Source organism: Anomaloglossus baeobatrachus, chromosome 3 (assembly GCF_048569485.1).
Source record: "Anomaloglossus baeobatrachus isolate aAnoBae1 chromosome 3, aAnoBae1.hap1, whole genome shotgun sequence".
Taxonomy (NCBI): domain Eukaryota; kingdom Metazoa; phylum Chordata; class Amphibia; order Anura; family Aromobatidae; genus Anomaloglossus; species Anomaloglossus baeobatrachus.
Window position 1 is genome coordinate 600,680,584 of NC_134355.1, and position 72,089 is coordinate 600,752,672.

At 47.3% G+C, this 72,089-nt stretch overlaps 1 protein-coding gene across 2 annotated transcripts; it reads right to left on the reverse strand.

Moving 5' to 3' along the window:
- Positions 1-13,495: 13,495 nt before the first annotated feature.
- FBXO25 (F-box protein 25) lies at positions 13,496-51,143 on the reverse strand. Of its 2 annotated transcripts, XM_075341049.1 has the most exons (11): positions 50,894-51,143; positions 49,836-49,964; positions 48,036-48,136; positions 42,062-42,111; positions 40,573-40,665; positions 39,148-39,241; positions 30,217-30,401; positions 29,952-30,134; positions 19,281-19,424; positions 16,661-16,687; positions 13,496-15,033 (listed from the first exon to the last, which is right to left on the reverse strand). In XM_075341049.1, exons 2-11 carry the CDS (start codon positions 49,955-49,957, stop codon positions 14,944-14,946), a joined length of 1,089 nt encoding a protein of 362 aa, XP_075197164.1. In that variant the 5' UTR covers positions 49,958-49,964; positions 50,894-51,143; the 3' UTR covers positions 13,496-14,943. The 2 variants fall into 2 exon arrangements, with proteins under 2 accessions (XP_075197164.1, XP_075197165.1); XM_075341050.1 differs by lacking the exon at positions 16,661-16,687.
- Positions 51,144-72,089: the final 20,946 nt, after the last annotated feature.

A 72,089-nucleotide genomic window follows, 5' to 3' on the forward strand; every position in this document is an offset into this window, starting at 1 on the left:
AGCAATTTTTTCCTCAGAGAGATACGATTAAAGGGAAAATTTAAACTTGAGCATGGCATCATAGCATAACATTGGTCTAAGTGCAATTCAAGTTTTTGCCAGATCGCACTCGGACCACAAATACGGTCAACAGCTCTTCTGTGGGATCGGGTTAGATAGGCTAGTCATCGCAACACATGCCTTTGCCGCCAATGATCCTGTTGCTGGTTCTCAAATTTTCCTTTCTTGGACCACTTTGGTAGATATACTATTCACTGTTCACTAAAGCCAGCCCACAAGACCTGACATTTTTTGCGAGAGAAGCCCTGACAGTCATTTAGTTATCAATTTGGTTCAGTATATACAACAAGACTGCAAAAAATAATGCTGGGTCACCACAACCTGGACTCTGCATGTATCTCCATGTCACCAACGGCTGCTTATTATCTGTTTAATACTTGGGCATTTTGGTGTTAAGGGTATGTTAAGTATAGGATTCCAAAAGTCTTGCTGTATATACCAAGCCAAGGTGTGATGACCAAATGACTGGATCAAGGCTTCTCTGATCCAAAATAATTCTTTCTATGCAGTGATCATATTGTATTTTTTGTATTGGGTTGCATCCTAAAAATCTGCTACATATAATATTGTGAATAGCATTTCATGAAATTTGATTCCATGTTACCCCATGGCATGATGCTGCACTTTTTTTTTTTTTAAAAAAAAATATTTAAATTTCAATTTTTAAATTGCAGGAAAAAAAATTAAAAAAATCTGTATCAAATCAGCATCAAAAGGAAATAAAAAAAAAAAAAAAAAAAGAAAAGAAATGAAAAAAGTAACAAAAAGGCAATAAACAGAGCAGATTGCTATTGTACATTATAGTGTTGACACTTATGGAAAAAATGCAATTCTTCTGCAAGGCCTAAATTGCCCAACACTGCAAATTTTAGATGTGCTGATTTAAACCTTTTGTAAGGGAGAGGGTGAAATGTGCATAAATGCAACAAAGGGCTCTTGTCCACTTGCGTAAAAAAAAATCACTGCGATACTCGGCTACAAATGTGAGTCCAGTGTCCTGAGTGTGGTCTGCGTACAGTGTTTTTCTCTTCTCTCACATAGCATCCGTATGACATGCGAGTATCATGTGAGTGCTATGTGTTTATGTAAGCAGCGTAGGACTGGCTACCGGAGGAATCTCCAGTAATACCAGACCTGGCCGCGGTTACCTGCACTGAACTCCGGAGGTGTCACCTGAGCTCCGGAGTTCAGCCCGGTCTGTCTGCAGCTGTGCTGAACTGAACAGCAATCGCCGGGGAATCAATCACTCGGCGCTCGCTGTTCAGTCCAGGCTGCACTCCGGAGCTCAGGTGACAGCTCCGGAGTTCAGTGCATGTAACTGCGGCCAGGACTGGTATTACTGGAGATTCCTCTGGTAGCCAGTCTGACGTGGTATGCAAGTGTCAAGGATCCGTATGACATACGTATGCCATCTGTATGACATGCGTATGCCACACGTATTTCTGTTTTTTCTTCTCGTTCCCATAGGCTTGCATGGGGGTGCGGGAGCTTAGACTTGGTGCAAATTGCAGCATGCTGCGTTTTCACCGAGAGCACGAGTCGTGCCGTTAAAAATTTAGCAAGAGGACACGGCCTCATAGCTTAACACTGGTGCGAGTGCGATCCGATTTTTTTATCGGATCGCACACGGAAAATCGCAAGTGGACAAGAGCCCAAATTCACAGTATTTTTTGCGTCTGAGGGAGGATTCCTTCCTGAGTGAGGTCAGAAGTGGAAAGGTCCCTTAAAGCTCTAACTAGCCCAATTACCAGCACCACCAGTGTTCATGTGTAAAGAGGTGTTTGTGTGCAGGCAATAACATCCACCAATATTCGGTAACAATGAAAATACGGGTAGTAGTAGCTGAAAATCAAATGGGATCAAGAATTTTTATACCAAGAAAATTGTCGGATTAGATGAAGTCAGACTTTTTATCCCCAATCACAGTGAATATTTCGAGAAGCTTCTGCTCTCCGGCCGCTGTAAAAGAGACATTTAGTTCTGAAGCATTTACCCATATTTCTGTATTTCTGCTGTTTATTGACGTGTTTATAAAGGATATGGAATTTATTGGGAGATTTATGGGTCTACTGCTGGCAGTACAATGTGCCGCGCATTCTCTAATAGTTCTCTCTAAACCATCGGCCAAGAAACCACAATTCTATACGTGTAAGTGTCAGCAAGACATTTTTCCCGGATGAAAGTCACTTCATTATTCTTAATACGCAGATTGCTCTTTTCTGCATATTTTCATAACCATTCACATCTGTTGCTGATAATATCTTGCTTCTTTTACCAGGCAATGAAAAGGCTTCAAGTCGCTGGTGTGTATGGAGGTGGACCGTGGCTGTCGCATTCCTTTCCCTGAAGGCATCAACCGCATTATTGTAATGTGAATGGTGTCTTGCGTCTTTTGTAAATGTTGCATTGGTGTGTATTGTAATGTGATGCAAAGTGTGCTATGAAGGTAATGTGATGTGACACGTTATGTTTTCATGTATGATGTTGTGTGCTGTCCTGTTAAAGGGAAGGTGTCGTCCAAAAAAAAAAATTCAATAACTGAAAAAATGTAAAGTATTAATGTTTTAATGTTGTTGAAATATTATTATTTGTTTAGAATTGAGAAATTTTAAAAGGTTGATATTCTCCACTCTTAAACTCTAGAGGGAGCAGCTGCTGAAATCCTAGTGTACAACTAGCTCACATTACAACTGCAGTAATAGTGGGCAGAATCTGCTCTCCTGTGTGTGTGATGTCACACCTGCCCCCCCTTCTGGGTGCTTTCAAAAGGATAAGGGAGGATGAAATTTAGGATCACAGCGCGGAGCCATTTTGTTGGTGACTGCAAAGTGATCCTAATATGTCTAAAGTGTCATCAAGAACAGCTGGCATAGTGCTCCACTGTATATTGTGCACCACTGTATACTATGCCCCGTATACGCTGTCACCATATTCCTGTGCCCTGATATTTCTGTGCCCCAATATTCCTGTGTCCCCATATTACTGTTACCCCATATACTGTGCTCTGAGCCTGAGCGCTGAGAGGAGGAATTGCCAAGACACCAGGCTGACAAGAGAAGCTGCCAGGAGAAAAGATCTGAGGTGACATGCGGCGAGGAGGGGTGATCTGCAGTCTGAGCCTGGCACTTCACTACAGATGTCATGCCGCGATCACTGCTCCCAGCCGCATGCACTCACCTCTGACCTCCGCCAGCCTTTCCTGTCAGCCAGGTGTTGTGGCTGCTCCTCCTGTCAGTGATCAAAGCATAGAGCAGTGAGGAGCTGCCATGAGCGGAGGCCTGATGCTAGAAACACGCAGGGGGAGTAGAGGCCCGAGGCGAGCACACACGGGGGGAGCACAGGCCCGAGGTGAGCACATGCAGGGGGGAGCGGAGGCCTGAGGTGAGCACACGCGAGGTGGGTGCAGTGATCGCAGCGCGACTTCCACAGTAGAACACCAAGATCAGCCACAGATCACTGCCATAATGCTCAGGGGGACAGTGGAGCACATAGCCACTCAGACACTGTGGGCTCCAGAGATGGCGGCGGTCTATTCCCAGAGCTGTGATCTGGACAGCCGAGGGGGCATTTCCATGTCACATCAGTCTGCAGCCACAGTGGAAGAGATAGGGTCGGAGGCACAGGGACTGTCGTATTTGAGGCGAGTAACTGTCGGTATAATTGAATAATCGATTCCATAATCCCTATTAATAATAAAAAAAAAAATTAAAAAACGCGGCACTTACCCTTTAAGGAGCTGGGTTCTGCACAACAACACAGTGAGCAGGGCCAGAAATAAAGTGTTGGGATTAGTCCACACTGAGAGGTGTTAGTACAAGGGGCTGCTCATAAGTCTTTGGCTTTACCCAGAAAGACACGAGATAGGATGATGAAACTTTACATTTATTCCACATATATCAATATTCCAAGTTCTGTAAGCCTAGCAAAAAAAAGGATTTCGGTTGTGCCTCAAACCAGGCATCCATAGCAGCCATGGCATCCGAAATGGTGTGAAATTTGGTACTCTGGAGGTGTTTCTTCAGGTTTGGAAATAGATGATCGTTGCAGGGAGCTAGATCTGGTGAATAAGGTGGTTGGTCAACCAGCTGGAAGCCCAGCTCTGCCAGTTTTGCCGTGGTCTCTTGTGCTGTGTGAGCGGAGGCATTGTCTTGCAGGAACAAGATTCCTTTGGACAGCTTGCTGCGCCTTTTGCCCTTCAGAGCTGCCTTCAATTGGTCCAAAATTTCAATGTAATACCTTGCATTGATGGTGGAACCCTTTTGAAGGTAGTCCACTAGCAGTACGCCCTCCTTATGCCAGAACACAGACGCCATCACCTTAGTAGCTGATTTTTGCACCCTGAACTTCTTTGGACAAGGAGAACCACTGTGCCTCCACTCTTTTGACTGCTCTTTGTTTTCAGGGTCATACAAATAAATCCAGGTCTCATCCATAGTGACCAGTCGGATCCAGGAAGTTCTTATCAGTCTGGAAACGCTGACAAATGGACTGGGAAGTTTTCACTCGCATGCTTCTCTGACCTGTTGTCAAACATTTGGGGACCCACTTACATATAGCTTCCTCATGTCCAAATGTTCATGGATAAAGACACAAACATGTTCATGGGAAATCCCCATGATGTCTGCTATTGCTTTAGCTGAAATTTGTAGGTTCTCCAGTATGAGGTTGTGCACCGCATCGACGATCTCCGGAACAACCACCACTCTCGGTCGTCCAGGACATTCTTCATCATTGGTGCTGAAGTGACCCGTTTTAAATTTGGTAACCCAGTTCTTAACTGTGGAATATGAAGGGCACTGATCCCCCAATGTCTGCCATATATCACCATGAATATTCTTTGGGGACTTTCCTTGCAGAAACAAGAATTTTACCACTCCTCTGCTCTCAGTTGCTCTGAATATCGTATTAGACTCCGCCATTTTGTTTTCCTGCGAGCGTAGAACACTGTTCTCATAAGCAACAACATAAAATTTTGAAAACCTATATAAGACACATAAGGCTTTCATGTGATATAACATTCGTTACCATAGAAACAAAAAAACATCACAAAGCCAAAGACTTATAAGCAGCCCCTCGTATATAGGGAAAGAAACAGTTGCTTCTAGAAAGTTAGAAAAGACCCAGTGTGTGAAATGGACGCATTGTCTGTAGGTCATCAAGTTTGCATGTATGGCACCCTTGCGGCTTCAAGCGCCACAGCGTACTGCACCTCACCCGAGGTGCGATATTCATCTCAGATATGGAGGAGGTCATCACAGAAAAACACCACAACACATACCTCGGGAGCTCTGTCACTGACACCCGGCCAGGGTAGGTGCTAGGAGTGGCCATCATGACGTATGGAACCTCTTGCCCACTAGTTCAGCAATCCGGGAGGTGGGGCACCTGCGGGGGAAGTGAGGAGCCATCTCACACAGCATTCAGTTAGCTCCGGGCACAGCAAGTCCCAGGTCAGACACAGGAAGGGAGGTCACAAGACACTGCACAGAAAGAGGCCTGTGGTCAGGAGCTGGAGGCTGGACCCAGGTCCTTAGGAAGAAGGTGGATCCCAGGATTCGCAGGGAGTGCAGCAGGTGCCCGTGACCCATTCCACGGCCCAGGAGCTGGGGTGAAGGGAAGACCAATGGAAAGAACACACAGAAGGAAACACCGGCCTTGACCTCTAAACTTTCTGGGATCGGCTGGAGCCCATCACAGTGGAGTCCAGCAGTCCAAAGGCGGTGACTTTAGTGAGTAAAGAACTTGAACTGCACCCTCTGTGTCGTCCCATCATTGCCGGCGCTCCTATCATCGTGCACATGCACCACAGGCGACTACTACTCCAAAGATCCTCCCTGGGGCCTAGCTTTACCTGTGGAGAGCTGCAACACCCGAGCTGCGACACCATCTGCCCCAGGAGAGAGAAACTTCCCACTGCGGAGGCTAATAACTGGCCGCGCACCACAGGTGGCGTCACGAATAACTACTCCCATCATCCCCATCTTTATTGACACCGCGGGGGTCACGGAACTGGGCCAGGCCGCTGTGACAACCCAAACAGACACCGGCCCGGTGACGAGTAACCACCCCAGACATCGTGGGCGCCTCACATGCAGTGGATGATTTGTGGCAGGAGATGTAGGACATAGCATGATCCTGATTTGATGAACGAGACATGAAACCTAAGACAACACTGAGGCTAGAGATAAACCTTCCAACAAAATGACCATAGGCAAATGGGTCAACAGAATAGGGCTCTAGCAGTAAGGTCCCAAGCCTCAAAGGTAACAGGCTGAGACAGACTGGTACTTGAGTTGAGCGTAATTTAAATTCCCTGGCGGAGTCTCCCCAGGCATCCGAGAGCACAAGGCTCTTCTTAGGCACAAGTTGGCTACTCCCTTACCCCCTCTTTTATGAGGAGAATAAAGGTGGATACGGAAGCATAAGGCTCTACTTTGGCCATAGTGACAAAACCGATGACCCACTCCTCTATGAGGATATTGGAAGTGGAGCCACAAGCAGGAAAAGTGACTATCACAAGTTGCACTGTAGTGTTAGGATGGGTTGCACTGGGACTCACAGGACCAGAAAGATACGAAACAACATAGCGAGAACTGAGAATGTGTGTGAATGTGCCTTTCACAATGGAAACATGTTGAACGATATGAGCCCATTATCTGGTGTATAAAGTTGTTGATGAAGATGAACCGAAATGCCGGATGTGTGAAACGGGCCTAATACGTTGAATCAAGGGTTGATACTAGTGACAGATTCCCTTTAAGAATCACAATTGATTCTGGAAAAACTAAACTCCTAACTGCCAAATTTGCAGTATTTTGAATAGAGAGATTTGCCATTTCTTAAAATAAAAAAATAAATAAAAAAATGCTGGTTTGCAGCCACATATCCCAGTAAGAAAACTACGCAACAGATTTATAACACATTTACACATTGCAAAAAAAAAAAAATATATATATGTCTAAGAAGAAAACTACAGCGTTAGTATTAAACATGCTGAGGAGTCTAATGGTTGGGTGAAATTTAACATTTATCTTACAGTTTTCAGAGGCAAAATGTAATGGATGCGGATTATATCTCCAGTCAACTGTAATTCCAGTGTGTGAGTGAAGATTGCCCTCTACTGGTCAATTTTACAACTACACCACAAATCTGTAATGTTCAATAATGATAATGAATTCGTTTATGTTTTTATACAGGTAAAATATATCTTTGTACCGTGTTAGCCAGTATAGATAAAAAATTGTTCGGTTCTTTTAAACAATTTTTTATGTTTTTATATCATGCAAGAGATTAAATGCATTTCTTTGGTCAATATAGGAAGTTTTTTGTTTCAATCAGAACAGGGCAGTTTCTTCAGATGTTTTTCAGCAAATTCCAATGTGGCCTCTCTATTCTTAAGGGTGCCCTCACACGAGCGTATAACTCACATGGAGTATCGGAACGCATCACCCGGTATGGCCGCACACTCTACGGACAGGAGCATGTCAGCCACATAGAAATACATGCAGCTGACCGGCTCCAGTCAGCAGAGAAGCCAGCCGCGCCGGGTGATGCGTTCCAATACTCATGCGAGTTATACGCTCGTGAGTCTAGGCCTGCAACACACATCCGTGCCGCCGGTACATGTTTGGGACTTTTTGATGACACGTACCAGCGGCGCGAACACACGTGCACCAATGTTACCCTATGGTAACAGGCACACACACGTAAAACCACACGGAACGCGTGTCCGTGTGGTTTGTACGTGTGTGCGTTATTAAACACAGCTGACATGTCCGCGTTTCTCCAGCATCACGCAGACATGGATCCGCTAAAGTCAATGGGTCCGTGTCTGCATGTACGTGACACGGACCATGTACGTGTGCTTTCTGTACGGTCCATGTGCGTTTTTTTTTATTAATGGTGAAACGGCTCGACACACAGACTGCACACGGACAAGACACGTACGTATCTCACGCATACACGGACATTCTACATGCACGCACGGCAAATCCACTCCACTTCCATCCATTTGTGTTTAAACTGGTCCATGCGGGAATTAGGTGTGTGGATATGTAGCATTTCCACAAGACAAGGATAGCTAGACCTCCCATTCTCTTAGGAGCCAATAGAACTCAAATGTGCAATTCTATGATGCTTGTGGGCCTAGACAAAATTATTCAGCCTCGTCTGACCCCGCCAAATCACAGGCCTCGGAATTACTATGGGGAGCGTTTCTAGTAAATATAGGAACTTTTGAAAAATTGGTCATGCCAAAAGTCCATGCCTCAGAGACTGCAAGCGGTTATAAAAGCCAGAGGTGGTGCAACAACATGCTAGTGATGTATTGGAGTGTTCTTTTGTTTTTCATGATTCCATAATTTTTTCCTCATAATTGAGTAATTCCATAATTTTCCCCGTTTGGTCTTGAAAAGTAACGGTTACTGGCTAGCACATTATGTTTTCATGATTTTTTTTCTTTTCGTGTTTCCTAAAGCAAGAAAGTTGCCATTTGAAATTACTCTAGATTTGTGCCATGTCTGTGATCTGCTTTTTTTAAACAAAAGTAAGAAAACTGAATGAACATCCTCAGGTGAGTCCATAATTTTTGCCAGGGGTTGTATACTAGATCTCTCAGTACACATAGGCAGCATGGATCTTGGCTTACTCAGGACTATGCGCCGCCGAAATCGACGATCTTTTATGCTGTACGAAAGATCATTTAACCAGATGAACGAAGATTTTGCTCATTCATCAGCAGCCTGTTTACACATTAAGATTATTGTAAAATTAGCAATTTAAACAAATGCCTCTTTACACATCGCAGTAATCAGGTCTCTGCCTCTACATCATGGTGTTCTGAAATTACATAGCAAAAGCCTGCTGGCAGATTGATTCAGTCATTCAATGAGTGTTTATCTAGTAAAGTCAATCTGTCCAGCACAGGGAATTAAAATTAAGGAGACTCCCTGTGAATGATGATCAACACGTGGGATAAGGAGGAGAAAAGCCTGCTCTCTAGGGCATGGATCATACATTATTGATGCACCGGGATCCAAATCTGCTCCATCCCTCGGATGATCTTGATGGACATGTGTCTTTTTTCCAACCATACTATGTAACTATAGGTCATTGGGCAGCATCACACGTGCTAGCTGCATCAAAATAAAAATTGTATTATCAGGGACGATAGTTAAAAAAAAAAATAAAAAAATTAGAACGACATACATAATTAGGAAGCTTTATTACACTTATTACTTTTCGGCATCAGTAAATGTGCGGTTTACATTCCTAAAATCACAGAATAAACTACGAGACACTACTAGATTTACCCTGTTTCATGATATATATTTAGACCTGGTACCTTCCTGAACATATACTTATAACATTCAAAAATACAGTTCACGCTCATACCAAATATATTGCCAATTTACTATAACAAACATAACATCACTATAGTAAAAAAAAAAAAAAAAAAAAAAAATTTTTTAAAGAAAAAAAACAAAACAAAAACAGCCTTTGCCTTATTCTTCATGGACAGTAGGTCTATCTCATCAATTTTTTTCTTTATAAAACAAAAAAAAAACCCACAAACAAAACACACCTTTAATCAAATCAATAAACAACAAAAAAAAGGAACATAGATATTATATATATCTTGGTCCAATACCATTTCACTCTGATCATGTTTTCCCAGCTTAAACACATGTTATCAATATCAGTTCGTTTTTTAAAGTGCTGAAAGTGGAGAAAAAAAAAAAAAAAGAAAAGGATTATTAACTAAATAGTCTCATTTTCATTACCCAGCTTTTGAGTTAAGTACATGCAAGGAAACAGGACAATAATGGGAGCCCCCCCCCTCAGTGATCGCCAGCAAATCATCTATATGTAGGCTTATAGCACAAAAAAAAAATAAAAAATAAATAAATAAAAAAAGTAAGCTGCACAGAAGTGCATATTGCTTGCATCTACCGGTAGCAAATTCTTGATATTCATACACTTAATATATGGATGTAAATTGCTACTTAGCTCTATAGAAGAGGTTTAGCTCTCAAACATGGCTGTTATGCAGCAAACACAATATTGTGCAGAATTACTAAAATTGCCCCACGAGTGAATTTCCACCTTAGAAAGGTGTGTGCACAGAACGTCTTTTACAAGCGGATTCTTCACGGAATCCAAATGAAGATGCGCCACATAAAATGAACATTGCTCTTCACATATTCCATCCTCTGTCACTTCTCTTTAAAAGGAATGTCACCAGGTTTTTGCTCCCCGTTCCGAGAGCAAGATCACAGAGACAGATCCTGATTCCAGTGATGTGTCACTTACTGAGCTATTTTGATAAAAATCAATGTTTTCTCTGCTGCAGATCTGATAGCAGTTATACAGAGCTCATGAATATGCTGAACTACCTGCAGCACGGAAAGTAGTCCTTTAATCATAATTAATTAGTAATTTTATCAAAACTACACAAATTGCAGGAATAAGGGTCTCTGTCTCTACATTATGCTGCTCTCAGATTAGGTGGCAAAAACCTTGTCACAGATTCCATTTAAGTGTTTCAAGGTTTAGAAACCCTGAAGTGGTTAACAGAATATGTTCTTACTAAGACACTGTAAAAAGAGAAAAGTGAACACAAAACACTGTCCCTATTAAAAAAAAAAAAAAAAAATGGCGTTGCTCACCTATGTATGTGCACATATAGATATGTGCAAGGAAATAAACACTGATTAGGCTGCGCGGCTGGAGGAAAACAGTTCTTGCTCAAGTTAAAAAAAAATCTTGGCTGGTTTTTGAACTTGAAAAAGTCGCTATATGGCATGGAAATGTGTTTAATAATAATAAAAAAAAACAAAACAAAAAAAAAAAAAACACTTTTCCCCACATCGACAGCAGCAAGAACTGTTTTCCTCCAGCCGCGCAGCCCAAGATCAGTGTTTTTTTCTAATTGGGGATGTTCATACTGAGGTTATAGAGTGACAGATGCCAGTGGCAGAGCTGCTAAGCAAAGCCGCCTCAGGAAAAGATCTGCGACCAGTCCCTGAAATGACTTACCCTGGGAAGACCATAGCACCATGTGCACATAGCCTAACTGCAGAAAACCCCTTTAAGTGCTGTACAGTCTTCCAAAGACATTTTAGAGCAGAAACTCTTGAAATCCTCTTCCAAATCTCCAAATTTCTCAAAAACTTTAAAGCAGAAACTACTGAATAGAAAGTGAAGTCATCGAAGACTCTGCGTGCACATCACCTCAGTTGTGCAGGAGCGCACTGCTCCCCGGCCTCTCAGCTTCCCATTTGCCCAAGGGGCAGGTTGCTCCTGATGATCGATGGTTTAGGCTGCGGCATGGTTCCATACCTTGTCTTAAGTGTGCTTTATTCCATACTGGAGTATGAGGGCTCTAATACTAGTTGGAGATCACTAATCCAGTCCACGTCAGAGCAGCGCTTACAAGCTTTAAAAGCAAAAAAAAAAAAAAAAAAAAAAAAACCCTCACAAGTGTGTGTTCCTTGCATAGGAGAGCAGCCACTACTTACAGAACACTATACAAATATATAATTATCCCTCTGTTCTTGAGAGAAGAAAGGATTTTTGATAAGAGGTAAATTGCAAACTTGCTGATTTTTAACAATCACTTTGCAATCCTACCGATATATCAAGAGGAGATGCCTCCTTTAACTCAAAGTCACATACGTGAGTATTTTACATTTATTCAACCTCAAAAAGGGGTCCATAGCCCTATTGTACCTACGTCAGCTGACAATCGCCTGTTCAACTGTGGTATGTTAAAAAGGTATTATTCCAGAAAAAAAAAAAAAAAATTCTGCAATGCAGAGCGGCGGTCCCATATGGTGCACAGCAATATGGTTTTCATTTACCAGGCTTGGAGGTGTACAGAAGGATAAACACATATGGGAGCTTTAATTTTTTAAAAAAAAAAATCAAACATTTTTTGCAATAAAGTTTCAATAGAAAATTTGGAGCATTTGGCTTTTACATCTTATTTGACTGCAGAATGAGCTGGGTTTGAAGAGTCTGTAACTCTTATCTCTCATACACTGAGCTCTTCTAAGCTGATATTTTTGAATTAAAAAAAAAAAAATATAATCATCATAATATACCTCTGAAAGTATTCATACTCTTTAAGCAGTAGCTTGCAGCAGGGATGCCTGTACCTGACAGCAATATACCGTATTTTTCGGACTATAAGACGCACCTGACCATAAGACGCACCCTGGTTTTAGAGGAGGAAAATAGTAAAATAAAATTTTAACCAAAAAATATGGTCATGACACACTGTTATGGGGCGAGGATCTGCTGCTGACACTGTTATGGGGGTAATGTCCCCAAATTCTCTACTAAGGTACCCCATTCTGATAAGGATCCTCCTGCCTTGTATATGATCCTGCTCATATACCCCCCATCCTGCTAATAATATACCCCCCATCCATCCTGCTCATGAAATGCCCCCCCATCCATCCTGCTCATGAAATGCCCCCCCATCCATCCTGCTCATGATATGTCCCCATCCATCCTGCTCAAGATATGCCCCCATCCATCCTGCTCATGATATGCCCCCATCCATCCTGCTCATGAAATGCCCCCATCCATCCTGCTCATGAAATGCCCCCATCCATCCTGCTCATGAAATGCCCCCATCCTGGTAAATGGCGTGTATCCTGTGGCACAGGAAAAAAAAAATAAACGTTTATACTTACCCTTCCTCACTCCCTGAAGCACCGATCTCTGTCTCAGCTGCAGCGCCGCTGTGTGGAGCCGTCACCGGTGTCTGCAGCATCGCGTCTTCCTGTCCGTGCCGGCGGTAAGCTGATCGATTCTGGTGGATACTAGCGGCGCGCACAGCGATGACGTCATCGCGGTGCGCGCCGCTAGTGTCCAGATCAGCTGACCGCCGGCACAGACAGGAAGATGCGATGCTGCAGGGGGGAGGCTCCACACACGGTGACGGGTGAGTACACTGATTTACTGCACCCCGCGCTGATAATGACGCACGGGGGGCAGTGAATACAGCCGCACATGATCACTCCAGGCTGTAGTTGCCAGGGGTGATCACGGCCGGCTGCTAATTATGCACGCACCCCCGCCCATCACCCCGCCCACCTGTCAGCGCCGGTTTCGCTGAGAGATGATGGGCGGGAGGATGGGCGTGCATATGTAATGAGCGGGCCCACGTGGTCACGGCAGGCTGTTACAGCCTGCTCGTGCCGCCGATGACCCGCGGCACCCTCATTCCCCGCAGCCACAGTCAGACCATAAGACGCACCCCCCACTTCCCCCCAACATTTGGGGGGAAAAAAGTGCGTCTTATGGTCCGAAAAATACGGTAATATAATATAATATTATATATATATATACATATACATATATATATATACACATATATGTATATGTATATGTATACGTATACATATATGCTAAAATTAGATGTGTACTACAGTTTTTAAACAAATAATAGAAAATGAAATTGTAGGCTTTAAATAAGCACATTATATACCATAATTTCAAACAAAACAACAACAAGAACCACAATATCAGCAAGACATAAAAGACTGGGTTCAAGGTCCTTCTGAAAGTGCAAAAAGAAAAAAAAAAACAAAAAACGTTTTTACATACTCAGTCGTAGTCTTCAATATATTAAATTACATTTTTGCAAAAAAGGCAAATTGTTTGTGTTTACGGGGAGGGGGGGGGGGTGGCGTTTTGATTTCTTTTGTTACGAAAGGTGGATTTTTTTTTTTAGATTTATGGAAACACCCCAAAACTTGTTTATATAAATCCACCCAAGATATAAATCCTACAGTCAAGAGTTTTACCATTAAAGGGAGCCTGACATCTGATACATGCTGGTTATGGATTGGGCATCATGGGCATGCATCACACTGACCATATTATCTCCGCCAGGCATATTAGACTCTAAAAGGTTGCGACATTTCATAGAAGAAAAAAAAACATTTTAAAAGCTGTCGGCTTCTCTCTGCCCACTGCTCTGGATGGACATCTCACCCTACGTGCACATAGAAGCAGAGACCTGTCAATCCAGGGCAGTGGGCGGGGAGAGGCCTTCACGACTAGTCTGCAGCACGGCTTTTAAAGCATGTTCTTCTCGGAAGCGTCGCAGCGTCTCAGAATCAAAACACACCTGGCTAAGATAATACAGGCAGTGTGATACATGCTGCTAGGCAGGTTTTCTTTAGCAGTTTCCTCCAATGAGCTGGAGATGTAGCTGTAGAAATCCTGCAGAATAATGTTGAGTAAGAAAGTCCAGCAGCCATGTCCATGATTTGGGACTACCATACCAGTTCTGTAAGCCTTCTGCTACCTGGCGTTACACGTCCGATGCCTCTTATTAGTCACTAGACTCGGCACAAGTCATTGTTGTGGTGGGACGCATGCGCAGTGTCAGAAGCAGCTCTGGAGAGGACAGCAAGAAGAAGAATATGAAGAAGGAGGCTCTCAGGGCTCTGATCCAGCAGTGATTAACGACCATCTGGCCACCAAACCAGGGTCCTGTGAATCTTTTTGCTCTTTTGCTTAGTTATACAAAACATGATCAACCTGACAACTACGAAGGCCACTTTAAAGATCAAGTGTATTGGCCGTCAGCTCTCCAGTATCATCCAGAAAGAACATGACAGACAGGGACCCCCTGAAGGAGCAGGAATATAGAATTGTACAAGAAAATGCGCATTAAAACTCCTTAGTTTGGACCAATCCACCAGCACAGACAATAAAACCACCAACAACATAACAATAAAACATTTGGTCTTTCCCATTTGTACCATTTTGATTTTTTCCTAAGTGCTTTAAAACAACTAAACATTTGTTTCATTAAAAACAAAGAAAGTTCCCATCATGACTGATTGTGGCTGGTGGGTGTCCTCAGAATCTGAAGAGGTCGATAAAGTGCTGCGGGGAGACGGGTGTGAGGCAGCTCCGGGGATTGTTGGCCGTGCAGGGGTGTCCCGAGTCCTGAAAGGAAAAAAAACACAGAAGCTCCAAGTATTATGGATAATGTGTAATACTGCAATCACATAAATGTTTATCTATCGAGACGTAACAAAATAAATCAGAGTACAGCGCCTTAAGTCCCATAGACAATAAATGGAGCAGGAGTGGAGAACGAGCACCTTGCTCAACTTATGGGGCTGTGGGAAATCGCTCTCTGATCTCAGACCCTTAATCTTATCAGGTCCTGGTGGTCAGACCCCTGCGATCAAATTATTCCCTATCCAAAAGGAATGGGGATAGCATACTATGGGAATATACTATGGATTTCATAAAGATCCGAACTCAAACCCCGGTTTCTTTCAGATAACTGCCATGTTCGAGGTGATGTCGGGGAGAACACAATCTATTGGCAGAGGGGATACAGAAAAAGGGGCTGGCTCAGCTAAAGACCGCAAGCCGGCCCTATTCACCAGGTCACAGACACAAAAAGGAAGAACAACTTCTGCCATTCTTTGACACAGCGGTGAGACAGAACAGACAAAAATCGGGACGTCCGTAAGGATGTAATATTAATAAAGACATACAGAATACAATGAAGAATGCTGTGTGCTGTAAGATGAGGTTCACTGCCTGCAGCGCCACCAGGAGGAGCAGAACAAGTCTACCGCCAGTGAGATTCCCAGAGATCCAGCACAGAGTAAACACTCATTCAAGAATTACTCCCGTTATGGAAAGAGGCGAGGGGGGGGGGGGGGGTTGGGGACGACGACACTGCTCTAGACCTCAATTCTCCCAGTAAGTCTTACAATGGACCTATGACCCCATCATGATTCTGGGTCAGTAACCTACCTAAATGGATAAGGATTTAATATCTGTACAGAGATGATTCCATTTACTATACAGGAATGGACACCAACCAGCAACCTATCATTCCATGGACAGATTTATAACTGCTTCGACTTGTGCAGAGCAGGTCTGGGTATATACACTTGTAAACACTGCACCTAGTAGCATAGATAAAGAGATCTTTAGAGAAACTATTTCTAAAGATCCTATATATGCGCTAATAAGGCCAGAGACTAGTCACAAGGGCGTTACTTCCCTTGGCTAGTCGGCCCCCTTAGAATTTTAGTACGCCCCTGCGGATGTGCTAATATGATAATGAATGCACAGAGTCAGAGGAGGTTTGCTCTCACCTCTGCTGCCATTGCGGGCCGTGCTGACCTGCTAAGGGGGTCGACTAGCCAAGGGAACTAACGCCCTCGTGACTCTTCGCTGTCCTCATTAGCATATCATACGAGATCTTTAGAAATATTTTTTATAAAGATCTCTTTATCTATGCTAGTGTATACAGGGACGGTTAGGCAGGGATGAGCAATAAGCACCCAGAGCTGCTCGTGGTTCTGGGTGCAGATTGCATCTGACAGGTTCCCTTTAAAACAATTCCAAACCATGGGCACATGTACATGCACAGAGACGTGGGTACACAAAATGTAGAGGATGGAAATAGGGCTGAATAACACGGGCATTAGGGATTCTCATGCAATGAGCAGACACACATCAGAGGTAAGTGGATGAGACGCAGGACACACGATCCAGTATCCGTCATCACACAGGGGACATTGTATATAAAGCATGCGACAAATACCTTAAATAAAAGGGCGAGCTGATAATCCTTTACAAGAGAGATGAAGAAGACAATAAGAACCATCATATCTATTACAGGCCATCAGATTATGGAGTATTACAAAACAATAAAAATAGAGAATTAGAACAAGTTTACTCTGAAGAGAATTATTACCTGCATTGGGGGCTATTATACATCGGGGGCCTGACTACTACAGTGGAGAGCCTGCTAATGAAACCCCTGACTCTGAATCAGTCACAAAGTACAACAGTGATGACCTAGTGAATGAATGGAGGAAGAAAACTAGCCCCTTTTCAGTTTTGTTTTTTTTTGCTCCCCTCCTTCCGAGAGCCGTAACTTTATTTTTCCGTCAATCTTGCCAAATGAGGGTTTGTTTTTTGCGGGACGAGTTGTACTTTTAAATGAAACCATGAGTTTTATCATATAGTGTACTGGAAAACAGCAAAAAAATTTCAGGTGCGGAAAAAAAAAACTGCAAAAAAAAAAAAAAAGTGTGATCACACAATAGTTTTTGGGATATTTGAATCACCATGTTCACTATATGGTAAAACTGATGTCTGGGTGTGATGTCTCAGCTCGGTACGAATTCATAGACAAACATGTATAGGTTTACTTTTATCTAAAGGAGTTAAAAATTCAAAGTTTGTCCAAAAAAAAGTGGCGCACTTTTAGCGCCATTTTCCGAAACCCGGGGGAATGATTTGAACTTTTAGGATTTTTTTTTTTTTTAATTTTACTAGAATCCCTAGGGGACTAACTATCAGCAGTCTGATCGGTCTTCCAATCCTCCAGATCACAGCTACACAGCTGAGATCTGGAGAAAAGTGGCTTTATGCTCACACACTGCAGTCTGCCGGCAGTGAAAGTGACTCCCGATAGCTACAGGAGGCAACCACCGGAACTCGTCACATGACTTCCGATGGGGGTGGGTAAGTTACCCTTCTGACAGCATGCATTTACATCTCGCTGTCAGATTTTGGCAGCAAGATGTAAGGGGTTAATAGGCGCGGGTGGAAAGCGATTCCACTCGTGCCTGGCAGGCACACATCCCAGCTGTTGAAATCAGCTGATCTGTGCGCGGATCGCTGTGGACTGCCCATGGCAACCCACAGGGATTAACCTCACGCGACCCATGACGTACCCAGTACGTCATGTGTCGTGAAGAGGTTTATAACGAGAAGTAGAGATATAAAGCCAAGGTCCGGGGATGGAGCGGCTACTGGGAGATCAGGCACCAGACTTGAAAGGAATTACATTTGGTAGATCCATAACTTAAATATTTTCCCTGGTAAACTTCTTTACTTAAATAAAAAAAAAACAAAACATATTCTGGTGCATCCTTTGCAATGCCAAAGAGTACCGTGCACCTTCCCTGCTCCCCCCCCCTCCTCCAATCAATCTCTCTATCCTCCTCAGACACTAGTATCATTAGAACGGTCAGCCAAAAATAAGGGGGAAAGAGGATATAGAGCGAAGACAAGTAGGTGGGAAAATAACCAACTGCTCTGACAAGGGTGCACTGAGCCGCTGCTTGGTTTGTACAGTGGGTTTGCTCCAACAAACTTACATCAAGTCGATGTAGAACAGCATTACTAAAAATGCTGCAGTTATAAAAAGCCTGCATAATTAAAGGGGGTGTCTCACAATGGACATAGAGGGGTGGTTTTAGGGTCAGACTGCTTCCCACAAAGATGGACCTGAATATGGATGGATTGGTGTAAAATTTCTACCAGCAAGAACAGTGATAATAGCTTTTTTCTAAAATATTCCCCTTTTAATTTTGGTCCTTTAAGTTAATGACGGCTGCACAAAAAGAAGGACTGATTATAAAGGAGCGTGCAAAATTTTGTTTTTCATCCAGAAAGTTTTTTTTAATGTATTTCATCCATATCATCATTCGTATGTCTGCTTTGTTGTGTCCATATGTCATCTGTGTGTCCGTTCTTACATGAAGACTTCACCAACTAATAAAAAGGTCAAATAGAATTTCTGCTCTTTATAATTGTAATGCATCAGTGATAATTCACAAGACATACAGATGATAACCCATATGTGAGCCTATTTTTTTTTTTAATCATCTCATTGACTTAAAATGGGCGAGTCTGAACAAGAATACAGATTAAAATAGTGCATGCTATGGTATTTACACAGAGACCATCAGTCCCTGTGTATGAACCACATTGGCTTGCACTGGTCAGGGTGCTATCAGTTTTGCATACAGACATAACGAAATTTAATACGTTCCTGTGAACGAGCCCTAAATGCGAGATAGGTCCTCTACAGAACGATGCATGAACGCCATGTCCACAGGGGCCGCGCCAGGGAACTACAGGAGCTACTGAGAACTACCACCCATTACTCAGTCTTTTTAATAGGATCTCAGTAAATATGATTATATACACACACATCAAATTTTTCCTGTTATGTCCCAAACAGATTACAGTAACATTCTACACTATGTTATGTGCCCATCAATCATTGGGGTGCAACATGGAGGAGTATGGAAGAAGGCTCCATACCTTTACCCCCTTTTGTCTCAGCCAAGACCCACCCAGTAATGAGCAGCTATTACACTTCTCAATGTGTACTGAATATCTCCTTATAATAAAGCAACATTTACCTTCCAAAACAGAATGCTGCAGTGGCGGCAGAAGTGCAGCGTGTCCCCGTATTGTTCCCTTTTTGGGTAGGACTTCTCCAGTGTGAAGAACATTAGTTTCCAGTCAATATGACCATTTTCTGTAAAGATCAAATCTTTACAAAACTATGAGAGGAGTAAACAGTAACACAACAAAAAAAAAATATATTAATGTACAAAACCATAGACAAGATGATCACTGCAGCAAGAAGAGTACAAAATCTAGATAACCTCATTACATTATGAATGGAACGATGGTTACCTAAGAAGTCACATTTTAACCTTGGATTGCACTGTGAACAGGTAACGAATACTTGCTCAAATTGAGGAACATAAATTGGCATAGAAAGCCCAGGTATTATGTAGACAGACAGCAAAGAACATGAGATCATGGGTTACACAACAGTGTTTGCTGACAAAGAATACAAGAAAATATCATATAAATGATAGGTGGCATCATGCCACCAGGACGGCTTCTACATCTTTACTGTGTAATGTCCTGTGTGTCTCTGCTTCAGTCAATCTCTACTTTTAGAAAGTTCCCTTGACCATAAACCGATCACAGAGCATCCCTGCTGGTTTCCCAGTGATCAGTGAAAGCTGGCCTGCAGCGCCTCCTAAAGGCAAAAACAAGCATTGCATCATGACCACTCATCTCTCTGGATTGTCCGAGTAATGCAGAGAAAGACCGAACCTCTAGAGCGGGAGATGGTCTATGTAACCGCTCCCCACTGTGGGCCAAGGGAGGAAGATCCTGAGCAGAGGATCCATCGCCCCTACAGAATTTAAAGTGAACCTGTAATGTAGAAAAATGCTATTAATCTGTAGATATGAGGTTAAACTGCACCTGCATAACATTCTGAACCTGACACGCGCCTGCACACTCAACCCCGCTGCTGGGAGGACAAAAACTTTAAATCTTCCGGGCAGCGTTCTTGTTTCAGTCATGGGGGCGGCGCGGGTTCAGTCACCGCTCTGTGAAACCTGAACACTGCTGGGAGGATTCAAGTTAAATTTCCTGCAAGGAGTCTGTATGTTCTCCCGTGTTTGTGTGGGTTTCCTCCCATGAGCCAAAGGTATACTGATGGGTAATGTAGATTGTGAGTCCCAATGGGAACAGTGTTTCTGATATATGTAAAGCACTGAAGAATTTATGGCACTATATAATAATAATTTTTTTTTCCCTCTTAGCAGTGGGGTTTAATGTGCAGGTGCCGGGCAGGTTCAGAATTCTATTAACCTCATATCTAAAGGTTAATATTTTTCTATGAGACTGGTCAACTTTCAATAGTATGGTATTAAACATAAATAAATATACATTTTTTTTGAAAAATATCTATGAGGAAAATAGACCTCTATTTTACAATATTACCTATATTACAGAATGTAAGAAAAGAAGGGAATTTTGTTTACTTACCGTAAATTCCTTTTCTTCTAGCTCCAATTGGGAGACCCAGACAGTGGGTGTATAGCTACTGCCTCTGGAGGCCGCACAAAGAACTACACTTAAAAGTGTAAGGCCCCTCCCCTTCTGGCTATACACCCTCCCGTAGGAGTACGGATTCCTCAGTTTTAGTACCAAAGCAAGAAGGAGGAAAGCCAATAACAGTTTCAAAAACAAATTCAATCCGATAACAAGATCGGAGAACTTAAGAAACAACATGAACAACATGTGCACCCGAAAAACGAAACCCTAAGAACAAATAGGGCGGGTGCTGGGTCTCCCAATTGGAGCTAGAAGAAAAGGAATTTACGGTAAGTAAACAAAATTCCCTTCTTCTTTTTCGCTCCTAATTGGGAGACCCAGACAGTGGGACGTCCAAAAGCAGTCCCTGGGTGGGTAAAAAGATACCACATGAACGGGCTGTCAGACAGCCTCTTCCTACAGGTGGGCCACCGCCGCCTGAAGGACCTGTCTACCTAGGCTGGCATCTGCCGAAGCGTAGGTATGCACTTGATAGTGTTTGGTAAACGTGTGCAGACTCGACCAGGTAGCCGCCTGGCACACTTGCTGAGCCGTAGCCTGATGCCGCAATGCCCAGGACGCACCCACGGCTCTGGTAGAATGGGCCTTCAGTCCAGATGGGATCGGAAGCCCAGCAGAACGGTATGTGTGAAGAATTGGTTCCTTGATCCACCGCGCCAGGGTGGATTTGGAAGCTTGCGATCCCTTATGCTGACCAGCGACTAGGACAAAGAGCGCATCAGAACGGCGTAGAGACGCCGTGCGAGAGATGTAAATCCTGAGTGCTCTCACCAGGTCCAACAGATGTAAACCCTTTTCAAATTGGTGAACTGGATGCGGACACAAAGATGGCAAAGTGATATCCTGATTGAGATGAAAGGAAGAAACCACCTTGGGAGAAAACTCTGGAATTGGACGCAGTACTACCTTGTCTTGGTGAAACACCAGGAAGGGAGATTTGCAAGATAACGCCGCTAGCTCGGACACTCTTCGAAGAGACGTGACCGCCACAAGAAAAACTACCTTTTGTGAAAGCCGAGAAAGGGGAACCTCTTTCAAAGGCTCGAAAGGCGGCTTCTGGAGAGCAATGAGAACCTTGTTCAGATCCCAGGGTTCCAATGGCCGTCTGTAAGGAGGAACGATATGACAAACTCCTTGGAGAAACGTGCGTACTTTAGAAAGCCGTGCCAAGCGCTTCTGAAAGAATACGGATAGCGCGGAGACTTGACCCTTAAGCGAGCTAAGCGACAAACCTTTTTCCAACCCAGACTGCAGGAAGGAAAGAAAAATTGGCAATGCAAATGGCCAGGGAGAAAACCCTTGAGCCAAGCACCACGCTAAGAATATCTTCCACGTCCTGTGATAGATCTTAGCTGAGGATGGTTTTCTAGCCTGTCTCATTGTGGCAACAACTTCATGAGATAAACCTGAGGCCGCTAGGATCCAGGACTCAATGGCCACACAGTCAGGTTCAGGGCCGCAGAATTCAGATGGAAAAACGGCCCTTGAGACAGCAAATCTGGACGGTTTGGTAGTGTCTACGGTTGGCCTACCGTGAGATGCCACAGATCCGGGTACCACGACCTTCTTGGCCAATCTGGAGCGACGAGTATGGCTCGATGGCAGTCGGACTTGATTTTCCGGAGAACTCTGGGTAACAATGCTAGAGGTGGGAACACATAGGGGAGTCGGAATTGCGACCAATCCTGAACCAAGGCGTCTGCCGCCAGCGCTCGGTGATCGTGAGACCGTGCCATGAAAACTGGGACCTTGTTGTTGTGCCGTGACGCCATCAGATCGACGTCCGGCGTCCCCCAGCGGCAACAGATCTGCTGAAACACGTCCGGGTGAAGGGACCATTCTCCTGCGTCCATGCCCTGGCGACTGAGAAAGTCTGCTTCCCAGTTTTCCACGCCTGGGATGTGAACTGCGGATATGGTGGACGCTCTGCTTTCCACCCACGTCAAAATCCGCTGGACTTCTTGAAAAGCTTGGCGACTGCGTGTTCCCCCTTGGTGGTTGATGTACGCCACCGCCGTGGAATTGTCCGACTGAATCCGAATCTGCTTGCCTTCCAGCCATTGTTGGAAGGCTCGCAGGGCAAGATAGATTGCTCTGATTTCCAGAACATTGATCTGCAGGGTGGACTCTTCCTGAGTCCACGTCCCCTGAGCCCTGTGGTGGAGAAACACCGCTCCCCACCCTGATAGGCTCGCATCCGTCGTGACCACTGCCCAGGACGGGGGAAGGAACGACTTTCCCTGTGACAATGAGGTGGGGAGAAGCCACCAACGCAGAGAGTCCTTGGCAGTCTGAGAGAGGGAGACAGTCCTGTCGAGGGACGTCGATTTCCCATCCCATTGGCGTAGAATGTCCCATTGTAGAGGGCGCAGATGAAACTGCGCGAACGGGACTGCCTCCATTGCTGCTACCATCTTTCCTAGGAAATGCATGAGGCGCCTCAGTGAGTGCGACTGGCTCTGAAGGAGAGATTGCACTCCAGTCCGTAGCGAGCACTGCTTGTCCAGTGGAAGCCTCACTATCGCTGAGAGAGTATGAAACTCCATGCCAAGATAAGTCAGAGATTGGGTCGGGGTTAGATGAGACTTTGGAAAGTTGATAATCCACCCGAAACTCTGGAGAGTGTCTAGTGCCACCTTCAGACTGTGTTGGCATGCCTCTTGAGAGGGTGCCTTTATAAGCAGGTCGTCTAGATACGGGATGACCGAGTGACCCTGCGAGTGCAGAACAGCTACTACTGCTGCCATGACTTTGGTGAAGACCCGGGGGGCTGTTGCCAGACCGAAAGGTAACGCTACGAACTGTAGGTGTTCGTCGTGTATGACGAAGCGTAGGAAACGCTGATGCTCTGGTGCAATCGGCACGTGGAGATACGCATCTTTGATATCTATTGATGCTAGAAAATCTCCTTGAGACATTGAGGCTATGACGGAGCGTAGGGATTCCATCCGGAACCTCCTGACTTTTACGTGTCTGTTGAGCAACTTTAGATCCAGGACGGGTCGATACGATCCGTCCTTTTTTGGGACCACAAACAGATTGGAGTAAAAACCGTGACCTTGTTCCTGAAGAGGGACGGAGGTCACCACTCCTTCCGCCTTTAGAGCGGCCACCGCCTGCAACAGAGCATCGGCTCGGTCTGGTGGTGGAGAAGTTCTGAAGAAACGAGTTGGCGGACGAGAACTGAACTCTATCCTGTACCCGTGAGACAGAATATCCCTCACCCAACGGTCTTTGACGCGTGACAGCCAAATGTCGCCAAAGTGGGAAAGCCTCCCACCGACCGCGGGTGTGGGAATCGGAGACCGCAAGTCAGGAGGACGCCGTCTTGGCAACGGTTCCTCCGGCTGTCCTTTTTGGGCGTGACTGAGACCTCCAAGAATCTGAGCGTCTCTGGTCTTTTTGAGTCTTTTTTGACGAGGCGAATTGGGACCTGCCCGGTCCGCGAAAGGACCGATAACCAGACTGACCCTTCCTCTGTTGGGGTTTGTTTTGTCTGTGTTGCGGTAAGGATGAGTCCTTACCCTTGGAGTGTTTGATGATTTCATCCAAACGCTCTCCAAACAATCGGTCACGAGAAAAAGGCAAATTGGTTAAGCACTTCTTGGAATGAGAATCTGCTTTCCAATGTCTCAACCACAGGGCCCTACGCAAAACAACGGAGTTGGCTGACGCCACTGCCGTGCGGCTTGTAGCGTCAAGAACAGCATTAATCGCGTACGACGCGAATGCCGCCATTTGCGAGGTCAATGGTGCTACCTGCGGGGCAAATGCACGTGTGACTGAGTCGACTCGCGCAAGCCCGGCTGAGATAGCTTGGAGTGCCCATACGGCCGCAAAAGAAGGCGCTAATGACGCTCCAATCGCTTCATAGATGGATTTCAGCCAGAGCTCCATCTGCCTGTCAGTGGCATCTTTAAGTGCCGCTCCATCTTCAACTGCAACCAAGGATCTAGCTGCAAGCCTGGAAATTGGAGGATCCACTTTTGGACACTGGGTCCAACCCTTGACCACCTCAGGGGGAAAAGGGTAGCGTGTATCTTTAAGCCGTTTAGGAAAACGCCTTTCAGGATAAGCGTGGGGTTTCTGGATTGCGTCTCTAAAGTCAGCGTGGTCCAGAAAAGTGCTTAATGTACGCTTAGGGTATCTGAAATGGATTCTCTCGTGCTGCGAAGCTGACTCCTCTACAAGAGGAGCTGGTGGGGAAATATTTAACATCTTATTGATGTTAAATATAAGATCATTAACTATGGCGTCACCATCTGGTGTATCTAGATTGAGAGCGGTCCCAGGATCAGAATCCTGATCAGTTACGTCCGCCTCATCACCCATAGATTCATCTCGCTGGGATCCTGACCATTGAGATGAATGTGAAGGCCCGTCATAGCGAGCCCGCTTAGGCTGCCCGGGGCCATCGTCCGAGTCAGAGTCTTCACCCTGAGGTGTATGTGCCCGTCCCGGAGCTTGGAGGTAATTCAGCTGAGGGGGACCAGGGGGCAATGGTTGCACAGTGTCCGTGGCCTGAAGTACAGGCCTAGCTCGCAATGTGTCAAGAATTTGTGACATAGTGAGAGACATTCTGTCAGCAAAAGCTGCAAACTCAGTTCCTGTCACCTGGACAGCATTCACAGGTGGTACACCCTGGGTCACGTCCAGCAGAGGTCCCGACTGTGCAAGCGCCGCAGGGGCCGAGCACTGCACACAATGGGGGTCCGTGGAGCCTGCCGGTAGAAAAGTCCCACATGCGGTGCAGGAAGCATATAATGTCTGTGCCTTGGCACCCTTGCGTTTTACGGACGACATGCTGCTGGCTCTCTGCAATGTGAGAGAGTCTATAGCCAAAGGGCGACCAGCGCTATGTAATACCAAGTATTTGTAGAAACAAAATACTAAGAATACTACTGGCACAAGAGGGGGTGAGCCCTGAGGGCTGCTTACCGCCCGCTGAATAGCGGGTAAGAGGCGCAGAATTCCTTGTCTGGGTCTCCCCGGCTCCCCTCTGCAGCTCAGCGTGTCAGCAGGAATGGCTGCCGGCGTCTGTGGAGAGGGGCGGTCCGTGGGAGTTTCCAAACAAAAGTGCGGGAAACAGTGTCCCCTCTGTGCCGATTGTGAGGGCTGGAGTATGTAAAAACGACTCCAGCCCTCGGCGCTGATGCACTGACCAGCGTCCCGCCCCTCTCCTGACTGGCAGGTCTGGGGGCGGGAACGAACGGAAGCAGGCCGCAAAAGCCGGGGACTCGAGTTATCAGCGCGGCCGCCGTAAAAGCGCGGGCCGCGCTGAAGTCCCCGGCGCACCACAAGTGCCAGCCGCGCCGCAGTCCCAGCGGCCGGCGCGACCGATTCCCAGAAGTGTGCCTGCTTCAGCGAAGCTGAATGAGGCCATGGCACAAGCGCCGTAGCGCTGATGTCCCCCGGCGCACTACAACACCCAGCATGCTGCGGTGTGAGCGCCAATGCACGGGGACACAGAGTACCTTGAGGAAGCAGGGCCATGTCCCTGATGTACTCCGCTCCATCCAGCATCTTCTCCAGGGGCTGTAGATGGAGCACGGTCTCAGTGCCTGGAGACCAGTAAATCCCACTTCACCCAGAGCCCTGTAAAAAGGGATGGGGAAGGAATCAGCATGTGGGCTCCTGCCGCCGTACCCGCAATGGGTACCTCAACCTTACAAACACCTCCGACATACAGTGGGGTGAGAAGGGAGCATGCTGGGAGCCCTGTATGGGCCCTCTTTTCTTCCATCCGACATAGTCAGCAGCTGCTGCTGACTAAAAACAATGGAGCTATGCGTGCGTGTCTGACCTCCTGCGCACAAAGCTAAAACTGAGGAATCCGTACTCCTACGGGAGGGTGTATAGCCAGAAGGGGAGGGGCCTTACACTTTTAAGTGTAGTTCTTTGTGCGGCCTCCAGAGGCAGTAGCTATACACCCACTGTCTGGGTCTCCCAATTAGGAGCGAAAAAGAAACACTCAAGATGAGTGCTACTGCACCCCGAGCTCTCGCCTTGTGCTCCACTTATGGGATCATAATGGGAGAATACACAGCATTATTATCAGGGCTTCCTTCTCAATGATGGCACCAATAGAGTTAGTTTTCTTAAAGGGAACCTGTCAGGTGCAATATGCACCCACAACCATCGCACCTCATCCCCAACATCACCGCAGTCCTCATCCCAGCCCTAACCCATCTCTTCAACCTATCACTAGCAAGTGGTGTATTCCCTTCATGCTTTAAACATGCCTCTATTACACCCATCCTCAAAAAGCCCTCCCTTGACCCATCCTCTGTGTCAAACTATCGCCCCATATCCCTTCTCCCCTACGCCTCAAAACTACTGGAACAGCATGTCCATCTTGAATTGTCCTCATACCTCTCCTCCTGCTCCCTCTTTGACCAGCTTCAATCTGGCTTCCGACCACATCATTCTACCGAAACTGCCCTAACCAAAGTCACCAATGATCTACTAACCGCCAAAGCCAAGCGACACTACTCTATCCTCCTCCTCCTGGACCTGTCCTCTGCCTTCGACACAGTAGACCATTCCCTCCTACTACAGATTCTCTCATCTCTGGGCATCACAGACTTGGCCCTATCTTGGATCTCCTCATACCTAACCGACCGAACTTTCAGCGTCTCCCATTCTCACACCACTTCCTCATCTCGCCCCCTATCTGTCGGTGTCCCTCAAGGCTCAGTTCTTGGACCCCTGCTGTTCTCCATCTACACCTTCGGCCTGGGACAGCTCATAGAGTCCCACGGCTTCCAGTATCATCTCTATGCCGATGACACACAGATCTACCTCTCTGGACCTGACATTACCTCTCTACTAACCAAAATACCACAATGTCTCTCTGCTATTTCATCCGTCTTCTCTGCACGATTCCTAAAACTTAACATGGACAAAACAGAGTTTATTGTCTTTCCTCCTCCTCACTCATCTCCTCCAACAAGCCTTTCCATCAAACTCGATGGTTGCTCACTCACCCCAGTCTCACAAGCTCGTTGCCTTGGAGTGACCCTCGACTCTGCTCTATCCTTCAAGCCACACATCCAAGCCCTCTTCAACTCATGCCGATTACAACTCAAAAATATCTCTCGGATCCGTGCTTTCCTTAACCAAGAATCTGCAAAAACATTAGTGCATGCCCTCATCATCTCCCGCCTCGACTACTGCAACCTCCTGCTCTCTGGCCTACCTTCCAACACTTTTGCACCCCTCCAATCTATCCTAAACTCTGCAGCCCGCTTAATCCACCTCTCCCCTCGCTACTCCCCAGCCTTGCCACTCTGCCAATCCCTTCACTGGCTTCCCATCGCCCAACGACTCCAGTTCAAAACATTAACCATGACATACAAAGCCATGCACAACCTGTCTCCTCCCTACATCTGTGACCTAGTCTCCCGGTACCTACCTGCACGCAACCTTAGATCCTCACAAGATCTCCTTCTCTGCTCCTCTCTTATCTCCTCTTCCCACAATCGTGTACAAGATTTCTCCCGCGCATCCCCCATACTCTGGAACGCTCTACCTCAGCACATCAGACTCTCCACTACCATGGAAAGCTTCAAGAGGAACCTCAAGACCCACCTCTTCCAACAAGCCTACAACCTACAATAGCCCTCAGTCCAGTAGACCACTGCACAACCAGCTCTGTCCTCACCTATTGTACCATCACCCATTCCCTGTAGACTGTGAGCCCTCGCGGGCAGGGTCCTCTCTCCTCCTATACCAGTCTGTCTTGTACTGTTAATGATTGTTGTACGTATACCCTCTTTCACTTGTAAAGCGCCATGGAATAAATGGCGCTATAATAATAAATAATAATAACAATAATAATAATAATAATAATAATAACCACGAGCAGTTCTGGGTGTATATTGCTAATCCCTGCCTAACTGTCCCTGTATACACTAGCATAGATAAAGAGATCTTTAGAAAAAGTATTTCCCAAGATCTTTTACCGTATGCTAATGAGCGTGGGCACTAGCCCCCTGGGCATTAGTTTGCCTTGCCAGTTGCCCCCATTAGCATGTTAACACACCCACAGGGGTGTACTAACATAGTAATGAATATGCAGTGTCACTGGATGATCTCACTCCCCTCCCCGCCACCATCGCGTCCGATGTTGGATTTTGGCTCAGTGCGCATGACCCCGGAGTTTGGGTCATGGGCACTACTTCAGTTTGAAGCCAGAACACGTACACCCGGCTTCATAGTGTGCATGACCGAAACTCCGGGGTTATGCGCACTGAGCCGAAATCCCCCACTGGAGACGATGGCAGCGCAGAGGTGAGTGAGATCATCCTGTGACGCTGCGTATTCATTAGCATGATAGTACATCCCTGTGGGCGTTCTAACATATTAATAGGGGTGACTGGCAAGGGGAACTAACGCCCAGGGGACTAGACCCCTCGCTCCTTAGCATACGATAAAAGATCTGTAGAAACTTTATCTAAAGATCTCCATCTATGCTAGTGTATACAGGGACAGTTAGGCAGGGATTAGCAATATACACCCAGAACTGCTTGTGGCTCTGGGTGCATATTGCACCTGACAGGTTCCCTTTAAAGTGATTTCTGCTCTGAAAGGATAATGAAGGCTGCATCTGATCAGCAGCCGCTGACTGGGTGCAGTAATCACACGGCTGCGACACCGGAGGATTGTTTGTGTTTTTTTTTTTTAATTTAAGGGTTTTTTGGTGTTATTTTAAAGCTGGACATTCTATTTACAGTATCCATCAGGCATTTTTAGCAGCTTTATTTTGTTGCAAAGTTTGTACCAGATCTTCCGACCCCACAATTAGGTTGTATATAGCACAGCTGTGCCAGAGGGCCACTATGTCCTTTCAGGTATTTGGGCCCAATTTAGGGTGAAACCTTCTCACCCCCTATAGTTGTGCCCTTGGTATCATTTTTCTATGTTGAAAGTGAGGATTTCCACTTCTAAATTTTTTTTTATAAATAAATTCTAGGCCATCGTAGGCACAAAAAGTCCCAACTTTGTGGTGCAAAGCAAGCAGCCAGTCTGATATTACTCAGCGTACGGTTGAATTGACAAGGAGTGGAAGTCAGATAAGGCTCAAGGCACTATACTATCACTCAGATATGCATGCATTTCTCTATGTAAGACCACTTCCAAACCTGGTCAAGTGGTAGAATAGTTACCATTTTTTCTGAAAAGTGATATTTGCAAAGCTCTTTCCAGAGGTAGTGGTCTTCGCTGAGAACATGCCACGATTGGGTCATCTGACCTAAGTTGATTATGTCCCAGGCATCAGAAAATCTGAAGAGGATGTTGCTCTTCATTTGTTGTGGCAGATCACACAGGGTCGGGCCATCGCCAAGTTGCTAAATTCAAAAGGAAGAATGATGAAATGTCATTAGGAAACATTACATTCCTGCAGCAAAGCGAGAGAGGACGAGGTCATACCGGACTGATGTGAAGGCTCATCAGCTGTTCTTGCCATGAAAGAATAGTCTCGAGGCGAGAAATCCAGATGTTCATGTTTCCGATCAGTACACAGCGGCCACCTTCCCTGATCAGGATACACAGTGTGGAACTCAGGTCGTTAAGAAGATCCCGAATTAACTGTGGATTGTACTGATCCTCAAGGACTGAAATGAAGTGTAAAAGATCTGATAAGCAGGAAATCCAGTTTGAAGTAAATACCTTTTAGCATAATACGGCTGGAGATGAAAGCTGATCATCCTCTCACAGAGGTCCAAAAGAAACAAAAGCCTCACCGTGTTATCAGGACAAGAAACTGCTCATATTATTAAGGCCCCTTTACACACTGCAACATCACTGTAACGTCACCGGTTTTGTGGCGTAATAGCGACATCGATAGCGACATTGCAGTGTGTCAAACGCATCAGCAACTTGGCCCCCGCTGTGAGGTCGCTGATCGCTACAAATCTTTCAGGACCATTTTTTGGTCCTTTGTTTCCCGCTGCGCAGCATGCATCGCTGTGTTTGACACCGTTACAACGACTTCGTTAGCGACTTCCCTTTCAAATAGCTGCTTTGACACGTCCCCAATGACCAGCGAGGTCGTTCTGCAGGTCCGTATCGCTGCTGCGTCGTTGGCCAGGTCTGCCTGTTTGACAGCTCACCAGCGACTTTCCAGCGATCCCGGCCAGGTCGGAATCGCTAGAAAGTCTCAGTGTGTAAAAAGAGAATTTTGTTTACTTACCGTAAATTCTTTTTCTTATAGTTCCGTATTGGGAGACCCAGACCATGGGTGTTTAGCTTCTGCCTCCGAAGGACACACAAAGTACTACACTTAAAAGTGTAGCTCCTCCCTCTGAGCTTATACACCCCCTGGAGAACCAGATCTAGCCAGTTTAGTGTAATAGCTGAAGGAGAATAGCCACCCACAAGTAAAAACAGAGCAAAAACCGGAACAACCGAAGACTGTCAACAACAACAGCCGGTGAAAACACGCGGAACAAGAAATTGCCAACAGGCAACAGGGAGGGAGCTGGGTCTCCTAATACGGAACTATAAGAAAAAGAATTTAGGGTAAGTAAACAAAATTCTCTTTTTCTTTATCGTTCCTTTGGGAGACCCAGACCATGGGACGTCTCAAAGCAGTCCATGGGTGGGAAATAAACAGAAAAACTAAGAAGTAGGCAAAACCTAACTTCACAAATGGGCGACAGCCGCCTGAAGGATGCGTCTGCCCAAGCTAGCATCTGCCGAAGCATGAGCATGCACTTGGCAGTGCTTCGAAAAGGTATGCAGGCTAGTCCAAGTGGCAGCCTGACAGACTTGTTGAGCCGTAGCCTGGTGCCTGAAAGCCCAAGAGGCACCGACAGCTCTGGTCGAGTGTGCCTTTATCCCCGGCGGGGGAGGCACCTGAGAAAACTGGTAGGCGTCCGAAATGGTCGACCTAATCCAACGGGCTAAGGTCGGCTTAGAAGCAGAGAGGCCCTTGCGCCGACCTGTGGTTAGCACAAAAAGAGAAGTGCACCGCCTAAGAGCAGCGGTGCGAGACAGATAGATCCGGAGAGCACGCACCAGATCCAGAGTATGCAGCGCTTTTTCAAAGCGATGAACAGGAGCCGGACAAAAGGAAGGTAGGGTAATGTCCTGGTTAAGGTGGAAAGGAGAGACCACCTTAGGAAGAAAGTCCGGAGTCGGACAGAGAACCACCTTGTCTTGATGAAAAACCAAAAAAGGTGACTCCAAAGAGAGCGCAACCAAGTCAGAGACCCTCCTGAGGGAAGTTATGGCCACTAGAAAGACCACTTTCTGTGAAAGACGAAACAAAGAAACCTCCCTAAGAGGCTCAAAGGGGGGTTTCTGCAAAACCGTGAGAACCAAATTGAGGTCCCAGGGATCCAAGGGCCGCCGGTAAGGCGGAATGATGTGAGACGCGCCCTGCATGAAGGTGCGGACCTGAGCCAGCCGAGCAAGACGCCACTGGAACAGCACTGACAGAGCTGAGACTTGTCCCTTGAGAGAGTTGAGGGACAGTCCTAGCTGCAGACCGGACTGTAGAAAGAACAGAAGGGTCGGCAAGGAAAATGGCCAAGGAGGATGGCCGGAAGAGCGACACCAGGACAGGAAAATTTTCCAAGTCCTGTGATAGATCTTGACAGAGGAAGACTTACGGGCCCGAGTCATAGTGGAGATGACTTCAGGAGGGATACCAGAAGCCGTCAAGATCCAGGACTCAAGAGCCACGCCGTCAATTTGAGAGCCGCAGAACTCAGGCGGAAAAACGGACCTTGTGAGAGAAGGTCTGGACGGTCCGGAAGATGCCACGGCACCTCTACGGACAGGAGGAGCAGGTCTGGGTACCAAGCTCGCCTGGGCCAGTCCGGAGCAATGAGAATGACTCGACGGCCCTCCATTCTGATCTTGCGCAGGACTCTGGGCAAGAGAGCTAGAGGGGGACAGACGAAACTGGGACCAGTCTTGGACCAGAGCGTCCGCGGTGAATGCCTGAGGATCGTGGGAGCGAGCCACGTAAACGGGAACTTTGTTGTTGTGACGGGATGCCATTAGGTCCATGTCCGGAGTGCCCCATTTGCGGCAGATTGACTGAAAAACTGCCGGGTGCAGGGACCACTCGCCACTGTCCACGGTTTGACGGCTGAGATAATCTGCCTCCCAGTTTTCCACGCCTGGGATGTGGACTGCGGATATGGTGGACCTGGAGTCCTCCGCCCATTGAAGGATGCGTTGTACCTCCAACATTGCCAGGCGGCTGCGTGTCCCGCCTTGGTGATTGATGTAGGCAACCGCTGTCGCGTTGTCCGGCTGGACTCGGATGTGCCTGCCCGCCAGCAGATGGTGAAAAGCTAGGAGAGCCAGAAGCACGGCTCTGGTTTCCAGCACATTGATCGAAAGGGCTGACTCGGACGGAGTCCAAGTGCCCTGCGCTCGGTGGTGGAGACATACCGCTCCCCAGCCGGATAGACTGGCATCTGTGGTGAGGATCACCCAGGACGGGGCCAGAAAGAAGCGCCCCTGGGACAGAGAGAGGGGCCGAAGCCACCACTGAAGAGAGCTCCTGGTCTGTGGCGACAGAGCCACTAACCTGTGCAAGGAGGAAGGCCGCTTGTCCCAGCAGCGGAGAATGTCCAGCTGCAGGGGACGCAGATGGAACTGGGCAAAGGGAACAGCCTCCATTGACGCCACCATTTGACCCAGCACCTGCTCAGGCGCCTGAGGGAATAACGGCGGGGCCTCAGCAGAGAGCGCACCGCCAGTTGGAGGGACTGCTTTTTGACTAAGGGCAACTTCACAAGTGCCAGCAAAGTCTCGAACTGCATCCCTAAGTATGTGAGACTCTGGGTCGGAGTCAAAGTGGACTTGGGAAGATTGACAAGCCACCCGAATTGGGCTGGAGTGGCGAGAGTGAGCGAGAAACTCCGCTGACAGTCCACGCTGGACGAAGCCTTTACAGAAGGTCATCCAGGTAAGGGATCACTGCCAACCCCTGTAGGTGCAGGACCGCAATCACTGCTGCCATGACCTTGGTGAATACCCGAGGAGCTGTGGCCAACCCGAAGGGGAGAGCCACGAATTGGAAATGTTCCCCTCCGATTGCAAAACGTAGCCAACGCTGGTGTGAAACTGCAATTGGCACATGCAGATAGGCATCTCTGATGTCGATGGATGCCAGGAAATCCCCTTGGGTCATTGAGGCAATGACTGATCGCAGAGACTCCATGCGAAAATGCCGCACCTGAACATGCTTGTTGAGAAGCTTGGAGATCCAGGATGGGCCGGAAGGAACCGTCCTTTTTGGGGACTAGGAAGAGATTTGAGTAGAAACCTCTGAACCGTTCCCGGGCGGGAACCGGTACACTTACTCTGTTGGCCTGCAAGGATGCCACGGCCTGAGAGAAGGCGGCGGCCTTGGAGCAGGGGGGAGTTGAGAGAAAAAAATCTGTTTGGCGGGCTGGAAGAGAATTCTATCCTGTAGCCGTGGGAGATGATATCCCTTACCCACTGATCGGAGATGTGTTGAAACCACGCGTCGCCAAAGTGGGAGAGCCTGCCACTGACTAAGGACGTTGCTGGCGCGGACAGATAGTCACGAGGAGGCTGCCTTGGTGGCAGCACTTCCTGCGGTCTTTTGTGGACGCGCTTTTGGGCGCCAGTTGGATTTCTGGTCCTTGGCTGAGTTAGTGGACGAGGCCGAGGGCTTAGAGGAGGACCAGTTGGAGGAACGAAAGGAACGAAACCTCGACTGATTCCTGCCCTGGACAAGTTTCCTGGTTTTGGTTTGTGGCATGGAAGTACTCTTCCCGCCAGTAGCTTCCTTGATAATTTCATCCAGCTGTTCACCGAACAGCCGGGACCCAGCAAAAGGGAGTCCAGCAAGGTACTTCTTTGAAGAAGCATCTGCCTTCCACTCTTGAAGCCACAAGATCCTGCGGATAGTGAGGGAATTAGCCGAAGCCACCGCAGTGCGGTGAGAAGCTTCCAGCATGGCAGACATGGCATAGGATGAAAAGGCTGAAGCTTGGGAAGTTAAGGTAACCATTTCGGGCATAGATTCCCTGGCGAGGGAATGCATCCCCTCTAGAGAAGCAGAGATGGCTTTGAGAGCCCACACTGCTGCAAAAGTCGGGGAGAACGAAGCCCCCGCCGCTTCATATACGGATTTGGCCAGAAGGTCAATCTGGCGGTCAGTGGAATCCTTAAGAGAGGTGCCATCAGCCACCGATACAACGGTCCGGGCTGAGAGTCTAGACACCGGGGGGTCTACCTTTGGAGAATGAGCCCACTCCTTGACCACCTCAGGTGGAAAGGGAAAGCGGTCATCAGAACCACGCTTTGGGAAGCGTTTGTCAGGACAGGCCCTGGGCTTAGTCACAGCGGCCTGAAAACTGGAGTGGTTAAAGAACACACTCTTTACTCTCTTAGGCGAGGTAAACTGGTGCTTTTCTGCCAGAGAGAGTTGCTCCTCTGATACTGGCGGATTGAGATCCAGTACAGAATTAATGGACGCAATCAAATCACTAACATCTGAGTCACTTTCGGACAGACCAATGGGGCACATGGAGTTAACCTCCGAGCCCCCCGTAAAGGCATCCTCCTCGTCCTGCGAGTCAGCTCCTGAATCAGAGCCGCGGGAAGAGGAAGGAGAGGGAACCCTACGTCTCTTCTTAGAAGGACGGGGTCTGGGACCAGATGATGAATCCTCTGTGAGCTCCGGTCCTGAGAGACCCCTAGCAGCAGAGGCACCCTGTGAAAGGGGCTGATGCATGTTCAGCAAAGTCCTGGACAGAAGTCCCATGGAGTCAACAAAAGACTGGGAGATAGAACTAGAAAAGGATTCTACCCAAGCCGGGGGTTCAGCCACAGGAACAGGGGCAGCCTGAAAGACCACTGGGGGTGAGACTCCAGGCTGAAGCACCGCCAGGTTAGAGCAGGCATCACAATGTGGGAATATGCTCGGTTCAGGCAGCAGGAGCTTACATGCAGTGCATACTGAATACAGCTTTGGAGCCTTGCTCCTCGTGTGAGACATGCTGCTGGAGTGGGGGCTCTGCCAGAGAATGAACCCCAGAGAGTATAATCAGAGGTCCACAACCGGAGACCGGTTGTGGCTTACCAGACCGCTGGAGCGGTGTTGTGTGCCCTCCAGATCCCGAAGCCCGGACCCCAAAGCACAGCAACTCAGCAGAGATGCTGCAGACCAGCGCCTGCAGAGAGAACGCTGAGAAAATTGCCGCCGGAGCGAAGAGAGAGGGGGCGGGACTTGCTTTGAGGAGCGGGAACTGGAGGGCTATAGAGACCTGCAGGGGAGGAGGGACGCCCCTGCAGTGGGGAGTGTCCTCTCCCCTGTGCAGAACGGCCGCCGGGCGGAGCCGAGCCTGTCCCTCTGCATGAGTGACATGCGAGGGCAGTGAAACCGAAACTAGGCCTCTGGCGAAGCCGGGGCCTAAATTTGAGCGGCGCGGCCGGCGCGCAGGCACCATCGGCGCAGTTCTCAGGCGACAGCCAGAGAACCCGCCGGAAATGTCAGAAAACACAATCAGCACACTCTCCCACAACAATAAAGTACAGGGACCCCCAAAATATAAACGTCTCAGGTACTTAGCTTGCTGAGACGCAGGGTTCCAAGTCCCTGGGGATGAGTGCTCCGGTCCAGCAGGGTCCTGAAGGGCTGCGGATGGAGACACAGTGGGGTGAGAAGGGACATGCCGGGAGTCCAGACTTGGACCCGCTTTTCTTCAAACTCTTTCCAAAAATCAAAAATCAGATGAGTATGCATTTGTGGATGTATGCCTCCTGAACACAAAGCGATAAACTGGCTAGATCTGGTTCTCCAGGGGGTGTATAAGCTCAGAGGGAGGAGCTACACTTAAGTGTAGTACTTTGTGTGTCCTCCGGAGGCAGAAGCTAAACACCCATGGTCTGGGTCTCCCAAAGGAACGATAAAGAAAAGGGCCTTTACGGACGGACATCCATTACACAACGCTGACCAACAGTAAAATAAAGTGCAGAAAGATAAAAGGTCGGGCACATCCGAATGTATAAAATCTTCAAGCTTTTATTCCATGGTATTAAAAGTTATCCATGATGGTGGAAGATAGTCATATGCGTTTCTGGCATTACTGCCCTTAGTCAGAGTCACTATGAAAAAGGGCAGTAAAGCCAGAAATGCATCAGTGTGCCTGTATCTACTACTATGATGGATAACATAATATCATGGAAAAAAAGGTGAAGATTTCATACATTCGATTGCGCCAATCCTTTATCTTTCTGCCCTTTATCAGCTCACAGCGTCCAAACTACAATATCTGCCAATAGAGGTCTATGGTGAGGGAGGGGGAGGGATGAATTGCCCACAATAAAATGTTTGGCTCCGGCACGATGGGCCGAGGGCATGTTTCTGTGCTGACACAGAGACCCTCAGCAGGGCAGAGGACTGTGTGGATAACATAGGATGCCTCATCCACATGGAGGTGTGAAGGAGGATGGCGACTGCACAGGATAGAGGAGGCGCTGGTCAGAGACCAGTGACACCCATGGGACCTGACTGCCCCGCAGGTGAGTGCAATAAAGGTCTGCAATTTACATCACTTTAGCAATAACTACATATCTCCAACTAGTTGTCATTTACCAAGCTGGCTTTTGAACGTACCAAAGAGTACATGTATGCGGGTACATAGGAATTGTACCAGAATTGAAGACTATGAAGATGAGGAAGATCAGTTACTATGAAGCATTTTTAAGGGAAACTTGCCAAAAAATTAAAGATATCCTCAGGTCACAACTGCTACAAAAGTCAAATACTTATTTCCACCAAATATTATTATTATTATTTATTTATAGCGCATCATTAATTCCATGGTGCTGTACATGAGAAAGGGGTTACATACAGAATACATATACAAGTTACAGTAGACAGACTAGTACAGAGGGAAGAGGGCCCTACCCTTGCGGGCTTACATTCTATAGCATTTTGGGGAGGAGACAGTAGGTGGGGTGTAGATTGGTCAGGCGGCGGCGGCTCCGCACGGTGGTCGGGCGGTGGCGGCTCCGCACGGTGGTCGGGCGGCGGCGGCTCCGCACGGTGGTCGGACGGCGGCGGCTCCGCACGGTGGTCGGGCGGCGGCGGCTCCGCACGGTGGTCGGGCGGCGGCGGCTCCGCACGGTGGTCGGGCGGCGGCGGCTCCGCACGGTAGTGAAGCAGTGAGGTCATTGTACTGGTTAATTTTAAGTAATTACTGTCCCCATTATAATTTAATATACAGCACAAACTAAGTTTTTGGGACAAATAATAAATATTAGAACATATTGAAAGAGATATAGATATCTATATCTATATCTATAATCTCTATTTGTCCATAGAGATATTTCAAGCACAGATCCAGAAATACTGTAATTTAAAAATTTATGGCCAAGACTTGGGAAAACTGCACACAATGTCCTAAAAAATAAATAAATAAATAAAGATAAAATAAAAAACAAAACCATTGTCACGGGTGACAGACAGTCCTGTGGTGTCTGGCTATAGAATGTCACAGCGTTTGGCTGCACAAACTGTTCTCTGACCTATCAGTCCTGCTTGGTTTTTATCCTTTTCACTGGGGCGTTATTCATCAGTAGTTTGTCTATATACACCTTCACTTCCCATTACTTGCAGCTGGTGATATTTGATACATATTTATCAAGTCCTCAGTGCAAGCAGGTGGCTTGCATACATCAGGACAATCTTGGTGGTTGTTGCAGCTTCTTTCCCTGAGACAACAGGAGATAAGTTGTTTGTGGTTTTTCCCTTATTTTTTTTATCCCTGTGCGTCCTTTAGTGCCTAGTGGGGTTGTGGAGGAGCTCATCCCATCCACTCCCTACCTAGGGCACAAATCGATGTCTGCCTAATCTCAGGTATACGGCTCATTGCATAGGTGCGGAATCTATCTAGGGCAGTGAGGGAATACAGGGGCCAGCGGTAGGCTTGGTCAGGGGTCACCATCTCCCGCTTCCCTAGACACAGGGTTTCCCTTCCCTTGGTACTTCCCTGTAAATATCGCGTGACATGTGCCGCAATGTAAAAAAAAAAAAAAAAAAAAAAAAAAAAAAGACTTGCTGTGCACATGTTCTGTCTTTACAACTTATTTTACCATTTCCCACTTCCAAAGTAGTGACTGGTCCATTCTTCAGGCGGCTTCCTAGCTTACACAGTACAAGTATAAAAAACACACACAAAACCGAAAAGACATTTTCAGGAAAAATAAAAAAAGCTCCAGTGTTTCCTAAAGCATTTTCTGCTTGGATAACTCGCTGAGTACACACACACACATCTAAAACACATGATGTGCACATAGCCTGAAGTAGGGAATGGATAGAAGGAAAAAGACTGCAAATAGACTAAAAGTTGAGACTGTTACCTTTTCTTACAATGGTTTCCAGAATGTTGAAGTAGTTCTTCTGTGCGGCCCCGCTCAGGGACGTGAGCTGAGATTTAGCAATCAGGTGAAGCAGCTGCAATGTGGAAAACGGAGAAAAACAGGTGCAAATAGTCAGTTCAATTTTATGCATGAAAAACACCCAGGGGACACATCTGATTTTGGATGGGTTTATTATTTCCTGCTCTTCTGCAACTAAAGTGTCACAGTAGTAATGGAATGACTGGGAATCGGGACTCCTAAGCTGACCCTCAAGCTAGGGAAGCCCCTAACTGTCCCTCATCCCAGATGTACGCCTGATGGTGGCGAGGTTTGGACCCCCAGTGTAACCCTAACTTCTGAGAAGCCCTGATCTTATACCCCCTCACCCTGGGAGGGGGCCATGACTGGAGTGACAAATCACCAGACAAATAGACAGACAGGGAGGAACTAAAACTCACAGCAGTCATCACGGAGGTAAAGACAATATATGCACAGAAGGGACATAAAGAAAAAGGAGGGAAATACGTGTGTGTGTGTGTGTGTGTGTGTGTGTGTGTGTGTGTGTGTGTGTGTGTGTGTGTGTATCTCCACAACAGCTTACAACAGTGCTCCAGCAGCTGAATCACCATGCACATACACAAATATTGCCTTTGCTATATTCAGCATGGAGGAGCAGGATCTACCATCTTTTAAAGGGTGGAGGCGGCTGTGATAGGTCTTCAGTAACTGGTTGCCCCAGCAGCAACTCATGGGCTAGCAGTAATAACTCCTGCCAGACCGATCATCAGCGAGCACAAAACTGGTTGACGCCCGGCTCTGACTAAGCAACTCAGAAGCACCAGGTGGCGTGTCAAGACTCTTCAGTGTGAACAGTGTCTGAAGTCCCCATAACACCTAGTGCGTACAGAACACCACATGACATAAAAAGGGTGCAAATGACTAGTACTATGTGATATTTTTATGCAGGTGGTCCAGGATTTTTTTTTATTTTCCTAGCATAGGCATGCACATGTTGACAAACACTGGTACACACATCCTCCCCAGGGCCAGTGATGTCCCTCTTGACAGGCTGCAGCAGTAATGTCATGACTACCGTTATAACGAGCCCAGTGATTGGCTGAAGTGGTCCATGAGCTATAGTTGTGACGTCACATCTGCAGCCCATCAATTAATCTTGTGTACATGCCAATTTAGTGGTCTAGGGAGTAGAGGTTAATTTGGACCATGTAAAATATGCCTGATCCTTCTCTTCCCAAAATGTCCATATCTGGAGACAGACGGCCGCCCAATCAAGGTATAAATTATGCTCAGCGGATACACATTAGAATATTGTGGGCAAACTAGAGCATTAGTAGAGTGACGTGAGGTATGTCACCCCTTTACCACCACATTTTCCATGTAAATTGTAATAAAGCGACAAATCACCTTAGCGACATAGTTGAATCTCCGGATGTCCTGGATGGCACTTGAAAAGTCTAAACGATTAAAGGCTTCTCCCAAGGTACAGTACCCATGTCTCTGGAGGGGAAAAAAAGAGGAGTGTTTATCCCACCCATTAGTACAATATTCCAGTATAACTGTTGTTTTAGGTGACTTATTGGAATAAGTATGTCTGGAATAACGAGCCCTCGCTGATATATTACAGCCATTGTCAATGGTTTTTCCCTTAATCCAGCTGCACAATGGGCAGAGACTGACAGTTCTGGTGTCCGCACTCACCGCACAGAGGAGATTCTGCTCCGGTCTCTCAAGCTGCCGTACACGAGAACTGTTGGATGGACATTTGCGCAGCAGTACAGACAGCCGTATTTTCCAACTTTTCCTCGTACATTAAGGCTCAGTTTATTCAGTGGGGAGACAAGAAAACTCCCCTTTGAGCAGCTTATCTGACCGAAATTAAAAGGCTCAGCCATTGAAATTCCCCATACTCAGCCGCCCCCCCATGTACACATCAGATGGTCCGAAACTTCCATCAAATTCAGCTGACTTTTACCTAATATGTAGGTAGGTCTTTAGAAAGCACACAATATGTCTTTACAAAAGCCTAAAAGCAGCAGCATGAAAGATATCAGTACTGAGCAGTGTAGCTGTGTATACAACACTAGGGCAAGATGGTAAAACACTTGGTAGTATCTGTGCTTGTCTCTGGCAGCTGCTTCCTCCTCCATTCCCTCCTCAGAAACATCTAAAGGCAGCAGCTGTAACCTGATCTCTAACGCTGAGCAAAGTGATTTAATAGTGACCAGTACAAAAAGCAGCTGCGAGACAGGGAGAAATGACAGTGGAGAAAAGCAGCTTAAAAAACCTGCTTACATTAAAGTCAATGGAGCTGGGAACTATAGATCATTAATAGGAGCTGTGATTGGTTGCTATAGGAACAAAGGACATTGTTAGTATAAGAAGCTTATGTGTGATGTAATATGACTTCGGTGGAGAGACAGAGACAGACAGAACCAAACACTATCCCAGGCAACGCTGGGTACTGCAGCCAGTCTAGAGTGAGTGAGTGTGTGTGCCCGCTACAGGAATCCGCGCAGTCGCATTTCCAATCAGGAAATTTTACACAGACTCCTCAATTAACTCAGGAAACATCATAGACTGTTTTGAAGGGAAAAATGTAACCCTGCGCTTTCCCGTTATTCTCCAAAAAAACCTGATTGCATTTAAGTCAATGGAGCTGGGAACGGATTTATTATAGACTTCTATTATGGACAGAGAAAGACACACAAGCAAACTGTTTGGATGTGTGAGGTAATATATTGGCTGTTTTAGCAGTAAACCTGGATATTTATCAGGTGGCCTATAGGAACCACAGCTCTGCTTCTATAAGAGGTAAAGGAGCTCTGATTTGTTGCCTATAATAACCAAAGACATTGTCAGTGCAGCACAGGTCACAGCATGCACAGGTACTTACTTCTCTTGTACTTTCTTTGTGCACATAAATCCACTTCTCTTGGTAAAAGTCTATATCAGTGGAAGAAAAAATAAAAATGTAAGATTGACGCTCTCAGCCAACTATACACGTAGCGCGTGCAGCTGCCCCTCTAAGGGTGCAATTACACCTCCAGATTTTGCAGTGTTATATATTTAATGACTGGCGGTCGTTTAATATCCAATTTGCAGCAACAGACAGCTAGCTAAACAATCAGAAAAGGACTACGCAATACGCATAGGCTGGCATGGTGCTCGCCAGCACAGGGCCTGTTTACACAAGATGATGTGCTGCCAAGAATGCTTATCTTTTTTGCAAACCAAAGTATTATTTCACCAGACAAAAAAAGCACTGTTTGTTCGTCGAGTGATTGGCAGCCAGTTTACAATGCACAATTATCGTAAATGAACAGATATACAAGGGTTGCTTGTATACAATAATTGTGCAGTGGCAAAGGTCCTGTACTCATAAGGATTACCTCACTTCCCAGCAGAGTACATGGAGGATTATAATGCCGCTCATTACAGATAACATGAGTTGCATCATCCCATAATACAGTATTGGGCAATAGATCACCGGAGACTTGGAGATCTGCAGCAGCGAGCTATGGGTACATCTTGTGGATGTATCTGTGAACTGTTCATCTGCAGTCATTGCTGCTTATCTCTGTATGTGGTGACACCCTTCCCCAAATACAAGACAGGCAGCAGGTTATAGGTTTTAATAATTTGATAATCCTTAGGCTACATAACGGCATACAAGAGGTCTCCTATGCTTATGCCACCCATTAGCCAGAGAGTCACTGTTCCATAGCTCCAGTGGATACAATGCAACTATTACAATAGCGTTAAAGAAGGGTTGGGTCGGCACGTCCCCGATTCTTTGAGAGAGATAGATAGATCTATCTATCTATCTATAAACACACCACTTGTTTTTGCTCCTATTTTTCATGAGCCGGCATGTTACCGGATTGCTGGCACGCTCCAGTACACTGTTACTGTTAAGGTGAACTCTTAACCAGAGATCACTAGTTGCCTCCTGCCTGGTCTAATTGGTGTGGGTCGAGTGCATGCTTGAAAAATGAGATCAGACACAGTCGGATATTCATCTTTCCTCGACAGAAGTCAGCCCATGCTCTGCTTTATTACAACTGAGCTTGCTCTGATATAACCTTGCAAAGGGGCATGTCCGGATGTGTTCATTGGTCAGTGGGTCGAACAATGTATTAGTCCATGAGCTGATTGGTAGGCGTCATTGTAGGCGGGTCTATGACATCATTGGATGGATCCATGGTGATGGTGATGGGAGGGACGTCATCTGGTGGATCCATGCTGGATGATCTGGTCTGTAATGTCATCTGATCTTTGGTTTGGTCTTCTCTTATATGGTATCTTCTTACACCTGGACATTCCTTGCATTCCAGGCAAGGTGTGGAGAAACAGGCAATGACAGCCACCTTTATATCTGTGTCATGTATATGATCTGAAACCTGAATTATGTAAGGCAAATCGACATTTCCCACAATACTCTATGTCCAGAGGTTAATTAAGTATTTCATTTTATGGCTCTCCTCAACATTACTACTGTACAATGGCATCGCGGCAAGCTGCGGTCAAGTGACCGGAGGTTGCCGCGATACCACTGTACTGTATTACACTGTACTGGAGTGTGCCAGATCCGGCAATCTGGCGAAATGCTGGATGTGTGAAACTAGAATTTATTGAGCACTTGTTTGCTGAGATAATCCATTCACCTGACGGGTGTGGCATATCAATATGCTGATTAGACAGCACGATTATTGCACAGGTGTGCCTAAAGCTGGTGTCACACTAAGCGACAACGACGTCGCTGTTACGTCACCATTTTCGGTGACGTAACAGCGACCTTGTAAGTCGCTGTTATGATCGCTGCTTAGCTGTCAAACACAGCAGAAGCAGCGATCATAACGTCGCTGTGCTACATGTGCAGAGAGCAGGGAGCCGCGCTTAGCGCTGGCTCCTTGCTCTCCTACAGTACACATCGGGTTAATTAACCCGATGTGTGCTGCAGCTACATGTCACAGTGCAGAGAGCAGGGAGCCGCGCGCACTGCTTAGCGCTGGCTCCTTGCTCTCCTTGCTACAGTATACATTGGGTTAATTACCCGATGCATACTGCAGCCACATGTCACAGTGCAGGAGCCGGCACTGGCAGCAAGAGCTGAGGCTGGTAACCAGCGTAAACATCGGGTAACCAGGGAAAGGTCTTCCCTTGGTTACCCGATGTTTACGCTGGTTACAGCTTACCGCAGCTGCCAGTGCCGGCTCCTGATCGCTTCATTTCGTCGCTCTCTCGCTGTCACACACAGCGATGTGTGTGTCACAGCGGGAGAGTGACGACCAAAAAATGAAGCTGGACATTCAGCAACGACCGGCGACCTCACAGCAGGGGCCAGGTCGTTGCTGGATGTCACACACAGCGACAGCGACGGGACGTCGCTGCAACGTCACAGAAAATGGTGACGTAGCAGCGACGTCGTTGTCGTCGTCATTATGTGTGACACCAGCTTTAGGCTGGCCACAATAAAAGGCCACTCTAAAATGTGCACTTTTATCACACAGCACAATACTACAGATGTGAGTTTTGAGTGAGCATACAATTGGCATGCTGACTGCAGGAGTGTCCTCCAGAGCTGTTGAGTGTGAATTGAAGGTTCATTTCTCTACAATAAATGATCTTCACAAGGGTTTCACAGAATTTGGCAGTACATCCAACTGGGGTCACAACTGCAGACTACGCGGGTATTAGTGTTGCATGTGTCCACCTCCACCAAATGAAACAAAGTAAACCATAAAAAGGCATAGGACCTCAGTCAGTTGGAAAATTACCGGAAATTGCGATATCACAGGAAATTGTGCAGCTATTTCATCTACGATGACATTGAATGGTGCTTCGTTGTGTATCTTTTTCCACCAATATTCAGCCAAGTGACCGGGCAATAAATTTGGTGATGTACCTTTCAGTTTTTGCAATATTTTGGTTTTAATGTGACCCCAGTGGCACTCGATCCTTTGCGTGTTTGCGCCCGTGATAGGGTCAATGAAATTTTGTTGATGATTCACCGTTTCGTGCATGTAATTGAAACCTTGCCATGTGGAAATGGTCCGATAAGTGGCCCATTCGTCTGATTAATGTGCCGGGTGCTATATGGCGTTGAATTATCGGTTGCAACGTTTGCTCGTTCCGACAAAGCACGTGGAACATGCGTAAGGCTTGTTTCCCATCCATTTTTTTCCACACCATTCCGAAAATCCACGGACCAAAGACCTCATTATCATAATTCTGTCGCGGTGGCGGCATGCGATTTCCCTACAGAAGACATCCCCTGTTGTATTTTCTACCATCACTTACTGAGGTCCTATGCAATTTTACGGTTTATTTACTTTGTTTCATTTTATAGGAGGTGGACACATGCTACACTAATACCGACTACGTTTAACCACATAAGACCCGAACCTCAAAATCTTCACCTCCAAGATGGTCTGAGATTGGCCACCCGGACAGCTGCTGCATCAATCTGTGCATAAACAAAGAATGTCTGCACAAACTGTCTCAGCTCATCTGCTGCGCGTCGTCCTCACTGGGGTCTACATCTGACTGCAGATTGTCACTGACTTGGGTGGCAAAATGCTCACATTTGATGGCGTCTGACACATTGGAGAGGTGTTCTCTTCACTGATGAATCCCAGTTTTCACTGTACAGGGCAGATGGCAGACAGTGTATGCGTCATGTGCTGAGCGATTTGCTCATGTCAACATTGTGAATTGAATGATATTCGCTGGCAGTGGGGTATGGTATGGGCAGGGGTATGTCATGGACAATGAGCACAGGTGCATTTTATTGATGCCATTTTGAAAGCATAGAAATACTGTGACAAGATCCTGAGGCCAGTGTTGTACCATTCATCCACAACCATCACCTCATGTTACAGTATGATAATACACAGATCTGTACACAATTTCTGGAAGCTGAAAACATCACAACATCACAGTCATTGCATGGCGGCATACTCACCAGATAGGTCAATTATCTGAGCTTGTTTGGGATGTTCTAGATCAGCGTATAAAGACAGCATGTTCAAGTTCCTGCCAATATCCAGCAATTTTGCAGCCGTTGAGGAGTGGGCAATGATCCACAGGCCACAATCACCAAACTGATCAACTCTATGTGAAGATGTGTTGCACTACGTGACGCAAATGGCGGTCACAATAGATACTGGCTGGCTTTCTGAACCCTCCCAATACTGTAAACCTGCACATTTTAGTGTAACCTTTCATTGTGGCTAGCCTAAGGCACACCTGTGCAATAATCATGCTGTCTAATCAGCATCTTAATATGCATCTTGAGTGCTCAATAACACAGATTTAGGTCTCTTTCACACGTTCATGAAAAACCACACACGTTTTGCACGGACATGTAAAAGGTGCGTATGACCCTCTGTGTGCCGTGATTTTGGCACATGAGTGTTCTGTGTACTATCCATGATAATAGACAGAACAGAAACTTTATGCTCACCTGTCCCTGATGTCTACAGCTGATGTCTTCTTTGCAGTCTCCGGCCCTGCTGACTTCCCGCTGCTGCTACTTCCGGTCCTCGGTGCAGTGAATATGCGATGAGCATAATGAGCGAGGATCGGAAGCAAGTGACAGCAGCAGCAGAGACAGCAGGGCTGGAGAAGGTGAGGGTATAAATTAATTTTATTTCACAGAAACGATGTTTTCTCCAGTATGTGTCATACTGATGTCACATGGATCACATCCGTGTAACACCTGTGTGCCAAAGGAGAAAAAAAAAAAAAAAAAAAGGGACATGTCTACTACGTGTGGAGCACATGGACACACGTATGCTCCACACTGACACGTGGTTCATGGGAAAACACGCAAGTGTGCAGACCCATTGATTTTAATTTGATGTTAATGTGTGTCACTCTTCCCAATATATGTGAAAACGGACATCATACATACCGGAGACACGGATGTGTGAAGTGGGCTTTAGCCAAATTTGTGAACAATGTTTGAGAGGGTGGGGGAAGGGAGGAGGGGGGGGGAAAGGGAAAAAAAAAAAAAAAAAAAAAAAAAAAAAAAGCCTTTTGTGCACATAGAAAGGAGTCATAAGGGTACTTTACACGCTGCGACATCGCTAACGATATATCGTCGGGGTCACGCCATTGGTGACGCACATCTGACGTCGTTAGTGAAATCACAGCGTATGACAGCTAGGAGCGTCGATAACAAAAATGTCACATCGTTGACACGTCGCTCCTTTTCATAATATCGTTGGTGGGGCATGCCGCTGGTTGTTCGTCGTTCCTGCGGTATCACACATCGCTATGTGTGACACTGGAGGAACGACGAACATCTCCTTACCTGCGTCCACCGGCAATAAGGAAGGAAGGAAGGAAGGAAGGAAGGAAGGAAGGAAGGAAGGAAGGAGGTGGGCGGGATGTTACGTCCCACTCATCCCTGCCCCTCCTCTTCTATTGGGCGGCCGTTTTGGGACGCCGAATGCACATCCCCCTTGAAGGAGAGATTGTTCGGCAGCAACAGCGACGTCGCAGAACAGGTATGTGTGTGTGACGCTGCCGTAGCGATAATGTTCGCTACGGCAGCCATCAACACATATCGCTGCAACAACGGGGGCGGGTGCTATCGCTCGCGACATCGCTAGCAATCGTTAGCGATGTCGCAGCGTGTAAAGCACCCTTTAAATCTTCAAGTTCAGCTCATGAAAAATGGGAGCAAAAACAAAAAAAAGTGTTGCGTTTCTATTTGTTCAGTGTATTTAGCGACCTGTAACTTTAGCAGTGGTCCAAGATTTCGGCTACTGAGAGTTGCAAAGTGAAGGAGATTGCGCAGCTCAAGAAGGAAAGTGAATACGAAGATGTTTCCGCACAAAATGACCACAAGCTGTTCTTACACTGAGACTTTGTAGTGTTGTTGAGTTGCTCCTTCTCACTTTTCGTCGGGGGCAAAGTGCAGCTTTCAGTCTGATAAGTTTCTCCATCATCAATATTTAACCTAGAATATAAAAAAAAAAAAAAAACAACCCTGAAGATAAGTCCTCTTTAATCTGGATATATTAAGTAAACCGGTAGAAATCTTGTTAATATCTGCAAGTCAGCTGAAACCTATTAGACTGTCCACAGAAAATAAATAAATTAATTAAATTGTATATGGTGCGGTCAGTATACCCTTGTTCGCAGTGACCGGCAGCATACAGAGGGCAAGGGTTGTTACGGGATAGTGTGCGGGGGTCTGTGAACCCCGAGATCGTATTTTACCTGTTTAAAGGGGTTGTGCAATGAAAACAAGATATTACTAGTGATGACCGAGCACTACCATGCTTGGTACTCATAACGAGCAGTTAGACGCTCGGATGGGCGCGATTAGAGCACCCGAGCATAATGGAAGTCAATGGGGGACGCCAGCATTTTTCTGCAAGATTTGACTTCCATTATACTCGGGTACTCGAGTAACGTCATCCGAGCGTCCATCTCCTCGTTACGAGCACCCGAGCATGGTAGTGCTCACTCATCACTAGTTATCACCTGTCCACAGGAAAAGGGATAGCTTGCTGATCAATGCGTGCCGACCGCTGGGATCCTGCACTGATTAGCACAACAGGGGAATTTTTATTCCCGACAGGGTCCTTTTAGCCCAAATACAAAATGTATCAGCAGGTCAGATACCGAACACAGACCTATTCATGCTTTATGCGGCCAGAAAGAGTCGAGCACGAGCCTCCGCAGCCCTATAGTGAATAACTGGAGAGGCGGTGGAGCATGTGCACTGCTGCTTCATTATAAGGCTAGTTTCACACTTGCGTTCAGCGCATTTCGTCACTATGGAGACTAGCGCGGTCCGTTAACGGACCGCGCTATTCTCCATAGAGTTGTATGGACGACGCACTGTAACGCAAGTGTCTGCGTTGCATCCGCTGGACGACGCAGCGTCGTTATTTTGACGCTGCGTCGGGCGGATGGAACGCAGCATGTAACGTTTTTCTGCGCTTGGCGGAGTGTCAAAAAAACGCAACCTGCAGGAATCCGTTAGGCGTCCGTTGTTTTTATAATGGATGCCTATGGTGGCGGATTCCGTTAGAATGCGTCATTTGACGGATTCCGTTAACGCAACCGTCTTTACACACCTGCGCATGCCCAGGTGTGTGAAGTCAAGGAAAAAAACCTATAACGGATTGCGTTATTTTGTACGATCCGTAGCATTGCGTTATGCCACTGTATGCAACGCATCTGTTGCATGCGTCACACAACGCAATGCTACGGATCCCGTCCAACGCAAGTGTGAAACTAGCCTAAAAGGGATAGAATTTCCCAGTCTCTTGTGATGTAGTGCGCTGCAATTCACGTTATTTTCTGGAAGCCGCACAGAGGAGCAATGGAGCGGTCAGACATCAGAGCTGCCATTCCATTTACAATGGGGAGAAAAGTCTCCTGTTCTTCCAATCTATGCAGGTCCCAGATGTCTCACCCCACAGATCAATAAGATATTACCCATCCTGTGCAGGGACGGTAACGTGCTTTCACCGAACAGGTGACATTCACTGCAGGGCGGATTGGTGTGATCGGGCACGGGTGAGCAGTGCAGATTGGTGTGATCGGGCACGGGTGAGCAGTGCAGATTGGTGTGATCGGGCACGGGTGAGCAGGGCGGATTGGTGTGATCGGGCACGGGTGAGCAGGGCGGCTGCTGGACTCACAGGTGGAGATTGAAGTTGTTCCTTTCAAAGTCTTCACAGGGGAATTCACATCTTTTCCATCCGTCCTCTGTTTTCATCCAGCTCCAACCTGGGGAACGCCAATCTTGACCCAGAAACGGCATGATTATCCTGGCGGGGAATTGTATTAGGTCAGATATTAGTCACTCCATGCACATGGGGCTACCTGGACGGGAGAGAGGGGGAGCTGGGAGGGACGCATGGCGGGAGCCAGGACCAGAGAGAGAGAAGGGGGGGGGGGGAACGCATGGCGGGAGCCAGGACCAGAGAGAGAGAAGGGGGGGGGGGACGGGACGCATGGCGGGAGCCAGGAGTGGAGAGAGAGGAGGGGGGGACGGGACGCATGGCGGGAGCCAGGAGAGAGAGGAGGGGGGGACGGGACGCATGGCGGGAGCCAGGGCCGGAGAGGGGGGGGCGGGGGACACACATGGCGGAAGCCAGAGCCGGAGAGGAGGAGCCAGGGCCGGAGAGGGGGGGGGGGTGGCATGGCGTGGGGGAGGGTTTGGGAAGAGGGAGTCTGCGAATAAAGCCTGGATGGGCGAGGAGCACTGCACAGGGGGGTAGTGGGAACCTGGACAAGAGACAGGGGGCCCTGCGCAGGGGAACCTGGATAGGCAAGGAGTGGGGGAATGCTTTTGCGACAGGTATGAGTGAGGAGGGTGGCTCTGCATGTAGGGGCGTGGGAGGACACTGCATGGGGGAGGGGCAGCCTAGCTTGGTGACAGAGCCATGGCACTGCGCGGGGGCGGGTTGTTGCCTAGACACAGGCGAGGAGGGGTAGATTTGAGGCTAGACAGACGAGGGGGCGCCGCCCGGACATGGAGGCAGGGGCTCCCTGCAGGGCTCCTGGTATATCCTGCTCTGTTCCCGGCACAGCGCGGGCTGCGTAGTGAGCTGTGCAGGACACTGTGGCTGATGATATAGCCCTGCCGCGCAGAACATGTGATATAGGGAGCGCGGCTCGTACACCGCAGCAGACAACCTGTACCGCACGTGAACTACTACTCCCAGCATGCCCCGCTCACCCCCACACCCGCTACCTGAGCAGCCGCCGTCCGCTCTACATGGAAGACCAAGCGACTGTTGACGGAAGTCTCCTCTGTTCCGTCTTCATTAGGCAATGGCGCCGTACGCTCCGCCTACTCGTTTGATTATTGGTTCAAAATTTAGACCCGCCTACAGACCCTGCTACTATTGGTCGTTAGGAGAGCAGGATGTTGGTCATGTGACGTTTACCACATGGTTCTGTTTTCTTTTTGTGGAGTCTGCGCAGTGTGGTCAGCAGAGAATGGGGGAGAGAGCGGCTGAGAGGGAGGACGGTGGGGGCTCCTGTCTCTGTATCTGGGGGTCATGTGTGGGACCTCCCTCTGCAGACGGAGGACACGAGGATAGAAGGTCTATGGGGGATTCTGGGAACGCGACCCCCAGATATCACACGGGGTCTCATGATGGTAATCGCCTCCCTCTGCGATCAGCTTCCATTTTCCCGGAGACGAGTTGTAGTTTTGAAAGACGCCGTTCATGTCATCATAGAATGTATGTGGTGAGAGGCGGAGAATCCGGGATCTGGAAATGCAGAATTTTGGAAAAAATGGCCACAACAGCTTGCCCCCTGCCATAGTGATAGTTCTGTTTCATGTAACTTGTTTTTTTTTTTTTCTTTACTGCACTATTCTATGTCTTGTTGTGTATAAATATGTGACTCTTCAGATTTTGTGTTATACCATGCCTGATGAAGAGACCTGAGTAGTCTGGAAAGCTTTGTATTATTACCATCTTTTCAGTTAGCCATTAAAAGGAATCAACCACCGAGGACTTCAGTTCTTTTAAACAATTTTTTGAAAAAAAAAAAAAATTTTGTGTGTCCGCTCTGTGTCCGGTGACCTGTCTCTGTGTGTCCGGTGACCTCTCTTTCTGTGTCCGGTGACCTCTCTTTCTGTGTCCGGTGACCTGTCTCTGTGTGTCCGGTGACCTCTCTTTCTGTGTCCGGTGACCTCTCTTTCTGTGTCCGGTGACCTGTCTCTGTGTGTCCGGTGACCTGTCTCTGCGTGTCCGGTGACCTGTCTCTGCGTGTCCGGTGACCTGTCTCTGCGTGTCCGGTGACCTGTCTCTGCGTGTCCGGTGACCTCTCTCTGTGTGTCCGGTGACCTCTCTCTGTGTGTCCGGTGACCTCTCTCTGTGTGTCCGGTGACCTCTCTCTGTGTGTCCGGTGACCTCTCTCTCTGTGTCCGGTGACTTGTCTCTCTGTGTCCGGTGACCTCTTTCTCTGTGTCCGGTGACCTGTCTCTCTGTGTCCGGTGACTCCCTCCCTTTGCCCCTGCTCCCGCGGACACCCCCCCTCCTCACCCCTGCTCCCGCATACACCCCCCTGCTCCCGCAGACTTCCCCCCCTCCTCACCCCTGCTCCCGCAGACACTCCCCCTCCTCACCCCTTCTCCCGCAGACACCCCCCCTCCTCACCCCTTCTCATCCCTTCTCCCGCAGACACTCCCCCTCCTCACCTCTTCTCACCCCTTCTCCCGCAGACACCCCCCCTCCTCACCCCTGCTCCCACAGACACTCCCCTGCTCTCCCAGCATTCTAGTCTACTCTCTGGACAATTAGTTGCAAGAGGGGGTGTATCCTCTGCCCACCAGGGCCACATCTGCCTAGAATGTGCTTGTTCTGCCACCAAGGTAACCTCTGTACAGATTCTGTGTCCTGTCCATAGCAATAACAGCCGGATTCCAAAGTAGCATGTCGGGGAGCAGCCTCACACACTGTCTGCTGCTAGTTCTTGGTGTTCTGGGCCAAAGGGGGCAGACTCTGTTCATTGGCATCTACCAAGGCTACGTACATGTCTTGGCAGGCTATGTGAGATACCAGCCAGAAACCCCACACTGTGAGCCACAGATAAATCATTTATGAATTCTACTTTATCTTCTCCTCAGTCTCTTTTCGTCTTGGCAGATTTTGTCAAATTTCTCTTTTCTTCCTAGATCTGACCTAGTTCCTCTGATTCCACCAAGAAGAAAGGGTTCCTGAATTTTTTCCCCCGAGGCAAGGACCAATACATTTATTGAGATTGTTCTTCTGGGCTTCACCATTCATGAGTTCCTGAACCTACCTGCTTGCTAGCTCACAATGCTAGCAAAACATCCCTCCTTTTGAACTCTTAAAGGTAAGGTATCTCGGGTTTTTATTTTTGTATTAAAAATAGTGATTATGAAATCAAGTATTTCTAATACAAAATGAAAATCGCAGCTTATTTAGTTTTTATGTAATTCTTATTTTACTGGAGGCACTGGGGGCTGCCATGCTGGATTTGCCTTGTGTGTAACGACAGTAACTCCTTCCTTTATGGCAGCCCCTGTGCATAGACTCTGATAGTCGGGCTCCGACCCCATGAAGTACGTTACAGTGGGCGTCTGCTGTGACCTGGATGCGCCCCCTTGGCTGTCCAGGACACAGCAGAGGGAGGAGTTCAGCGCCATTATTGTGGAGCTCACAGCGTGTGCTTTTTGCTCCTGCTACCTGCCGGGATGTGTGAGTATGGGCCGCCTCCCCTCCCCTCGTTACTGTCTCCGATGACATCCCCTCCCTCCGCTCTCCCCAGCCCCTGCTCTGCCCCAGCTACTGACGCCGCCCCCCCCCGCCGTTACCGTCTCCAATGACACCCCCCTCCCTCCGTTCTCCCCAGCCCCTGCTCTGCCCCAGCTACTGACGCCGCCCCTCCCCCCCGCCGTTACCGTCTTCAATGACACCCTGCTCCCTCCGCTCTCCCCTGCTCTGCCCCAGCTACTGACGCCACCCCTCCCCCCGCCGTTACCGTCTCCAATGACACTCCCCTCCCTCCGTTCTCCCAAGTCCTCGCTCTGCCCGCCGCCGCTGCTGTGTGAGTGTGTGTGTGTGTGTGTGTGTATGTATATATAGCACAAGGTCCCCATCAGGGGTGATTGTGTGTGTGTGTATGTGTGTGTGCGCGCACCCCACTGCATGTGAGTACCTGTGTGTGTACCGGTGATACTGTCTGCAGGGTTGTGTATCTAATCCTATCCTGTGTGATATTGTCTGCTGAGCTGTGTATCTAATCCTCTCCTGTGTGATACAGTCTGCACGGCTGTGTATCTATTCCTCTCCTGTGTGATACTGTCTGCTAAGCTGTGTATCTAATCCTCTCCTGTGTGATACTGTCTGCTGAGCTGTGTATCTAATCCTCTCCTGTGTGATACTGTCTGCTTAGCTGTGTATCTAATCCTATCCTGTGTGATGTCTGCAGAGCTGTGTATCTAATCCTCTGCTGTGTGATACTGTCTGCTGAGCTGTGTATCTAATCCTATCGTGTAATACTTTCTGCAGGGCTGTGTATCTAATCCTATCCTGTGTGATACTGTCTGCTGAGCTGTGTATCTAATTCTCTCCTGTGTGATACTCCTGCTGTCCTTGGTGACACTTTAGACATTTCGGGTCACCAGGAAAATGGCTATGCATTGTGTCCTTACATGTCATTCTCTGTTGCAAACACTCAGATTGGGAGGGGGAGGCGTGCCACCACACACAGGAGAGCAGACTCCGCCCACTTTACGGCAGGCTGTAATCTGAGCTTTTTATACAGTGGAATTTCTGTAGGATTTCAGTGTTTAACAGTGGAAAATATCAAACTTTTTAATTTTTTTTTTTATATTTTGCACAATTAAAAAAAAAAATAATATTTAAACAAAACATTTAAACATTATTACTTTACATTTTTTCAGTTATTATTTTTTTTTTTTTTTGACGATACCTTCCCTTTAAAGCGAATCTGTCACCAGGTTTTTGGCACCTAATCTAAGAGCAGCACAAGGTAAGGGTACTTTACACGCAGCAATATCGCTATCGATATCATTAGCGAGCATACCCCCCCCCCCCGTCGGTTGTGCGTCACGGGCAAATCGCTGCCCGTGGCGCACAACATTGCTTACACCCGTCACACTATACTTACCTGCCTAGCGACGTCGCTGTGGGCGATGAACCGCCTCCTTTCTAAGGGGGCGGTTCAAGCGGCGTCACTAAGCGGCCGCCCAATAGAAGCGGGGGGGCGGAGATGAGCGGGACGAACATCCCGCCCACCTCCTTCCTTCCTCATTGCGTGCAGCCGCAGGTACAGTGATGTTCCTCGTTCCTGCGGTGTCACACATAGCGATGTGTGCTGCCGCAGGAACGAAGAACAACCTTCGTCCTGCAACAGCAACGATAATTGGGAATGGAATGACGTGTCAACGATCAACGATTAGGTAAGTAATTTTGAACGTTAACGGTCGTTCGTGCGTTTCACACGCAACGACGTCGCTAATGAGGCCGGATGTGCGTCACGAATTCCGTGACCCCAACGACATCTCGTTAGCGATGTCGTTGCGTGTAAAGCGGCCTGTAGGGACAGAGATCCTAATTCCAGTGATGTCACTGGGCTGCTTAGTGTAGCTTTGATAAAAACACTGATTAATCAGCAGTAGATTATCCTTAGTGGACTACTTGGCGTGCTGCAGATAGTCCAGAATATTCATGAGCTCTGTATAACTGCTAGATCTGCAGCAAAGAAAACATTGTTTTTAATTTTATCAAAATGACAGCAAGCAGCTTAGTAAGTGACACATCACTGGAATCAGGGGCTCCCTTCTTACATTATGCTGCTCTTAGCTGGGGGAGCAAAAACCTGGTGACTGATTACTTTTAAGTGAGACATACAGGCCTTTCTTTTTGTGTCATCCTCCCGTTTTTTACTTTTAAGGTGTTGTATTTTCCTCTACATTATTATTTTCCCCCAGTTGATCTGTGATGTTCTGGTGATCGTCAGTGGTGGATCCTATCTTGTTATTTACCTCCTACAGCAACCTACAACCTGCTTAGCTCAGTGCCTGCTTAGCGTCTGCCTTAGATTACCTCATGTTACATGACTTCCACGCACACCTCATGCGGCTTCACTTGGGTAATAATGACAAGTCATAACATGTTTTCACAATGTTTTTTATTGTGGTCAAAGTTTTATGCAAACTGTTTGATAACCCGACCCCTCCATGTTTATCTATTGCTCATAAATAATTCCTGTTGTACACCGTGTGCAGAATTATTAGGCAAGTTGTATTTTAGAGGATTTGTTTTTATGATTGATCAACAACTATGTTCTCAATCAACCCAAAAGACTCATAAATATCAAAGCTTAATATTTTTGGAAGTTGGAGTGTTTTTTTTTTTTAGATTTGGCTATCTTAGGATGATATCTGATTCTGCAGGTAACTATTACTGTGCAAATTATTAGGCAACTTAATAAAAACCAAATATATTCCCATCTCACTTGTTTATTTTCACCAGGTAAACCAATATAACTGCACAAAATTTAGATATAAACATTTCTGACATGCAAAAACAAAACCCCAAAAATATTAGTGACCAATATAGCCACTAGTGATGAGCGAGTACCAAAAAGCTCGGGTGCTCGAGGCTCGGGCCGAGCATCCCAAGATACTCGTGTACTCGGCCCGAGCACCGAGCCCAATGTTATCCTATGGGAGACCTGAGTATTTTTATGAAATGACCCCCCGGCAGCATGTAGAAACCCTAAAAATGTCACAAAAGTCTCAGAAGAGTGCTCAAATAACATGGCAACAGCATGGGGAAGACCCCTTGAAGCATTTATCACTCAAAAGTCACAGCTGTGAACAATTTTGTCCGAGTTTTACGCCATTTTTACGGACTCACCAGAAAACCTTCCAAAATGACACCAAAATGAATTTTCATGGCGGAAATGTTAAGGGCACATACCCAATAGTGAGATAGAGCTGGTGTATGTTACTTTTTGAGATTACATGAAAGATTTTACGTGAAAACATTGTGTGGCAGTGGGAAGGAAGTGGGTCTATTGTAGTATAGCCCTTTGGCAGGGCAGCCAAAAATTGGGAGGCTCCACATTGTCCCTGGATAGAGACGTGCATGAGGGCCTGTAAACCTGAAGTGCCCATTGTAAGGAAGTGGGTCTATTGTAGTATAGCCCTTTAGCAGGGCAGCCAAAAATTGGGAGGCTCCACATTGTCCCTGGATAGAGACGTGCATGAGGGCCTCAAAACATTGTTCCCATTGCAAAGGAGCGGGTCTCCTGTCGTTGTAATGCCCATTCTGAAAGAATACCTGAAACCACGGCCTAACTATTGTAACGGTCATCATGGTGGCGCATGAGGAGAAGGAGGAGCAGTCCAGCGATTAGCCAAAGTCCAGAAGCGTGTACCCATGGGTGAGTGGAGGTACATGGCAAATTCCCGTTACAAACTTTAAATTCCGCTCTCATTTGCTGGTGGTGTGGTGAAGTCTGGCCCAATCCAACCCTTGTTCATCTTGATCAGAGTCAGCCTGTCAGCATTTTCAGTTGACAGGCGGGTGCATTTATCTGTAATGATTCCACCTGCGGCACTAAAAACACGCTCTGACAAAACGCTAGCGGCAGGCCAGGACTTCCAAGGCGTAGAGAGCCAATTCATGCCACGTGTCCAGCTTGGATACCCAATAATTGTAAGGCACAGAGGAATGTCGGAGTACAGTTGTTCGATCTGCAAGGTACTCCTTGAGCATCTGGGCAAACTTAGCATTTCTTGTGGCACTACCACGCACCTCGGGGGCTGTGGTACGTGAGGGGCTGAGAAAACTGTCCCACATCTTAAAGACTGTTCCCCTACCTCTGGCGGATTGGACTTGTGCCCCTCTCGGCTGTACGCCTTGGTTGTCCACTGATTCCTGACCTATGCCGCTAGCGTTTTGTGAGGGGAATGCTTTGCCTACTTCCGTGACTATGGCCTTCTGGAACTGTTGCATTTTGGCTGACCCCTCCGCCTCGGGAATAAGAGACATAAAGTTCTCCTTGTAGCGTGGGTCTAACAGTGTTACCAACCAGTAATGATTGTCGGTCAAGATGTTCTTAACGCGAGGGTCACGAGACAGGCAGCTTACCATAAAGTCAGCCATGTGCGCCAGACTCTTAACAGCCATCACTTCAGTATCCTGACCAACACGATGACTGAACATGCTGTCCTCCTCCTCCTCTTCCTCCTCCTCATCTACCCTGTCCTCTGGCCAGCCACGCTGAACCGAGGATATGACTGGTGTGCATGTCATATCCTCAATTTGGCCGGAGAGTTGCTCCATGTTTTCATCCTCCTCCTCGTCATAGTCCAGCACTGCACGTTGTGATGAGACGAGGCTGGGCTGTGTGTTATCACCCACACCCACTACTATTTCTTGCTCCAACTCATCGCGCTCCGCCTGCAATGCATCATGTTTGGTTTTGAGCAGAGACCGTTTTAGAAGGCAGAGAAGCGGTATGGTGACGCTAATAATGGCGTCATCGCCGCTCACCATCTTGGTGGAGTCCTCAAAGTTTTGGAGGATGGTACATAGGTCGGACATCCATCTCCACTCCTCAGGTGTTATGTGTGGAGTTTGACCCATTTCCCGACGGCTTAGGTGATGCAGGTACTCAACAACTGCCCTCTTCTGCTCACATATCCTGACCAACATGTGCAGAGTTGAATTCCAATGCGTGGGGACATCACACACCAGTCTGTGAGCCGGAAGATGCAAACGCCGCTGAAAGCCGGCAAGGCCGGCTGAAGCAGTAGGTGACTTTCGAAAATGTGCAGACAGGCGGCGAACTTTTACCAGCAGATCAGACAGCTCTGGGCATGACTTTAGAAACCGCTGAACCACGAGGTTGAGCACATGGGCCACGCATGGAACATGTGTCAGCTGGCCTCGCCTCAAAGCCGCCACCAGGTACCGGCCATTGTCACACACGACCTTTCCTGGCTTTAGGTTCAGAGGTGTGAGCAAGTGATCTGCCTGCTGTTTCAGAGCTGTCCACACCTCTTCTGCATTGTGGGGTTTGTCACCTATGCAGATTAGCTTCAGCACAGCCTGTTGCCACTTCCCCGAGGCAGTGCTTCCAGCTTGGGACTGGTGTGGAGGGTAAAGTGGATGAGGATGCACAGGAGGAGGAGGAGACTCAGGAGCATGACATTCCGGAGCTGTAGAGTGTGTGTGAAACCCTGACTGAGGTAGGGCCTGCAATCCTTGGTGTGAGAAGGACGTGTTCCGTCCCTCGCTCAGACTGGGTCCCAGCTTCCACAATATTAACCCAGTGTGCCGTCAACGAGATGTAGCGGCCTTGCCCAAAAGCACTTGTCCACGTGTCTGTGGTTAGGTGGACTTTGGCTGAAACAGCGTTGTTCAGGGCACGTGTGATGTTTTGTGACACGTGGTTATGCAATGCGGGGACGGCACACCGGGAGAAATAGTGGCAGCTGGGGACCGAGTAACGTGGGACAGCTGCCGCCATCAGGTCGCGGAATGCTTCTGTCTCCACCAGCCTAAAAGGCAACATTTCCAGCGCAAGCAGTCGCGAAATGTTAGCATTTAGAACTGTGGCATGTGGGGCGTTGGCAGTGCATTTGCGCCTGCGTTCAAAGGTTTGCTGAATGGATAATTGAACGCTGCGCTGGGACAAGGACGTGCTTGATGATGGTGTTATTTCTGCGTGGGCAACTGCAGGTGCAGGGCCGGAGGAGGCTTGTTCATGGGCAGCATGGACAGGGGATTGGCTCGCATGCACAACAAGCGAAGACGTAGCAGTGACATCAGCAAGCACTGCTCCTCGACTCTGTTGTACATCCCACAAAGTCAGGTGCTTGGCTGACATGTGCCTGATCATACTGGTGGTCAGGCTGCTAGTTTTGGTACCCCTGCTGATGCTGGCATGGCAGGTGTTGCAAATGGCCTTTTTAGAATCATCTGGAGCCAACTTAAAAAACTGCCAGACTCGGGAAGACCTAACATTTGTACACGCACCTTGTGTCGTGTTGTTGTTCCGGGGAATGGTTGCCTGACTTCTGCCTGGGGCCACCACCCTGCTTCTTACTGCCTGTTGGGAAGCTACGCCTCCCTCCCCCTGTGCACTGCTGTCCTCGCTCTGCATATCCTCCTGCCAGGTTGGGTCAGTTACTGGATCATCCACCACGTCGTCTTCCTCTTCCGCACCCTGCTCCTCCTCCTGACTTCCTGACAATTGTGTCTCATCATCGTCCACCCCTTGTTGAGACACGTTGCCAACTTCGTGAGAACGTGGCTGCTCAAATATTTGGGAATCTGTACATACGATCTCGTCATGGCCCACTTCAACAGGAGCTGGCGAGAGGCCAGAATGTGCGAATGGAAACGTGAACAGCTCTTCCGAGTGTCCAAGTGTGGGATCAGTAATGTCCGTGGACGTGTACTCGGCCTGGTGGTAGGAAGGAGGATCAGGTTCTGAAATGTGCGGTGCAGTATCACGGCTACCGACACTTGACCGTGTGGAAGACAGAGTGTTTGTGGTGGTGCCAATCTGACTGGAAGCATTTTCCGCTATCCAACTAGCAACCTGTTGACACTGGTCTTGGTTCAAGAGCGGTGTACTGCTGCGGTCCCCAAGAATTTGGGACAGGACGTGCGAGCGAGTAGATGTGGCCCTTTGTTGTGGCGAAATTAGAGCTTGCACACGACCTCGGCCTCTGCCTGCACCACCATCAGATCCACTTCCTTGTTCGTTGCCAACGCCCTTGCGCATTTTGCAATGCTGTGCTGACGTGTATGCACTAGACTTGTGCGTTATATCCTAGTTTGTGCAAAACGCACACAAATGCACCTGTACGCTGCCACCGACAGGCACACACGTGCGGTTTTTAAATGCACGCACGGACGCACTAAGAACCTAACAGCTTTTTAGGAGCGACAATTACTGAGAAGTTTGACACTATCAGGACTGTTTTAGACTGTGTACACCAGACCCAGATATGATGAAGGCTGGTATACGGTCACCACTAGGAATGGCTATATACCCTGCCTGCCTGCCTGTATACAGCTACAATAGTCCTGAGAAGGACTCTTCTGGTCAGTAGCCTGTATTCCGACCTGGCTATACCCTGCCTGCCCTGCCTGTATACAGCAACAATAGTCCTGAGAAGGACTCTTCTCCTGGACTCCGACCTGGCTATACCCTGCCTGCCTGTATACAACTACAATAGTCCTGAGAAGGACTTCTGGTGACACTGTTTGCAGCCCTGCTCCGGAACTAACTATAAAGGGCCGCAAACCTTTCCCTGAAGCAGCAACACTCTCCCTGCACTGACTGTCTGGATGGCTGTGTGCAGAGCACAGCGCGCCCGCCGGTATAAAGGCTCGGTCACGCTGTGCGGGCCGGCCAATCACTGCAATTCCACAACTAACAGGGCTGTGGCATTGCAGTGGTCTGCCAGCCAAAGCCCTGCATGAGGGCTGGCTCTCAAAAGAGCGCCAACATGCAGGGATGAAGACCACGAGTACAGCACGAGTATCGCGAGATTACTTGGTACCCGCCGAGTAGCCCGAGTACAGTGATACTCGTGCGAGTACCGAGTAGTGACAAGCGTACTCACTCATCACTAATAGCCACCTTTCTTTATGATGACACTCAGCAGCCTACCATCCATAGATTCTGTCAGTTGCTTGATCTGTTTACGATCAACATTGCGGGCAGCAGCCACCACAGCCTCCCAGACACTGTTCCGAGAGGTGTACTGTTTTCCCTCCCTGTAGATCTTACATTTCATGAAGGACCACAGGTTCTCTATGGGGTTCAGATCACGTGAACAAGGGGGCCAAGTCATTATTTTTTCATCTTTTAGACCTTTACTGGCCAGCCACGCTGTGGAGTAGTTGGATGCATGTCATGGAGCATTGTCCTGCATGAAAATCATGTTTTTCTTGAACGATACTGACTTCTTCCTGTACCACTGCTTGAAGAAGTTATCTTCCAGAAACTGGCAGTAGGTCTGGGAGTTGAGCTTCACTCCATCCTCAACTCGAAAATGTCCCACAAGTTCATCTTTGATGTTACCAGCCCATACCAGTACCCCACCTCCACCTTTCTGGCGTCTGAGTCGGAGTGGAGTTCTCTGCCCTTTACTGATCAGGCTCTGGCCCATCCATCTGGCCCATCAAAAGTCACTCTCATTTCATCAGTCCATAAAAGCTTTGAAAAATCAGTCTTAAGATATTTCTTGGCCCAGTCTTGACGTTTTATCTTATGTTTCTTGTTCAGAGGTGGTGGTTTTTCAGCCTTCCTTACCTTGGCCATGTCCCTGAGTATGGCACACCTTGAGTTTTTTGATACTCCAGTAACGTTGCAGCTCTGAAATATGGCCAAACTGGTGGCAAATGGCATCTTGGCAGTTTCACACTTGATTTTCCTCAATTCATGGGCAGTTATTTTGCGCCTTTTTTGCCCAACACGCTTCTTGCGACCCTCTTGGCTATTTGCCATGAAACGCTTGATTGTTCGGTGATCACGCTTCAAAAGTTTGGCAATTTCAAGACTGCTGCATCCCTCTGCAAGACATCTCACAATTTTGGACTTTTCAGAGCCTGTCAAATCTCTCTTCTGACCCATTTTGCCAAAGGAAAGGAAGTTGCCTAATAATTAAGCACACCTTATATAGGGTGTTGATGTCATTACACCACACCCCTCCTCATTACAGAGATGCACATCACCTGATTTACTTAATTGGTAGTTGGCTCTCAAGCCTATACAGCTTGGATTAGGACAACATGTATAAAAAGTATCATGTGCTCAAAATACTCATTTGCCTAATAATTCTGCACACAGTGTATATGTCGCGGGCGGGGAGGACGCTGTCGCTGCTGCGCTCTCGCTAATGCTCGGGTCCGGCGCTGCTGCGGCTGCTGCTGCTGCTCGGGGACTCGAGCGGCGCTACTCGCCCGTGAGTGAAAGGGGTGGTTTGTTTGGGGGATTTAGTCCGTGACGCCACCCACGGGTCGTGGTGAAGATAGGCACCACCGCTGCTGATGACGGGGATCCCGGGAGCGATGGTAAGGAGCAGCTGGGATGTTGTTTTCCCCCTCCGTGGGTAGGGGTCGGTGGTCCCGGGGCCCGTTGATGTTGTGGGGGGGAGGCAGGGTCGGTGAGGTGCAGGGTTGCAGGGACAGCGCGGCGCGGTGCTGGATGGCACGGGTGTACTCACTGCAAGAAAGGTACAAAGTCCTCGGTAAACCAAACGGCTGGATGGACGGGTCCTGTGGCCGGCTGCAGTGCTTCTCCCGGGACAGGTGATGGCGGCTGTCTTTCCCTGCACCTTAATGTTCTCTTTCTGACTACTATGGATTCCCAACAGTAGTTCGCTCCCTGGTGTATGGGTACTGGAGGAACCCATTTGCCCGCAGACGCTGGCCCTTGGGTCTCTAGCCTTAGGCGGTAGCTGTATACCCTCACGGTGTGGGCTGTTGCTTTCAATCGGGACTTTTGCTGTTGTGAAACCCCTGGGGTTCCAGTCACATTCGGATCTGACTATTGTCGGCGGCTCCAAGCCTGGTCGGGGTCCGATGGCCCTGCCTGTGTGTGCTGGCTTTACTTCGCTCTCCGGTCGGTACCGGCGGGCCGTCGCCCGTCCCCGGTCCTACGGTTCCGCGTTGCTCCACCACTCCTGCAGATGGCCACCACTGTCTGCCAACCTTGCTGTTTATGCCTGGGCCACAAACCCAGACACCCAAGTGCTTGCTCCTCTCACTTCAACTCCTAAACTCTCACTGTCACTTTTCCCGCCTCCAGGCCTGTGAACTCCTTGGTGGGTGGGGACAACCGCTTGGCTCCGCCCCACCTGGTGTGGACATCAAACACTGGAGGGAGGCAACAAGGATTTTTGTTTTGCTGGTGTCCCTGTCTAATGGGGGTAGGGGTGTTTGTATGTTATCTGTGACGACCTGGCTAGCCAGGGCGCCACATATATCCAGGCAAAAGATTAGGGCCATATGTAGACTGTTTAAAAATTAAAATAAAAAAACTAGACTAATTAGTGAACTGTTTGTTTCATACCAACATGTATTGAATTATATTCCTTTCACCACTTTTACTGTTCGTGCTTACTTAGTACAAACCTCCATCAGGTTGTAAAGTTGCAATATATTTAAGGGAATCCAAGGCACCAAAGATTGTCTTCCATGAAAAACTTTATCATATAATGGTAGATTTGGAAGGGCCATCGAGTCCAACCCCCTGCGAGTGCAGGCTTTCATAAATCATCCCAGCTACAGTTAGGTCCAGAAATATTTGGACAGTGACACAAGTTTTGTTATTTTAGCTGTTTAGAAAAACATGTTCAGAAATACAATTATATATATAATATGGGCTGAAAGTGCACACTCCCAGCTGCAATATGAGAGTTTTCACATCCAAATCGGAGAAAGGGTTTAGGAATCATAGCTCTGTAATGCATAGCCTCCTCTTTTTCAAGGGACCAAAAGTAATTGGACAAGGGACTCTAAGGGCTGCAATTAACTCTGAAGGCGTCTCCCTCGTTAACCTGTAATCAATGAAGTAGTTAAAAGGTCTGGGGTTGATTACAGGTGTGTGATTTTGCATTTGGAAGCTGTTGCTGTGACCAGACAACATGCGCTCTAAGGAGCTCTCAATTGAGGTGAAGCAGAACATCCTGAGGCTGAAAAAAAGAAAAAATCCATCAGAGAGATAGCAGACATGCTTGGAGTAGCAAAATCAACAGTCGGGTACATTCTGAGAAAAAAGGAATTGACTGGTGAGCTTGGGAACTTAAAAAGGCCTGGGCGTCCACGGATGACAACAGTGGTGGATGATCGCCGCATACTTTCTTTGGTGAAGAAGAACCCGTTCACAACATCAACTGAAGTCCAGAACACTCTCAGTGAAGTAGGTGTATCGGTCTCTAAGTCAACAGTAAAGAGAAGACTCCATGAAAGTAAATACAAAGGGTTCACATCTAGATGCAAACCATTCATCAATTCCAAAAATAGACAGGCCAGAGTTAAATTTGCTGAAAAACACCTCATGAAGCCAGCTCAGTTCTGGAAAAGTATTCTATGGACAGATGAGACCAAGATCAACCTGTACCAGAATGATGGGAAGAAAAAAGTTTGGAGAAGAAAGGGAACGGCACATGATCCAAAGCACACCACATCCTCTGTAAAACATGGTGGAGGCAACGTGATGGCATGGGCATGCATGGCTTTCAATGGCACTGGGTCACTTGTGTTTATTGATGACATAACAGCAGACAAGAGTAGCCGGATGAATTCTGAAGTGTACCGGGATATACTTTCAGCCCAGATTCAGCCAAATGCCGCAAAGTTGATCGGACGGCGCTTCATAGTACAGATGGACAATGACCCCAAGCATACAGCCAAAGCTACCCAGGAGTTCATGAGTGCAAAAAAGTGGAACGTTCTGCAATGGCCAAGTCAATCACCAGATCTTAACCCAATTGAGCATGCATTTCACTTGCTCAAATCCAGACTTAAGACGGAAAGACCCACAAACAAGCAAGACCTGAAGGCTGCGGCTGTAAAGGCCTGGCAAAGCATTAAGAAGGAGGAAACCCAGCGTTTGGTGATGTCCATGGGTTCCAGACTTAAGGCAGTGATTGCCTCCAAAGGATTCGCAACAAAATATTGAAAGTAAAATTTTTTTTTTGGGTTTGGTTTATTTGTCCAATTACTTTTGACCTCCTAAAATGTGGAGTGTTTGTAAAGAAATGTGTACAATTCCTACAATTTCTATCAGATATTTTTGTTCAAACCTTCAAATTAAACGTTACAATCTGCACTTGAATTCTGTTGTAGAGGTTTCATTTCAAATCCAATGTGGTGGCATGCAGAGCCCAACTCACGAAAATTGTGTCACTGTCCAAATATTTCTGGACCTAACTGTATATGTTTATCCAGTTTCCGCTTGAAGATTTCCATTGATGGAGAGCTCACTACCTCCCGTAGTAGCCTGTTCCACTCTCTCACTGCCCTCACTGTCAGAAAGTTTTTCCTAATGTCTAGTCTGAATCTCCTTCCTTTAGGAACCTGTCACCAGTTTTTCGGCCTATAAGCTGCGGCCACCACCACTGGGCTATTATATACAGCATTCTAAAATGCTGTATATAAGAGCCCAGGCCGCTGTGTAGAACGTAAAAATTATATAATACTCATCTAACAGTTGCGCTGCGGTGTAGTTGGGTCAGATGGGCATTTCCGTTGTCCGGTGCCTGCGCCTCTCTTTCGGGCATCTTTGTCTTCCTTCTTCTGTAGCCGGGGTGCATAACACGTCTACGTCATCCACACTCGCCGGCATTGAGGTCCTGCGCAGGCACACTTTGATCTGTCCTGAGAAGGGTAGATCAAATTATTTTAGTGCACCTGCATGGGACCGGCGAGTGTGTATGACGTAGGATGCGTCATGCACACAGGCTTCAGAAGGAGAAAGAAGATGGCCAAAAGAGGCGGACACCGGACAATGGAGACGCACATATGACCGAACTCCACCGCAGCACGACTGTTTGGTGAGTATTATAAAGTGTTTTTTATGTTCTGCACAGCGGCCTGGGCTCTTATATACAGCATGTTACAATGCTGTATATAAGAGCCCAGTGGTGGTGGCCGCAGCTTATAGGCCGAAAAAGTGGTGACAGGTTCCCTTTAAGTTTCATCCCATTGCTTCTTGTACTTCCTTGTGCTAATGAGAATAAGGTAGTTCCCTCTGCACTGTGACTGCCTTTCAGATATTTGTAGATCGCTATTAAGTCTCCTCTCAGCCTTCTCTTTTTGCAAACTAAATATTCCTAGTTCTGTTAGCCGCTCTTCATATGACAGATGGTTTTTATCATTTTGGTTGCTCTACTCTGGACTTGCTCAAATATATCGATGTCTTTCTTGAATTGGGTCGCCCAGAACTGTACAAAGTATTCCAGGTGGGGTCTGACCAGGGCAGAGTATAGGGGAATAATTACCTCTCTTGATCTGGATTCAATGCTTGTCTTGATACAGCCCAGAATTTTGTTGGCCTTTTTAGCTACAGCTCCACTTTGTTGGCTCATGTTGAATCTGGGATCCACTATTATGCCCAAGTCCTTTTCCCCGTTGCTATCACCTAGTTCTATTCCTCCCATACTATATATCCTTTTTACATTTCTTTTACCCATATGTAGTACTTTGCATTTGTTCCTGTTAAACACCATTCTGTTCTCCTCGGCCCATTGTTTGAGTGTGTCTAGATCAGACCTGGGCAAGGGGCGGCCCGCGGGCCACATCCGGCCCGCCTGCTCTCTGTGACCGGCCCGCCCGTCTTCAGCCGGTGCAGTGGAGCCGGGCTGCAGCGTGCCGAGCAGGGAGAGATCCTGTGCAGGTCCGCACAGTCAGTGCAGGCAGCGGAACGCAGGAGTCTTTCCTCTGTTCCCTGCCGGCACTAATTGTCAGTGACACGCGCGCGCTCTGACGTTGTCAGTACTGCGCTGCGTGTGTCATTTCAAAAGTTCCCGCCTGGCAGGAGAAGAAGCAGCACAGCAGACGGAATAATTCATCTTGCAGGACCTGCGATGATGTCACGCCCATGTGACTGTGTGGGAGGAGACACAGGATGCCGGGCAGAAAGCAAAGATACTGAATCCTGAAGGAGATGTGGACACATGATGACTGGTAATGAGAAAAGAGGGGACATGAGGGGGAGGGGGGCTGCAGGGTGAGTGCATATGAGGGAATATGGAGGTGCAGGGTGAGTGGCATATGAGGGAAGATGGAGTTGCAGGGTGAGTGGCATATGAGGGCTGCAGACTGACAGAAGGATGTGAAGGGGTGCAGAGTGTTTGATAGGGGTAAGTTGGGGTACAGGCAGGGTGAGATATGTGGGCATGGTGTGTGACATATGGGGGTGTAGTGTGTGTGATATGGGGGGGCAGGCTGTATGGGGTGTAGTGCGTGTGATCTGGGGGTGCAGGCTGTATGGGGAGCGGGTGTGTGACATATGGGGGTGTAGTATATTACAGGTGTGCTATATGGAGGTGTATATAGTGGTGTAGTATATGGGGGTATAGTGATGTAGTATATTACAGGTGTGCTATATGGAGGTGTAGTATATTACAGGTGTGCTATATGGAGGTGTAGTATATTACAGGTGTACTATATGGAGGTGTAGTATGTTACAGGTGTACTATATGGAGGTGTAGTATATTACAGGTGTACTATATGGAGGTGTAGTATATTACAGGTGTGCTATATAGGGGTGTAGTGATGTAGTATATTACAGGTGTACTATATGGAGGTGTAGTATATTACAGGTGTAGTATATAGGGGTGTAGTGATGTAGTATATTACAGGTGTACTATATGGAGGTGTAGTATATTACAGGTGTGCTATATAGGGGTGTAGTGATGTAGTATATTACAGGTGTGCTATATGGAGTTGTAGTATATTACAGGTGTGCTATATAGTGGTGTAGTGATGTAGTATATTACAGGTGTGCTATATGGGGGTGTACTATATTACAGGTGTAGTATATGGGGTGTAGTGATGTAGTATATTACAGGTGTAGTATATAGGGGTGTAATGATGTAGTATATCGGAGGTGTATTATATAGTGGTGTAGTATAATACAGGTGTATATGGGGGTGTAGTATATTACATTTATATGGAGGGAGTGTAGTATATTACAGGTATATGGAGGGAGTGTAGTATAATACAGGTGTAGTATATAGGGGTGTAGTGGTGTAGTTTATTACAGGTGTAGTATATGGACGGGGTGTAGTAATGTAGTATATTGGGTAGAACTGAGGTAATTATATTAGTCCGGCCCTCTAAACCAATCCCAATTTCTCATGCGGCCCCATGGGAAAATTAATTGCCCACCCCTGGTCTAGATCCTTCTGATTACGCTCTCTTTCCTCTCTAGTTTTGGCTACTCCTCCTATCTTAGTATCATCTGTGAATTTAATGAATTCCCCAATAATTCCGTTATCCAGATAATTTATAAAGATATTAAACAGCACTGGTCTCAGGACAGAGCCTTGTGGCCCCCACTTTTGACGTTCCTCCAGGTTGATGTGTAGCCATTTAGTATTACTCGTTGCCCCTGATCATTAAGCCAGTTGTGAATCCATCTAACTGATTTTATTGTCTATTCCATACTTGATCATCTTCTCAATGAGGATGTCATGTGATACTTTATCGGATGTCTTACTGAAGTCAAGGTATACTATATCCACGGCATTTCCCTGGTCCAACCATTCATTGACTTTCTCATAGAAGGAAATCAGGTTAGTCTGACAAGAGTTATTGGTCATAAAGCCGTGATGACTTTGGTTGATTAATGCCTTCCCATCCAGGTACCTAAGTAAGTGTTCTTTGACAATTTGCTCGAAGATTTTTTCTGCAATAGAGGTCAGGCGTACTGGCCTGTAATTTGCTGGATCCTCCTTTTTTTCCCTTTTGTAGATGAGGAACCACATTTGCCCTTTTCCAATTTAGGGCAGGGAGGGGCTATTTAACCTCTTTGTTTCCTGTCCCTATTCGGGTGGGCAGGCAACCTCTTGTGCGCTGTCATGGAAGGTTCGTAGAAACCGAATTGCCGGTAAGTTTAATTCCATTTTATTTTGCACCATCAGCTGTGCATTAGAAGTTAGGATAGTAACAAAAAAAAAACAAAACACCATTTTTTTTTTTTTTATTAGCCGCCTTGGTGCAAAGTCTTCGTTGCAGCGTGATGCACACCAGGCAGGCAGATAAAAAGAAGAGCTCTGTGGATCCTTTAGGGTAGGAGGCTACTTTGAGGTCTCCTGTTCTGCAGCCACAAATTACTGACCTGAACCGGCTCCTGAGAATTGACTCACACTAACTCCACTACCTGGTTAGAACCAGAAGGGCCTGTTTTTTTATGTTCTTACACTAGGTGGCAGTAGTGGGCCGATCTTTCTTTCACGCTGACCTTGGTATATCTTTATATATATACATATATGCACAGTACAGACCAAACGTTTGGACACACCTTCTCATCTCTAGAACAACTATTAAGAGGAGACTTTGTGCAGCAGGCCTACATGATAAGATAGCTGCTAGAAAACCACTGCTAAGGACAGGCAACAAGCAGAAGAGACTTGTTTGGGCTAAAGAACACAAGGAATGGACATTAGACCAGTGGAAATCTGTGCTTTGGTCTGATGAGTCCAAATTTGAGATCTTTGGATCCAACCACCGTGTCTTTGTAGAAAAGGTGAACAGATGAACTCTACATGCCTGGTTCCCACCATGAAGCATGGAGGAGGAGGTGTGATGGTGTGGGGGTGCTTTGCTGGTGACACTGTTGGGGATTTATTCAAAATTGAAGGCATACTGAACCAGCATGGCTACCACAGCATCTTGCAGTGGTGTGCTATTCCCTCCGGTTTGCATTTAGTTTGACCATAATTTATTTTTCAACAGGACAATGAGCCCAAACACACCTCCAGGCTGTGTAAGGGCTATTTGACTAAGAAGGAGAGTGATGGGGTGCTACGCCAGATGACCTGGCCTCCACAGTCACCAGACCTGAACCCAATCGAGATGGTTTGGGGTGAGCTGGACCGCAGAGAGAAGGCAAAAGGGCCAACAAGTGCTAAGCATCTCTGGGAACTCCTTCAAGACTGTTGGAAAACCATTTCCGGTGACTACCTCTTGAAGCTCATCAAGAGAATGCCAAGAGTGTGCAAAGTAGTAATCAAAGCAAAAAGTGGCTACTTTGAAGAACCTAGAATATAAGACATATTTTCAGTTGTTTCACACTTTTTAAAGTATTTCATTCCACATGTTTTAATTCGTAGTTTTGATGCCTTCAATGTGAATCTACAAGTCATGAAAATAAGGAAAACTCTTTGAATGAGGTTGTGTGTCCAAACTTTTGGTCTGTACTATATATATATATATATATATATATATATATAGTGTGTGTATATATATGTACAGTATATATACATAGTGTGTGTGTGTATGTATATTGTGAGATTCATGTGGGATTAGTGGATGAGGGCAGGTATATCTCACCCCGGTATCGGTCCTATGTGACTTAGGGTACCTTCACACTTAGCGATGCAGCAGCGATCCGACCAGCGATCTGACCTGGTCAGGATCGCTGCTGCATCACTACATGGTCGCTGGTGAGCTGTCAAACAGGCAGATCTCACGAGCGACCAGTGAACAGCCCCCAGCCAGCAGCGACGTGCAAGCGACGCTGCGCTTGCACGGAGCCGCCGTCTGGAAGCTGCGGAGACTGGTAACTAAGGTAAACATCGGGTATGGTTACCCGATGTTTACATTAGTTACCAGCGAACACCGCTTAGCTGTGTGTGCAGGGAGCAGGGAGCCGCGCACACTGAGCGCTGGCTCCTTGCTCTCCTAGCTGCTGTACACATCGGGTTAATTAACCCGATGTGTACAGCAGCTACATGTGCAGAGAGCCGGAGCCGGCAGCACAGGCAGCGTGAGAGCTGCAGAGGCTGGTAACTAAGGTAAATATCGGGTAACCACCTTGGTTACCCGATGTTTATCTTGGTTACAAGCTTACCTCAGCTGTCAGACGCCGGCTCCTGCTCCCTGCTCGCTTCATTTGTCGCTCTCTCGCTGTCACACACAGCGATCTGTGTGTCACAGTGGGAGAGCGCCTTTGAAGAAAACGAACCAGGGCTGTGTGTAACGAGCAGTGATCTCGCAGCAGGGGCCAGATCCCTGCTCATTGTCACACACAGCGAGATCGCTAATGAGGTCACTGCTGCGTCACAAAAAGCGTGACTCAGCAGCGATCTCGGCAGTGAGCTCGCTTTGTGTGAAGCACCCCTTAGCCTGGTCAGGATCACCTGGCTACTAATGGATTAATGGCAGGTGAAGGACGGAGGTAAAAGGAGTCTGGGAAGTTGGGGGAGGCTGCTCCATTTGGGAACACAGAAAGCCTGTCTGTGTAGGAGACACTTGTGAGTAGGAGCAGGGCTTGCTATTTGTAAGGTTTAGCTGGAAGGGGGAAGCCCTCCAGTTTGTAGTTAGGATATCATCCTGTATAGTTAGCCCCGGACAGGCAAGTATTTATTTTGTTGGTGTTTTTTTTTTTGTTTATGCTTCACTGCAATAAACCTGAACAAGCGTCAGTTACACCTGGAATTCGGCTGTCTGCCTGAAGTGAATACGTGCCCTTTGAACCCAGCAAAGGCGATCCCCGAGCATGTTATCACAATATATTATATATATATATATATATATATATATATATATATATATATATATATATATATATATATATAATATATATATAGAAGTAGTGAGGTCACTCTGCACTTTTGCACTGAGCGTTCTACATTTACAGTAAGCAAGTAAAGGGGATTTCTTTAGAAAATGTAGAAT

Bases quoted from the DNA above. Each gene is read 5' to 3' on its own strand.
- FBXO25 (XM_075341049.1), bottom strand. From the start codon at position 49,957: ATGCCGTTTCTGGGTCAAGATTGGCGTTCCCCAGGTTGGAGCTGGATG. The intron at 42,112-48,035 runs GTAAGAACAGCT...CCACTGATATAG, and splicing joins CAACACTACAAAGTCTCAGT to ACTTTTACCAAGAGAAGTGG. The intron at 30,402-39,147 runs GTAACAGTCTCA...ACTTCATTTCAG, and splicing joins GGAAACCATTGTAAGAAAAG to TCCTTGAGGATCAGTACAAT.